The following is a 58,495-nucleotide window of genomic DNA, read 5'->3' as shown; positions in this document are numbered from 1 at the left end:
GTGGGCTTAGAACACTGTAACTTTGCTTAGAATTGCACTGCAAATCTCCTATGTCAAGCAGATGTTCAAATTGCACTGGAATTTCTCCAGATCCAGCCTAACTTCGCTAAGCATACCCCAGTGCAAGACTGGAATCCGAATGATTGGATGGTTAGTTAGGGAGTTTTTCAGCCGTTGTAATTAGGAATTTAGGTTTGTGAAGAAGAAAAAAATCCCAAGATGCTAAATTCCGTCGATGGAACCCACACTTGATACTGGACACAGTCACTTACATCTGCTTACTTTTCAAGCATTGTTCAAATCATTCATGTACACACTCCAATAAGCCTTTAGGATATAAAAAATGTGTTGGGGAGGGGAAGCTGAGATTCTTTAGCCATGACAACTACAGGAGTCTGTGTTTAAAAGGATGTATCCTGCCACTCAGTATAATCATGACACATACATTTTGATACCCCCTCTTCTTATTAGGACTATTATTTTTGTCTTTCTCAACACTGTTACATAGCTAAATTTAGCCTTTGATGATCTCAATAATAATAGGAAGAAAGGAGGATATTTTTTTTAATGGTGCCACAGCAAAAACCAGTTGAGAAACCAAAGAATACACCGTTGCCTAAATGTACTTTGTACTTTCTGGGACAGTTTACTGGTGGAGAAGGGAGAACAAAATGTTCATAAAATTAACCCAATTGGGAAGGGGACAGTGGCAGAATACCAGCTTAGTAAGCAGAAAGTCACCAATTCAATCTTTGCCATCTCCATGCATGCGATGCATGTGTTGAGAAAGACCTTTCTCTGAAGAAGGCACCACAGAACCTCTGTTAGGTAGTCAACAATACTGAGCTAGGATGTTGTTGGTTTTCCAAGTTGTATGACCGTATTCCAGTAGTATTTTCACCTGACATTTTGCCTGCATCTGTGGCTGGCATCTTCAGAGGATCTGGTGGAACAAAAGCAAGTGGAGTATATATATATCTGTGAAATGTCCAGGGTGGGAGAAAGAATCATTTGCATTCGTTGAAAGTGTTACAGCTGCAGTTTAGCAAGTGTAATTTGCATGTGTTAAGTGGAATTCCCCCATTTTAGCATTTGTATGTAACACTACTTTCTTCTAATCAGCTTTCTTCTTTGTCCAGTTGTCCATACATAGCAATAGGGAATATGGGTAAGATCCCCAATATCTGGAGCATCCTCTTGCATGCAAAGTCCAAACATGTGTACTTATGTATACATCTTTTAAAATAGGTCACTATGCTGGGGCCTCGTTCTGAATAATCTAGGGATAGATTTCCAAAAATATTCAGGCAAAAAATAGAGCAAAATACTAATCTTTTTTTGGGAAAACACAGCAAGTAGAAGTAACAAAAAGCACACTGAAATATCAAATGGGCATACATGTATTTTGCTCCCTCTTGTGGTCGATTTAATACTACATTACTTATGTCTAGTATAAAAAACTGCAGTTTAAATCCGCAGGGTGATATACTGGACATTAACTGAATCAACCACTAGAGGGAACAAAACAAATACAGAACAGATCCTTCCCCCAGAAGTAAAAAAAAACCCCACACATGTAAGGAAAATGAGAATGCAGAAAAACTCAAAGAAAAATTTTCTAAGGGTTAAACTACATGTTATGATTTCAAACAGGTCTGGGTTGCCCACACAGCAATTCTGAAGAAAGACCTTTTAAAAGACTGCAGTGGTCTGATACAGCACAGGGGAAGGAGGGTTTTTCCCTCTCTCTATGCCATTTGGTCCAAATTGGCCTAGAGGAAATTATTTGCCCCATTTTAATAGAACAGAATTATTAGATCAAATTTTGTAGAAGGGGATCATTGGATCAACAATTAAAGACAAAGGCGTTTCCTAGAAGAGTTCTTCATGCATACATTGTCAGTGCTGACTTACTCAGTTTCAAAATGGAAAGCATAATAGTAAAATTTCCAAAAGCTTGCAGTATTTTTCTGCAGAACAAGATTGATTCATAGAATGAAAGGTGTGTGTGTGTGTGTGGGGGGGGGTCTTGATCATGAGCATATCTGTGTCCATAAAATCAATTTCATACAAAAAGAAAATGTGTTTCAAATATCACTGTGGAAACTATTAGGTCTTTTCTTAACACACATTGACTCCATTATGCAAGAAGAGTTACTCTTGTAATTTTTAGGAAGGGAAGGATACATAGTTCCTTTAGTCCTCAAGATTGCGCCGGATTCTTCCTGTATTTACATTTAGTCAAAGGCAAGAGACTCATGTTCTGGTATCCCATACTTTCCTTTGTTTTTGTCAAATAGCTTCTTTAGTTCTTGCAGGTATTTTTCATGCAGCTGATCAATCTCTTCTGGAGAGGGATTTGGATTCTGTTTCACAGTGATAGGCTCCCCAACTATAAAGAATGTTTTAAAAATGTTAGATGTATTATAATAGTATAAATGTTCTGTTCCAAAGTCAGAACTTGAACATTTTGTTGAAATTGACATTTTCAGCATTTGTTTTCTGTTGCTTCTTCTATAAACAAAACATGTAAATGACAATCTGTGTTTTAAAAGCCCATAACTGGAGGCATCCAAAAATAAAAGAAACTAAGCACCATCTCAAATTTCTATGCCCTCTCAGGGCATCTTAAACCATGTGCAAAAGTGGATACTGGGAATATAAATCTACAGTTTTCAGTGCTAATCATGCTCAGGCACCCATTTTGATATTATGTTCTGTACTAAAATTAGCTTCATGTGATCTGTGCAGGGTAGAACAATGGAGATTCCCAAGTAATAAAGCTAGCACTGAAACAACTTTGGAAATGCTGTTAGGGTCACCAACAGATCAGGAGTAATTAACAAAGGAGAATAGTCTATTTTTTAAAAAACCTGTATATACTCGAGTATAAGCTGACTCAAATATAAGCCGAGGCACCTAATTTCACCACAAAAAACTGGGAAAACTTATTGACTCAAATATAAGCCTAGGGTGGGAAATGCAGCAGCCAATTTTGGGGCCATTGGCGTTCACCGGCGCGGTTCTCATTCCTCCCTCCTCAGCTCAGCGTTCCTGATGGGCCGTGCCAGATGCGACCCTGCTGGGGCTGCCGGCGTCCGTCTGTTTGCTTTTCGCTCCTTCCTCCTGTTGCTGCAGCCACAGCTTTTTAAAACGCGGCTCCGGAGGATGTGTCTCGATCAGGGCTTGCTTGCCCGTCCTGCTGGCCTTCTTCTGGGTGGGGACCGGTTTATCCCAGTCCACGCCCTTGGAAGCCGCCCGTGTGCATTCCACCAGCGAGTGGATGAATGCTTCCTTGTCCAGTGAGAAGGATTTGGCAGCCATTTGAGGCTGCTTAGGTCCTGGGGCTCCCGCTGGGTAAATCTGCCATGGAGGGGAGGGAGGTGAAGAGGAGGAGAGGATGGTGGGGGAGAGGGAGGGAAGGAGTTAATTCAGATGAGGGAATGTAAGGGAAAAAGGTAAATTAAGGGCAACGTAGCAGAGTCTTGATAAGGAGCTGCTCTCCCTGATGAGGCACTGGAGAACAGGTAAGTGGGACTCGAGTATAAGCCGAGGGGGGCTTTTTCAGCATTAAAAATGTGCTGAAAAAGTCGGCTTATACTCAAGTATATACAGTACAACGTGGCTCCCTGTGATGCTTTATTATGTAATTTGGTTTGAAATGCAATATGAATTTGAAAGTAAAGCTAGACAAGTTCAACAGAGTTTCCAAACTGACTCGCCCAGCTCAAAACAAATTATTTTGCATTGGATAACCCATTTTTCAAAGAGATTAGTGCTCAGAATATCCAAAGAAACCAAATGTAAAGTGCTTAGCTGGACTAGAGATAATTACCCATTATGGTTTGAAAGCATTTTACTTGATTAATAAAACAGGCATTGTTCAGTAATAACTCATATCAAGGAAACATTGCCAGCTAAGATTCTGACTTATTCACTGACTTCACACCCCAATGTGTGTGTGTATCCATGTGCTTTTGTGGTCGTGTTCATAAAATAACAGCTTGAATGAAATCTTTGAATCTATTCAATCCTAAAAGGCACTTGTTGGTTAGATTTTAACTAACAGCGCCAAAGAGATACACAGACTCATACTTTCTAGATGCTGATCTCATATGATAGCATTCATCCTCTGTTTTACCCCTTGTCCTCCAGTGATGTCAAGTGCATTATCCAATGAATTTAAACTTTTGTGGCTATCATATTTTAACAGTGTTGTAACAGGGTAGATTCTAATTCCTGGAAAAGTGGCCGTTCCTTTAATCAAAAGTGGTGCAAAAATCATTTTTCAATGCTCCATCCCTCAGCTTTTTGGGAAATGTCACCCATCTCTCTCCCGATGCCGTTTACTTTTAAAAACTATTTATGTAATGGTATTAGAAAGCCTTAGCTACAAACCTTGCTTGAAAATTGAAAAGCGACAAGGGAAGTAAGAATAGGAACACAAGTTTAAGATAAATACAGCACCTAAAAAACTTCAGTATTCTCAGACATTATCCCATTTATGCAAGATCTAGTTCAGACATTACATTTTCCTTCTCATGGCAATGCCCCCTGAAGTTTACTGAAGTAATTTTGAACCAAAAGCAGAGAAAAGGCATTCCATGTTTGCACGGTGGCACCCTGAGAACAGAGGGGGGTGGTATTGGAAACCCCCAATGCATCACATGAAAGAAAGAGCGGATTTCTACAAAAATCAATGGAAACAAAATACTTCCAGATGTCAGAAGGCTACCAGAGCAGTGGATTACAAAAGACTATTATTTATTATTATTAAATACATATGTATCCTGGTTTTTCCTCACAACAACACTGTATGACATTAGTTTGATCCTTCTCATGTTTCAAGGGCATGCCCCCTTGGACTCTATACCAGGTTTAGCAGCTAAGTGGGGATCTGAAGGTTGAAGGGGGCAAGTACTGTTCTCTGTGTAACACTAACTCTATAGCAGAAATCTACAGCTAATAAAACATGCATGGAGATGAATTATATAAAATGTTTATAACTCAGGGCTGTCAAGAGCTACATGTAATTGTTACCGCCAGGAAAATAAACAAAATATTTTCCTGAGTCAGGTTGCCTGGCTACACTGGCTCCATGCCAGGACGCGGAGACTTGTGTGGTTCAGAAGCCTCCATAAGGCTCATAGAGAACGCTTATATGTATGATTGTACCAATGCTATATAGTTTCCCTCTTGTTTATGCCATTCTAGGATGTAATAAAAGCCCCTCTTTAGTTTAATTTATGATGTGCCTGCTGTTTAGGATTTTAGTTTGACTAGGTTCTCCAGTTGAGTTTAAGGTTTTGTTATTGTTGGGTTTAGGAAAGTCTTGCTTATAGGTATATGTATTTATTCCTTTAAGGTTTCCCTAACGTTTAAGTTTAGAAATGTTATTTTTGAAATTTGTGTCTGATGGCCAAAGCAGTGGCCTGAAAGGTTTGATATTAAGGGACAAGGAAGTTGGCTCTGGAATGCAGCTTAGACCAACGTCCAGCCGACTCCTTAACAAAGACCCTCTTTGGACTTGCAAATCGAATCTGTTGCCAGCACCCAAAGGTCCCCAGCCGTTGGAAGATGTGCAGGGACCACCATTGGACAGTTTGAACTTTTCTTTGTTGCAATGAAGTGAGGCGGGAGCCTCAGTGTATTACTGAAGGAAACAGCCATCTGATAAAGGAGATAGCTGGGTGCGGTAGTGAGCCCACCTGGATTTTATGAATGGACCTTATCTGCTTTCCCTTCAGCACCATTGCGAGATCTCGCAAGAAGACGTTTGACAGCGGGATTTGGTAATCCCATTCAGAAATTGTAACTGTATCTTGTTTGTTTTCTTATTGGTGCTTGGTGAGGAACTTGCCCCCTCTCCTCCCCTTTTCCCTGCCCCTTTGAAGTTTGGGAATAAAAGTTCTTGCACTGGGTTGCAAGAGCGCGATTCTCCTGACCAAGCTGTGACCATCACTTGCAAATAAAATCCTTTTGCTTTGAAGAACATCAGATTCCTGCGCCTCATTACGTTGCTGAGCTGAAACCACTTATTGTTACCCGAGCAGCAGTGGTAACATAATCACAAAGTCAAAAGTAAGAAGAGGGGGGCACAGAAAGAAATGCACCAAATGAAGATTAAAAAAGAGAAACAAATCCATTTCAAACATACTTCTCTTTTTTTGGTGGTTTCTGCACAGTGGTTTCTGCACAGATATTGGCAGTACAACTGTAGGTAAAGTTACTCCAATGTTGCTCCATTGACATCAGCAAGTGTAGTCGGCACTTTTAACCATCCATGTATGAAATCAGTGCTACAGAAAAGAACTTACCAACAGTGTTAATAGGTTTCCTGTAAGGCATCAAGCCAAAGCTATACTGAAAAATGCCTCTGCCGTGAAAGAGAGGTAAAGTAAACCCCACCAGGTTTCGCAGACGCTCCTGCAATGCTCTGAGTCGTGATCCTTTAGGATTTGCAATCTGCTTGAACAGTTCATTCTCACCAAAAGAAAACACCGGGACAAGTTCAGCCCTGCCAGACAGGGGAAAGCAAACAGTACTGACTCTCTCCATAGATGCAGTTGACATAATGACTTGACAAATATATCAAGCTGAAATAGCTAAATCTCATTGTCATGTATTGTAATACTCAGTTGTACCAAATTCATAAAATTACATTATTCATATTTCATCATATCACACAGTAGATTTAAGATTCATGCCAATTAAAAGAGTAACCAATCCAGGGCACTCACCACAAGTTAGGGAGCTCTATACACTTGGAAGTATATGCAGAAAAATGGGGCTTCTCACCATCAGGAAGGCTTTTTTGTCTTTCCAGCCTCCCCATGCCACCAGGAAGCATATTTGCCTCTTGGAGGGGGCTGCCCGACACTAAATTACAACATACTTATTAACAAATAGTTGTCTGTAGAATAAGCCTTCTCAAGGACGTAGGTAAGGGGGGGATTCTTGGGTTCAACGCCCCCCCCCCATTCATGTCCGATGCTCCGCCCCTCCATTTGTGGGTTTTTAAAACATTTTTAGTGTTTTTTCGGTTTTTGGCCTGCAGGGGGCGCATTGCTTGGGCTAGCAGCACCAAACTGTCAGGGATTGTTTGGGGGACTCTCCTGATGATACTACCTGGGTTTGGTGAGGTTTGGTTCAGGGGGCCAAAGTTATGGACTCCCAAAGGGAGTGCCCCCATCCTCCATTGTTTCAAATGGGAGCTAATAGAAGATGGGGGCTACACCTTTGAGGGTCCATAACTTTGGACACCCTGAACCAAACCTCTGGTGAACCAAACCCCAGGTTTGGTGTATCATCAGGAGAGTCTCTTACTGATACTACCCAGGTTTTGGGAAGTTTGGTCCAGGGGGTCCAAAGCTATGGACTCCCAAAGGGGGTGCCCCCACCCCCATTGTTTCCAATGGGAGCTAATAGGAGTTGGGGGCTACATCTTTGAGGGTCCATAACTTTGGACCCCCTGAACCAAACTTCACCAAACCTGGGTGGTATTATTAGGAGTCTCCTAAAGATACCCTGAAAGTTTGGTGCTTCTAGCTTAACAATTGCACCCCTGATAGCAGGCACCCCCCAAATTTCCCCAGATTCTCCTTTTAAATCCACCCCCTTCGGCATGGATTTAAAGGGAGAATCTGAGGTCCTCAGTTTAGAAGAAGAAGAGTTTGGATTTATATCCCCCCTTTCTCTCCTGTAGGAGACTCAAAGGAGCTTACAATCTCCTTGCCCTTCCTCCCTCACAACAAACACCCTGTGCGGTGGGTGGGGCTGAGAGAGCTCCAAGAAGCTGGGACTAGCCCAAGGTCACCCAGCTGGCGTGTGTGGGAGTACACAGGCTAATCTGAATTCCCCAGATAAGCCTTCACAGCTCAAGTGGCAGAGCAGGGAATCAAACCCAGTTCCTCCAGATTAGAATGCACCTGCTCCTAACCACTACACCACATTGAAAGTGATGCTGTTTCAGGGTGGGGGATAATCCACCCCAAAACAGCATCACTTTCAATGTTGTTTAACTAGGGACCCCAGATTCTCCCTTTAAGGTGGATTTAAAAGGAGAATTTGGGCTCTCTAGTTTAAACACCATTGAAAGTGATGCTGTTTGGGGGTGGATTCCAGCATCACAGCGGCTGCCTGGGGAGGGGGGGAGAACCGGGCTCCATTTCCCTCTGCCCAGAGGGGACGGCAGAAGGAATTGCTGGTTGCTGGCTGGGAGCCCAGCTGGTGAAGGGCAGGGGAGGGCAGGGGAGTCTGCCATCCCCGGCCTCGGAGAGCTGCTTTTATAAGTGCTAGGACAGAGGCGGGGCTTGGGGAGGTGTGGCCATGCCCTAGGGGCAGGGGGAGGTGTGGCCCCACCCCCAACCCCCCCTAAAAATATATACCTACGTCCCTGAGCCTTCTCACCAATCATAAAAATCAGTCTTGGATTATTACATGATTTCCCTCAGCAGCTTACAAAGACCAATGTCTTGATGGCCTTTTCTACCCAGAAGGGTTGTAAATTCAAGAAATAATACATTTTGAAATCAGTAGCAAACAATAAACATAATAAGGAAAAGAAGAAGAGTTTGAATTTATACCCCACCTTTCTCTCCTGTATGGAGACTCAAGGTGGCTTACAAACTCCTTTCTTTTCCTCTCCCCACAACAGACACTCCTTGTGAGGTAGGTGGGGCTGAGAGAATTCTGAAGAACTGTGAGTAGCCCAAGGTCACCCAGCAGGAAACACATCTGTGTAGTGCTAGTATCGGCTGCCAGCATTGGTACATATTACAAAAACACAGCAAGAAAGAGGAAGTTACAACATACACAGTTTCAAAATGTTGTTTTGCTACTGTAGTATGAAGAAGATGTAAGCAGAACTGTGTTTGTAAAGGAAGGACATCTGCCTTCACAGCTATGTCCACACAGAATTGCTTTACAGAGTTTAAAAGAGTGTTTGAGGGGAACAGAGCTGTTGGATTATCCCTTGTTGAATTATTCCCTGTTAAAGTTGGCAGAGATCATGCAGTTTCTTCCAATTGTTTATGGAGGGGATAATTTGCAAGATAGATGGACCACTTGTACAGAACGTTGTGGTTTTGACGCCTTGTTCATTACCATGACTCTTCAGGTAGCTGAGCCCCCTACTTTCCAGCAAGGCCAGTATTGATAACCACTACTCCAGCACATTCCTTGCCAACTAGACTTAAGCCTGTCTATTTCCTCTGTTTCAACTGCTTTCAGGCACTGGTGTGTAAATCTGGACACCATGAAGTAAACTGCGTTTGGTGCTCCTCCCCTTCTGAACATTGTTTTTGGTTATTTCTTCCCATAGGTTTCTAGCAGGTAAACCAGTTTCTTTCTCTGACTCTTATACCCATGCACAGAAAGATGTGCATTATAAGTTTTAATTCCTGTACATTTCTCTGTCAAATTGGAATTTGAAAGTTGGCTTCAATAGAGCATGTTCAGGGTTCATTTCTAGTTGCATATATACACTGAACATGGAAGGATCGTTGGACCCGTTGTGGGGCCATTTTCCCTCATATGCATATAGGTGACGGTAGTCCTCTGTGCAAACACTGGGTCATGGGGTGACATAAAATCACAACATTTACTACGCAGATTTTGTTTACAGGGTGGTTTGCCATTGCCTTTGCCTGACATCTACACTTTACCCCTCCCCCCCCCCCCAGATGAGTGCTCATTTTACCAATCTCAAAAAGATGGAAGACTGAGTCAGCCTTAGCTATCTAAAACCAACTTCTGTCTGGATTGAACTCGGGTTGTGAGCACAGAATTTACTGCAGCACTATAGCTTACCACTCTGTCCATGGGGCTTCTCTCATATGCATATACAGAGTTTCACTTAAGCCAAAGTGTTTTCATGTATCATACTTTCTTCCATAGGAAACCTCAGATTAGTTTACACTTGATGATGTGGCAACTAATGGCCTCATTAGACAGGCCCTAAAGTAATAGAGATTTGACCCTCAGCTGTGATGATTTTGCAAGCTTTTTTGCAGACAAAATCTTATTACTCTGTCAGGCCCTTCCCACCACACTTGATGCAGATAGTATTCTAGAGACGTTTTGCCTGTCATCTTGTCCTATATTGGACCACTTCAGTTGGCTCTTCCAGGACAATGTGTGGACAGAATTCTTGGGGCTGTGAAGCCCACCATGTACTGCTTAGATCAGGGGTAGGGAACCTGCGGCTCTCCAGATGTTCAGGAACTACAATTCCCATCAGCCCCTACCAGCATGGCCAATTGGCCATGCTGACAGAGGCTGATGCGAATTGTAGTTCCTGAACATCTGGAGAGCCGCAGGTTCCCTACCCCTGGCTTAGATCCATGCCCATTCTGGCTGGTGAAAGCCAGTGGGGGTGTGGTGCGGACTCCCTTGGGAAATAATATAAATCTATCCCAAAGTTCAGGGTTTTTTCCTGGGGGATTGAAAGAGGCTGGGGTGAGACCGCTGTTTAAAAAGTCATTATTGTATATCTTGTTAAAGGATCCTGAAGTAGCAAATGTCAGGAAAGGTTCTTCACTCCCTGAGATACCGGAGTTCTGCTCCCAGTCAGAGTAGGCAACTGTCTGGCTTGGTATAAGGTAGAGTCATATGTCTGCCTTGGTATAAGGTAGTGTCATATATACCGGTGCTTGAACCTTTACCACATCTCCCTACGACAGTCAACCTTGAGCTGGCTATCTGAAGCTTACTTCTATTGGAATTAAATTCATGAGCAGAGCTTGGACTGCAATACCACTCTGCACCATTACTCCCAGGAAAATGTTCTTAGGTTATGAACTTCAGGGTTTGTACCTGAGACAATATTCGTATAAAGAATGTGACTACTCAGCCACAGTTTCTCCCCACTGCTAAACCACAGTCTTCATCACTAATGTGGTGTGAGACTTACCCATGTTTCAAAGCAATCTCAATGAAACCTTTTTTCCTGAGGATATTAAGAGTTAAGCTTCCGGGACGGGCATCCAAAGATTCTCTTGCTCCTCCAATTACAATCACAGCTATATTTCCTCCTTTTTTATGGCTCAGTACATGTGACACACTCTTCTTCGAAGCAGAAACCAGCCCTGAAAAAAATATTTTCAAAATCCATAAAAGCAGAACCCCACTAATCTCTGTTATGTAGTGCCTTATAACACATCAATTATTGCTGACATGCAAATATACATAAATATGACATTATTCTTCAAGTTGATCATTTGGGCATATCCAGTAAGACTCAAAGAATCTGGGCATGACATGGCACTTGCAACACTGAAAACTTGACACACACCAACACCTGCCTGAGGAACTCATGTGTAAAATTAGAAACAATTTGGAAATTGGAAATTTTCAGACTATAACTTATACTTGACATTTAAAAGTTGACATCTGGGATTTTTTTTTCAGTTTAGCAGGCAAGTCAGGTTTGTGGAGATCATGGTTTTTGTATCCCACGAAGCCTATTCTACATTGCTTATTCACTTCACAAAACTTTGTGAGAACTGAGAATGAATTAAAATGTATATAAAACCATGGAGAGCCTTCTTGATAGGGAAAAAAACCCATTTATCTAGACATTCAAACTCCCCCACCAGATGGTGAGTTAGTATATTTTGATATGATGGCCTCAGAACTGTCAGTTCCTGATCATGTTCACATTTATTCACTGCTCACAAGAAGAACAATTATTCATTCATGTCAGGGCAGCAGGAAAATATAGAAACACAGTTCTGTGGTGAGCTATATTTAGACTGTGGAAAATGTTCTGTCAACATAGATTAAGTTTCCATCAATGCCAATCCATCTACTTGCTGAAAGAACACAACAATGAAATGTCCATGAAATGCTGGTGGCAGGAAATTTCCTTTTCAATTATTATCTGTTTCAGTGAGGTTGATGTTCAGCTGATTTCTATTTTTAACACAGTCAAAAATGTCCACTTTCAAAACTGATTGGTGCTTATGTTGGTCTCCATACAAATGCCTTTGCAACACATTAAGATCATTGCCAGGCAGAGTTAATGAGGAAGAACAATTTGGGATAACCTCCATGTGAAATCTGTTCCTGTAGAATCGTGATTGGTTCACACCAACATCACTTTTTGAGGTCACCATAATCATGAAATTGCAATAGTTGTGCATACACTTAAATGGAGGCCCTGGTTTTCAGAACTATGAACAATTTCTAGCTGGAAGTCTAGCAGAAACTTCAGTGGATTCAAAAAGTACTTTCTTGGAAACCCCCATGTTTATGGTCTACTTTGTGCGTAGAGATCCTTACCTCTCATTTTATATTCTACATTGCATAACCTTGATATAGTGTATATTCCTAAAGACCATAGGTTTCACTTTAGAACAACAAAGACATGACCTCATGTGGCAAGGGTTGAGATTTATCATATGCTAGAGAATTTTAGAGCTCTGTGGATTTGCAGGACACATAGTCAACATATACAATCAATACATAACACAATAATCAATACAATCTATAAATCATGCATAGTACAATAAGAAAACAAATATGTATAACAAACACACAAACTTAGGTGCCTTTCCATTTCAGACTTCAACAGTGGAAAATTTACCCAAACAAAACTATAGATAAGTAAATTGGAAATAATAAAACAAGAGTTCCCACTAAAATATACTAGGCCCATAAACCCACCTCCCTGCTGATTAACTATGTTAAAAATGAATGCATTACCAAGAACTCATTAGGTGTCTGTTCTTACCTTTGCTGGAAATTTGATCATAATAATAAAAGCAAGGGGATCATTTAGTTTTTGTTAGCCCACGTAAGATTGGTTCAGATATAATGACAAAACATGGTGTAGTTAATAAGCCCCATGCTAACATATTTCCTCTGCATTTCCACCTCAAGCTAAGATTGCAAAATAGTTTTAAACCAATACTATTTTGCAAGGAAAGCACATAGTATTAGTTTCATACACTGGAAATAGTACCAAACTATGATGTATGCTAAATTAGAAGCCTCTAACTGACTCATACCAAAAAGACAGGAGGGCTGATGTGGATACATGATTCAAATAAAAGGTAGCTCAATACTATATGGCCGGCCCTTAAATTCCCTTCATTGTGGTCAGCATGAACAATCTGCATAATGAGACTAAAATAAATTGATATTAACAATCTAGGTAGATTTTTAAAAGTCATTTATTTTATCACTTGTTTCTTGATACTATCTATCTAAAAGGAGACTTCTCTCATAAGCTGATCTCTCGGTAGCAAATTACGCTTTGAACAAGATCTCTACAAGTCTTGTGAACCTCACTTATCTATAAAGTTTATTATTCATTGTGGAAGCAAAATACTGGACCAATCTCTTGACAGAGTCAATATAAATCTAGTGAAAATGAACATGTAATTGTTTATCAGGCTACAATTGAATTTCTGAATTTTGTTATTTGCATCTATTGGTACAACAAAATCTATGCTCTACACCAGCAAACATATTAGAGCTGAACCAGGTGATTGATTGATTGATTGATTGATTGATATAAAATACTGCTATACTTTCCCCCTTCAGTTCTAAGGTGCACTATTTCTTACTACAATGAAATTACTTTTGCTGCCAACCATCTTCATATAGGTTTTTGTTGCCATGGTGAAGGCATTGCTTATTTCAATGCTACTGTACAAATTGAGTCTTAACATGCACATTGTAAATTCTGAATGGTTTTCCTGCTTATTTCTCTTGAAATAGGGTAAAAAAAAATCTACGCAAAGGAAAGGAAACAACCATGGGTATCATGGCTTATTCAACAAGAGCAATAAATAATATTGGAAGTCCACAAGGTCCAGGGATGGACAATCAAGCATGGATATGAAAGATTTGAAATCAATTTCTGCAGAAGGAACACTTATTGTGCAACACTGCAACAGGAAGCTTCAGCCTCAGCTTTCTGTCTGTAAAAATTAGAATAATGTAACTACATCACAGCTAATACCAAAAACTCAGAAAAGTGTCAGAAAAGCTGGCAACCTTATAGGGAGGGGAGTTTTGCCTGTGCCCTGATCCCTACTCTTGCCTCTCCCATAACTTCGTGGAATTGGTCTGGCCCTTCTTCCTAGGTTGGCCTAATAAAGAATTTCCTGGGGGTAGGGTGACCCCATCTTCCCCCAATGCCCACTCTTCAGGGCCCCTGAGGAGTGAAGGGAATCTGGTCCAAAGATCTCTGTAGCTGGCCCCTCTGTTTCCTGCTCCACCTTCCCTTGAAGTTTTAAGAGGCTGCTTTGTCTGCCTGCACAGGACCCAGGTGCAGTCTCTTGCCAGAGTCCCCAAAGCACACTAATGGTGCTGCTGCTGCTGGGGTCTCTGGGGCACAGCCTCCTTCCCTAAAGCTTCTGGCAGGCGGGGCTGCCTGCCTCAGCAGTGCCTCGGTGAGGCACTCCCTACCACCATCACCTCAGGAGCAGGTAAGTGCAGGGTAGGACTGCCGTTGCTGGACACCAAAAACTTTGCAAAGTAATAGCATTTTATACTTTCGCCATCACGTCACAGCTGACTTATGACATTCCCATAGGGTTTTATATTTTATACACAACACATCTTAAATTATTAAAAGAACAGACGTCAAATTTAGACAGTGTTGTGCTTTTTGTCTGTCAGATTGGCTTTGAATTAACCACAGCTCAGGATCAAATTACAGGTGACAAAGTTCTCAGGTTGTGTCTAGGTCATCACAAAGACTTTCAACCGGATGCCAGTTCCAAGTCCCTATTGGGAACTCAATTTCCAAGTGTCCAGGAATCCAATTTGGATTACGTAATAGAACATAGGGACAGAGGGTTTAGGCCTTCCCTCTCATGCTGTTTTCTTGACTTGAAACAATCTCAAGTGGGTGCTATTTTCCACACTGGGAAAACCTTCATGCACACCATATGTACATATATGGGGGACTCCAAGAGCAAACAGTATGCCTGGGGTCATGATAAATCCAGAAGCCTCCTCGGTTTTTGAGCCTAACCTAATTAGCCACCTATGTGCCTGTGAACTGAGTCTGCACCATGGATTCTTTCATCCAGTTGAAAGTCCTCAGGACAAGTTGAACTCAAGCTGAGTACTGGATAAACATGTAGTTAGACTAGGGGAGCCAGTGTGGTGTAATGTTAAAGTGTCAGACTAGGATCTGGGAAACCCAGGTTCAAATCCCCACTCTGCCCAGGAAGCATGCTTGGACCAGTCACACTCTCTCAGCCTAACCTACCTCACAAGGTTGTTGTGAGGATAAAGTGAAGGAGAGGAGAATAATGTAAAGTAGCTTTGAGCCCCTGTTAGAGGATAAAGGCGGGGTATAAATGAATTAAATATATAAACAAATCTAAACATTTTCCAGATTTTCAGACAAGACAGGTCTTTCTGTTCATAGCTTTAATCTCTACATTAAATTATCCACAAATTTGGCCATGCTAAGAACTGGATATATTGACTGCTGTTATTAAAACTGATACAAGAATAAGAAGATCATGCCACATTCTGGATTCACTTTATGAGATATTAATTTTATACATATTGTTTAAACAAATACCACTAAAGTCATGACTAAAGAAACCCATGTCTACTTACCAGCACACAAAATATATTCTCTGAATAGAGGACACTTGAACCAGAAAGGCAAGATGTGAAGGAATGGGGTCATTCTGGGGAACAATCCTTTAAAACCTGTATATTCTGTACAAAAGTTTCCAAAGGCTCCAGCAACAAGGACACCGTGAGGATGGAATCCAAAGAGGTAGTTTTTGCTTGGATCCAAATCTGAAGTTTTTATGAGCTGAAACAAATGCCCAGTAAAATTCTTATGCTTTTGTTGACAAACAAGAGAAGAAAGTTGTTTCACATCAGAGAAATTGTGTGGGGAGGAGTCATAAGCTTCTCTCTTTACACACTACCATCCCAAACCAAATTAGGCCCATGCACATCTGAGAAGCATAGAACTTTAGAACATACCTCTTTACCCAAACTGGAGACATCCCTGGGGAAAACATAATGTATATTTAGGCCCTGTTTCCTCTTGTCTCCTAGCTTGAAAGTTAAAATGTTACTAGGAACTGTACTGTCATAATTTGCCTCTTACTATTCACCTTAAGCCTCCATTTCAATGACATATTCCTAGAATAATTCAACTGACTGCAGACAAGCTATGATAAATCCACACCATTCCGACTTGTCCACTTGCCATTTTCTCTGATTGTTTTTCATTCTTTCTATCCTGCTTTCTACACATTTGTAGCCCATGTATGTAAAATGCCAGCCCAATAAGAAACAAGGGGGAACTAACAAGGGACAAATGGAGATTTGTGGTCCTACTTGCAAGTGGACTGTAAGTTCAGGTGACAGGCTGCAGGTAAAATTTGCTTGCAGGCAAATTTATTCACAGATAGGTACTCCCATTTTAGGCAGCACATCATGATATTGCAGAAAGAACAATTCTAGGCAGGTCTACACAGAATCCTATCAAGTTCTATTAAGCAGGGCTTATCCTAAGGAATGTATTCTTAGGACTGCACTGTTAGTTCATCTTTAATAAGCTCCTCAATTATCTGGAACTAAACTCAAGGGGATTTCCAACTAGGAAAACATTCCAAGATGGAAACCACAGCAACTTTTCTCATTGGGTTTTGGGACATACCCTAGCAACAGCTTATATAGACATATCATGCGTTAGAAATTAGTTTGGTCTCAGTTGCCAGTCTGACTGATTTTTCATAGAATACTGTCAAAAATTGTACATACTTTAATTGGAAAGTATTCCTTAAAGTACTTCCAAACAGTCCAGCTTCTGACCCACTGGGATCTTCTCCCTCCAGTCTCAGGGGTGTCCCAGTCAAGGTAGAGCCAGAGGACATAAAAAACGGGGACGAACCAGTAGTCTCCCAGAAGTAAGAGAATGAAGATTCCACAGCAACATTGTGCTGCAAAAAAGCAAAAAAAAAACCCTGAAGTGAATATGACAAGATTGTCTCACACATCTACCTCAGAGAGTCAGAATTATAACAGCAATTCTATGCATGTGCAGAATGTGCAAATAATAATTCCTTCTAGAATATGGGCACAAAAGTGCATCCTCATCAATGTGACCATGAACAGCATCCAAAGACCCAAATCCTGCATCACTTGCTGCTTCTGGCCCTCATCCCTGCCCCTTTTCTTTTCTCTCCAAGCACAATGCTACAGAAATTGCACCCTACTCCACCCCACCCCCATCCCGATCCTAGCAAGCCTGCTTTCCCCTTCACAGCTAGGCCAGTTTGGTCTGCCACTAAACCCCTGCCACTGCCTGGGGGGGAAATGCAGCAAATTTTTCTGTCACTCCAATGATGAAATGCCACTTCTGGCATGAACTGAAAGTGACATTGTGGTATCAGGGCAATACTCTAGGATTCCACTAAAACCTTAGAGTTTCAGCAGAATCCTTGGACATTCCCACAATGCATTGATGTCACTTATGTGTTTAGTGCCATGGAGCAATGGCATTTTACATATCCTTGCCCCCTCAAACCTCCGGCTGGTTGCCCACAGTCAGCTGGCAACTGAAAGGGGGCTTTTAGAACCAAAAAGAGAAGAGGAAACATGTAGCAACCCACTCTGTGTCTGAATTACAAAGGTGCTTGTAGGCTCAAAGACGTTGGAGACGCCTGGTTTATTGAATGCCCTGTAGTGTTGATTGTATTGACTTACACTATATAAATCTGTCTTGAGTTTCAATGAGAAAGGCGGACCATAAATAATGTAAACAAAAGATATTCTACTTCTCCTCTTGACTTTGTGAAAATTGGGATGAGACATTTTGAACTGCAAGTATTTCACATCTCAGTTGCATGTTTCCAAAGGTAAGGTGGGCATACTTCATTTGCAACTAAGTTCCTTCCTAGTAGGATGGTAGGCATCACTTGATTAGACACAACTACCACTCTATCATCTCCTTGGCTAAATGTCAGGAGATTGAACACCACTGTGAACTTGATATGTGAAAGCTGTGAAAAGCAGAGATGACTAGCCCCAGGCTAGGCTATTCAGAGCATCCACAAAGACCTGGGCTGATTTTGCACTTTCTAAATGCTCTGTGGCTTAGCTGGGGAGCGTACCTGCTGTGGGGCTTCTCATCCTGCTTGTAGTTCCCCACTGCTGCCTGGCTCTTTCCTTTGCTCGAGTCAGAGTCAGTAAGGGAAGCCCCAAATGGTTCCCCACAAGCCCAGGGCTTTCCCATAAGCACCACTTAAGCACCGCAAGCTCTTCTGTAGTCTCTTTCACTCAAGCACAGGCAACCTCCATTTCCTGCATTCGAATTGGCTGAATCTCGCCTCATTCCCCACACTTACTTTCACTATTTTAGTTTACATGACAAATTAGGCGCCCCTTGCCCTCCATCTAAAATCCTTGCGTGTGCAAAGGGATCGCGTCCATGACCCCCCTCTAAAATGTAAATTTAAAATTCTTGCATGTTCGAGCAAATTGCCAACCTCCCATTCGCAGCACCTGCACACACCACTTTTCTGCCCAAGGTTTCTCCCTCTATAAAAACCAAGGTTTCTCCCTCTGTTTTTTTTTCACTGCAAGGGGGGGGAGGGCGCCATTTCTCAATGCCTGTCTACTCTCCCTCCCTCCCTTGCATGCCACCCCTCACTCACTCCCCTCCCTCCCCTTCCATGCCACCCCTCCCACTCCGCTAGGGTGGGTGAGACATGTCCAGATGCTAGGCCCCCTCCCTCCCCTCCCATGCCACCCCTCACTCACTCACTCCCCTTCCCTTGCATGCCAAATTGCATGCTGTGGGGCGGCTCTGGAACAGAAACACGGCAGCCACGCTGCAGCACCAGGAGTGCTAAACTCCCAATTGCATCGGGGCATTCCCCGTGCCAACAGAGGGGCAATTTCAGTGTGCAAAAACAGCCAGAGAGCAATGAGGCTTATCTGCTTCCTTTAGTCCCAAGCAAGGGCTGATCTTGAAAAGTCCGTAACACCTTCCTCTCCTGAATTGTAAGTATGACTTTGGGTAGCCAATTTAATTCAGACCCAGGCATCGCCGCCACCCACCACAAAAGCCTCTGGTTGCTTTAAAATTTATTTCCAGGCAAGCAAAACAATTCATTCAGACCCAGGCAAGCCCTAAACCAAAATGTAGCTGAAGACACGGCAGTACGGTCTTTGTGATATGGGTTGTTTCTTTCTCATTGTGTATTTGATTTGTACAAGTATGTGTGCGCATAAATCACTTGCTGTGGCCTAAGGGAGACAAGCACGGGGCACAGGCTTATCATACTTATCCCATGGACAAGAGCTCCGCAATGATGGCATCAATGTTGTGGGGCCATGCTGATTAATGTGCAGACTTGCACTAACTTCCCTTCTACCAGATAGTACAGAGAAACTATAATAGTAAGTACAACTACATGCATTGTGGGGTAAAAGATTCTTAAGTTTTAGAAACCTCAACTGTTATGATCAGCTTACTGAGGCCTTCTTCAGAAGCCACTGAAGAAAATGCTGTTATAACAGTGAGTTAATACTGGAAAAGATGACAAAAAAGGGGCTTCAGCAATAAGGAGGCAGAGGCCAGGAATGGGAACTGCCTTGATGCAAACGCCTTCTGCACTGAGCATTTTGCACATGTAAACTGACAAGATTATACTGGTTGGATGGAAAAAGGAACATGTCTCCCCTGTTGTGGCTCTAGTTTCTAATGTAGAATGATGAATGATATATAGGCCTTGCTTTAGTGACCCTTTAACTTACTGAGAAAATTCCCAGTGGGTCACTGGGAGATAGGAAAAAGCTGGGCTAAGTGCTATGCTGGTGGAACTCCAGCCTGGGCCACAGAGATAATGCCTAGGATTGCTGTTGTCATACGTGAGATCCTCCAGTACTGCAGAGGCTATGTGGCTCAGCTTGCTTCAGGGCTATTTTAACATCCCAGTCTGCTCCTGTGTTTTTAGAAAATCATTTAATAAAATGGGAAGAAAATCAGTCCTCTTAATTGGCAAAGGAACAGGCACATTACAGTAAAGTGCCGATACTACAGCAAAGAAAAATCTCTTTTCACTAATTATTCTTAAGAGTTCATTCCCTGGTGTTTATCTTGCCATAAGACCTATTCAGTAAGACCCCCAACCAGAGGCTAGAGAAGCCCTTTCCTGACCTGAGTGGAAATGATAGGAAAACCGCATTCTATCATCATTGTTTTCCTAGGAATCAAGCCCCATCATTCATCACTGTCAGCAACATCCCATGTCCTTGATCTTCATAGATGATTAATAAGAAAATAACTGCTAAAATCGCCTGTCTCTTTTGTAAGGAGGCTTTGGCAGATACTAGAGGGAAAGGTGAGACAGACAAACTGCAAGTCAGAAGTTCAAAGAAAGTCCTAAGGGAATTTGGCTTTGAGCTGATATTAGTCATGGAGAAGCATTTCATTAAGACATGATCACTCAGGAACTGCAGTTCTCCCTGCTTCCGCTAATCACATGAGTTGATGGGAACAAGAGCCTCCATTCAATTTTTCATCCACATCTAGCCAACATCATGTGGCACTTCACCAAAACATGTGTTAGTTATACCAAAAATTACGCCCTTCTTTCTGCCAAAAACTATCTTTGTAGTATGGACTGAGAAACCCAAGTGTAATTGTTACTTGAAAAAAAGCCAAAATAATTTTAACATATTTCAAATTAGTGCCTTCATTAAATATTGGCTTGTTTTATTTTAGAAGAAAAAGAGATGATTTTTATACCCCAATTTTCTCTACACGGCTTCATATAACCATAGAGTTGGAAAGGATCTCAAGGGTCAATTAGTCCAACCCCCTTCAGAACTCAGGAAATTCACAACTACCGCCATCCCACACTGACCCCTGTTGTTGGCTGGGAGGATGGAAGACATCTTCCAGGATCTCTGGCCAATGCGGCCTAGAGGACGATTCCTTCCTGAACCCAAAGTAGTGATCTGGTCCTAGCCTGGGAATATAACGGAAGAGCACAAGAGTGGAGGGAACACCAACTCATCCCTTCCTGTCCTCCCTTTCATGAACTACCAAGTTCACAAAATCAGTACTGCTGGCTCCCAAAGGACAGCCCACTATCGCCTAAAGAACCACTTTAGATGTATGAACTTTGCTGTCCCCTCAGTGTGCTATAATTAAGTTGGACAAGATATGGAATTCTTCCTACCTGGAATTTCTGACCACCTTAATAAGGCTTTGCACTTTTGCTGGACAGCGTGTGCCATTTTGCTCAGGACATTCGATCATATTGTCTGTGCGGGTTTGCAGCCCGATCCAATACATTTCATTTTTTTACTCAAGAGAAAGCCCCAACTTCTAAAGTAAGTTCTGCACAGAGTCGGAGTCGCTGCCAATTCTCTACTTTACACAGTGTAACAGACTTCCCTCTGTGATACACCTCTGAAGACGCCAGCCACAGATGCAGGCGAAACGTTAGGAACAAGATCCACCAAACCACGGCCACACAGCCCGGAAAACCCACCAGAACCAATTCCCTACCTGTTTTCCCTGGATATCAGTTCTATGTTTAGTTTGCTTACTCCGCAGCCAATGTGCAACGGGTCTGATCAATGCCTTAACTATCCTCAACGCTCCAAGGACACTTCGTTGTTCGCCGCCTTTCGTCTGAGGAAGCAAGGCCGGTTTTACATTCATCAAACCAACTGCACGCTGCACCTAAACCTGGCTGAACTGAGTGGGGGGCGGTCACTTCCTCAAAGCAGATAGGCTCAAGAGAAGGCAGAGTAATCGGAGCGGAGAAACGGGTTACCTAGCGCCAGGAAGGAGAACACCCACTGGGACACGGCGGCCGTCTGCACTCTCCTCCTCCAGGGAATGCCGAGCGGCGCAAACTCGACTTTCATGGCGCTCCGGTCCCAGTTCAAGAGGAGAGCGAGAAGCTGCCCAAAGCCCAGTGCAAATAAACCCTCCCGCCCTCCTCCAGAGGAAGCCAGCAAGGCGGGTCCTGGTGTTCAGCCTTGCCAGTTGCTCAACTACTAGGAGAGGCCACAAGAGCAGGGGGAGAGGGAGATTCTCCTTGGTTCCTCCTCGTAAATCAACAGGGTGTGAAGTTCCTTAGAAACTTTTTCTTCTTTTCTTTTTCTGATCCCTCACCTTTAGACAACTGGGCGAGTCCAGCCCTGGAACTAATTGTTTCATGGCAGAGGGGCATGGCGATTCCTAATAGGTGAAATTGACATGCATTGTTTTTGTGGCCACTTTTGCAGAGGCGGGAAAGCAGTCTTATTTGGCTTGCTAGTCTAATAACATTTCCCCGAGAGGGAACAGACTTGAGAAGAATTCTGAATATACTTCACAATACTTTTTCCAACCCTGTTGAATGCAGAATGGAGTGTCTGCAGTTTGATGAAACCGAGTACCTAAAAAATAGACACAATGCAAGGGCAGAAGAGATCAAGGCTGCAGATCAAAACACACTTACTTCAGAGGTGGGATCCAACCAGTTCTCACCACTTGTCTAGAAGTGGTTACTAATTTTTTCTGAATGCCAAGAAGGGGTTACTAAAGCAACCTCCCTGCCCAATAGAGACTGGAGGTGTGTGTGTGCGCCGCCGCCACTGTTTGAATCCCACCACCATTGGAACCTGTTATTAAAATTTTTGGATCCCACCACTGACTTACTTGAAGTAAGTGGGGAAATCCTACATTACAGGTTTTATTCTGTAAGAGATACTTAGAATTCAGCCACACAGCTGGATGGCACATACCTGGGAGTTCTTTACAAACTCAACATTTTGATTACATTTCTATTCTGTTGTATCTTCTCAGACTCAAAAGCAGCCATATAAGAAATTATTGATCTAACAAAAACATTGAACTTGCCCCTAAATTTGGTCTTCTACTAGAGAACTAGAAAGTAACAAATCAAATGCTTACTGTGATGGTGAATCAAGAAACTAGGCCTTTAAACCTAATTTTCCCAAGTAAATTGATGGGATGTTTTAATATAAGAATTTAACAAGATAGAATTTCTTGAGTAAATATCTATGCCAATTTTCCAGTATGATGAACAAGGTTAACAATCATAAAATAAATCCAATAAGATAGTATACATGCATAAAATAAAAGCTGTAGCACATAATTAAAAAACATGTTAAATACTCACAAAAACAGCAATCCAGCATTAACACAATAAATAGCCTCTTAAAGACAACCCCTCACAGTAGAATGCAAAATATCAAATCCAAGATAACAGACCACCATCATATTGGTAAAAGATTTTAATAGAATTTTCAACTGAATCGAGAGTAAGAAGTCAGCCAAGTGAATTAAAACATCTTTGTCTGGCATCAAAAAGTACACAGATATTTTCCATGAAATGCCAATCCGTAATAGCAGTGAAACCATAGAAGACTCTGACCCATTTAGAATACTTTTGCTACTGCTGAGGAGAGAAGATTTTGTGGCCTTCTTGAAACTTCTCCCAAAAGTAGCAACACTATTTAAGTAGTTTGTATGTTTATTTTTTAATTTCAAAAACATTCAATGTGGTTTACAGACAGAATAAAATACAAAGAAGAAAAAAAGAAGAGTTTGGATTTATACCCCACTTTTCAGAAACTTAAGGAGCTTTAAAGCAGCTTACAAACTCCTTCCCTTCCTCTCCCCATACCTTATGAGGTAGGTGGGACTGAGAGTGTTCAAAGAGAAGGTCACCCACTAGGCTTCATGTGTAGGGAAACAAATACAGTTCACCTGATAATAGTCTGCTAATCATGTGAAGGTGTGAGGAATCAAACCCAGTTCTCCAGATTAGAGGCCACCTGCTCTTAATCACTACCATGCTGGCATCAGAATAAAGTTATCACAATGTAATCACAAAACCCAGCAATCATATATGATCAAAAGCAGTAAAAACCAATGCGAATTAACTTGTAGAATGTAAATAAAACAAGTACCAGCCATAAAAATAAGAGTAGAAGCAACAGAATCACTACAAAAAAAACACCCTTAAAATGTAGAAAAATATCATCAACATTAAAGTCACAGATCAGACTAGTGAAAGAGGGTGGAGGTTGCTGGGTTGGCAAAAATATATAATTTTGGACTGTTGCTTTGTTTTTGTTTTGTTTAACTGCTATTTAGTTCTAAATAACATTTTCCCAGTATTTCATGGCATTTTGGTCAGTTGTTTTCTCCAGACAGTTAACATCCCTATTTAAGCATTCAGCTTATGTCCACCCAGTGTGAGTACCAGGTGGAGACTACCTGCTTAAGGTAACACCAATTGAACCAAGCTTTTCTTCTTAGTTTATTTTACTATGATGATGATATTGCTACTGAATTTTCATTATCGGCTGATTTCTATGCTTGCAAAATATGATTTTAAGTTAATGTCCGTAAGCCACCTTAAAGACATTTCAAGAGAAAAGCCAATAGTCGTTTTAGGCAGCTTTCTAATAAAGGTTTCAAGAACTATCACCCACCTAGTTTTCAATGGCCAGAGATACAGATCTGTACTGAAATACTGCACTGAAATACTACACCTCATCAAAATGCAGACTGTAAAACAATGACATAATAAAGCTAATTCATATATTTCAAGTGACTTGGAAGCAAGCATAAATTAGCTTCCAAATAAGCACAGGCTGCATCAAAAGTAAATCTACTGAATTGTTGTCTCCGTCACTTTATTGGTTCTTGCTGAGCTTATCAGTTTTCACGGTGCAAATGGAGAAAGCTTATGCCACAGGAGCCATAAAACTCCTTTTTAGTTTTGTTGCAAATGATACGACTACAGGGGAGCCTCTCCTGTTCTTAGAAAACAATCCTACTTTTTTCAGCCATTCCCCTCTAAACTTGCCTAGGTTCCCACGCTACGTATGTAGAAGTGCCGTCATAGAGTTGATAAGGGATAGCGCGACGCCACCCTGCGTCCAGAGAGAATCGACGTCAACATACAGACATTTAATTTCTACCGGAAGTTCTGGTTGTGCGATCACGCTCGCCCTTTTCTATTCCCACGTCAACCACAAAAAGAGAGACTTCGGCTGATGCAACGGTCTGAACTTTTAGGTGTCTATACTTTGCCTAATCCATCAGAATTCACTTTCAGCTTTTTAGACTCAGTGTGTCGTGAAGACATGGGCATATTCACACGTTTCATGCTGGGTTCTTTTTGTGTTTCAGACAAGCTGGCGAAAAGGAGGCTGAAGACATCCGATGGATCAGGCACTAAAGTAGACAGCAGTAATTGGACGGAAGGGCCGGCCGGAGCCTGAAGAACGGACCTTCCTGGAGGCGCATGCGCAGTGTGTCCGGAAGCTAGCCTTGACTTCTCTTGCTGCCAACCATGCCGACTGTCAGTGTGAAACGGGACTTGCTTTTCCAGGCACTGGGAAGGAGTTACAGTAAGTGAGAGAGGGGAACGCTGTGTGTCTGTCGAGGGTAAATGGGCATCCTTGAACCCACGGAAGCAGGGAAAGCCCTTTTCGCATTTTACAAGGAATGCAGGTACAACCTGTATATATGCGCGTCCACATGTTTGTAAGAGGAACCAGCAGCTATCCACGTTAGAAATGAAACTGAGGCGCTGTACCTGGGTGAATGGGTGAATGGTGTTAAATAACACTTTCAGCTGTATGTGCATTGAACATGACAATTATTGCATGGAAGAAGAAAAATCAGGAGTGCTCTGCAGCTGAAATACATATCTCCGCTTTAACTTGTGAAAAGAGTAAAGAAAAGAGTAGGAGAATTGAGGAAGCTTCCAGGAAGTGGTGGCTTATGAAGACAGTGGGGTGGAGGAGCAGCCTGCAATTGACACAGAAGGGTTTGAGTAAGGAAAAATGGAGGTCTAATGGGATAGGCTCAGGCATTCTTCACCCAAGCAAGATAGAGCCGGTAAGGTAGTGGCAGAATAGACTGTGCTATTTCAGATATAACGTAGTAGGTTCCACATTTTGATGTTAGTTTGTGTTTTTTATCTTCCTACCGATAGAAAAGTAGTATAGTGGGGAGAAAGGTTCTGTTTGTTCGCTTTACTTGTTCATTGGGTTTTAAATTTGTAGAAGTTTCATTAGATTATAGGATTTTTGTTACCGTAGGAGGTGAGAAGGGAACCTGGGAATAGAAGGAACCAAAAACACTTTTAGGTTCTCGATCATCTTATTTATGGTACTGCAAAGAATGGGGAAAGGAGTGAGAAAGAAAGGGAAATAAGAGGACATATGTAGTGGGATATAGGGCACTGGAAGGCGAAGAAGAAAATCTCGTGTTGTCCATTCACAAATTAGTCACTGTATGCCAAACCATTATGTTGCAAAAGCAAATATAGAAAAGCAAATTTACAGTCAATGTCCCTCTTCCTCTCAGGCAGAAACAACTTTGCTATCATTGTTCTTTACATGAGGACATAACTGATGAATAAATCAATCCTGAAATATAATTTATCTACTTCATCTTAAAAATGGGTTAAAATAACTTACTTAGATGGCCTCTGTCAATAAAAATATTGGCAATTTATCATTTAAAAGGTTTCCCCCACCCCCAAAATTAGAATTTCTTGTAATTTTTTTGGATATGCCCAAACTAACTAATGCCAAAATTTATTTTCAGCGGATGAAGAATTTGATGAGCTCTGTTTTGAGTTTGGCTTGGAGCTTGATGAAATCGTAAGTGTTTTTGTGTCCATATCAGCCTGTAAAGGCACAGAAAAAATAGCATTTGTCATCCCTTTTCCCCAGAATATTATAGGATATTGTTTTGTGACATACTGTTATACGGAGGTCTCAGATCGAATATTACAGAATGTTCTTTAACTTCTTATGCCCTGTTCAGCTTTTCAGGCACATTCTTTTCCTACCTCCAAGGTAACTTCTTGAAGTGTCTATATTTTTGTTTTTCCTGCCAGCCTCATTCTGGGGCTGATCTGACAGTGCTCCTGTCTTTAAGTGAAGGCATAAAAAGGCATGAAAGCTCCAAACCACTCTTTTGATGCTGGTACATTCCTGCTTAATACTGTTGGACTAGTTGATATCCTATGCTGTCCTATAAAAGGAAAATATGTACAAAATATGACCCAACTCCAAGAAGCTGAGTGTATAGCAATTGACAACCCTGCAGTAACCCATAAATCTTAGAGTAGGATGCAGGTGACACCCCTGTGACAAGTATAAATGGAACTAATGCATGCTGATCCCTGATGACTAGGTGCTGTCACAAAACATAAAGGAAGGAACAAAGGAAACACAGCATCACTGGGTGGGCTGTGTAATGATCAGTAGAATCCTGGCAGCTCCACAGTTGTGGGCTGAATTCCTCTCTCCCTTTCTAGTCACAAATGTGCAGATTGTGAAGGATTGTCATGGAAGAGCCACGACTCAGTGGCAGACCACCTGCTTGTCATTCAGAAGGTCCAAGGTTCAATCTCTAGCGTCTCCAGCTAAAAGGATCAGGTAACGGGTGATGTGAGAGACCTACCTGTGACCCTGGATTGCTGCTGCCACTCAGAGCAGACAGTCTTCTTATTTGTTCATATATAATGCCTTCCCAGTGTGAGTCCTTTGTTGGAAGACAGATGAGGACAGACAGGGAATAAGAACCAATCTCTATCAAACTTCTTTCTATCAATTTCTTTCCTAATCAAACCAACAAGCTGTGACACAACTCAGACATTTGTTAAGCAGCATCAGGAATACTAAAAAGAAGGTGACATGATAGATCTTGTATCAAACAGCATATTGATTTATTATAAACTGCTGCTGAGTTGCACTTTCTAGATTTTCTGCCTCCAGCATTGCATCTAAGGATGTGGTAATAAAATTCAGTAAATTTGAATTTGGGTCTAATGTGTCTGAAATTTTCCGGTAAACCTGGATATTCCTTTACCTCCATTTGTGAATGTCTGGATTCTCCAAAAAGTTCTGGTGTACAGAGCTGAATCTGGAGGAAGTGGAGGTCTGCACTGAACAGCAGGCTGGGCTGGGCCTGGTGTGCAGCTTTGCCATCTGCTGTCTCTGAGCTCCACATGGAATCTAGAGGCTGCAAAGGGGAAGTTCTGGGCTGGTTTGGCTAGCTAAGAGAGAAGGATGGAAGATGGGAGGGGGATTCCCTTTCCTCCCGTCTTTTCTTTTTAAATGGGGTCAGGTCCAAAGCAGAAACATTTGGTATCATGATCTGTTTTTCAACTCTCTTTAAATGGCTGCTAATTTTTTGGGAGAAAAAAACCCTGAAAAATACTGAAAAGGTATTTTTATGGGTTTTTTGTTCAGCTTTGCTGAGCACACACTCCTAACTGCATCTTTTGGTTCATCTCTGTCTGGTACTAACAATTGTCTTCTGATGTCCAGAAGTTAAGCTTAAACTGTTGCCGTGTAAACCATGTTGGAGACCGCCTGTTTCTGTGTGAAAGCACATTTTAAAACATGCTGTTTATTTCTTCGTTAACGTATTCTTTTTTTCAGAGTATATATTTTCTGCTTTATTACAGACCTCTGAAAAGGAAATAATAAACAAAGAGCAAGGCGGTGCAAAGGCCGATGGTGCATCTGAAATTGTTCTCTATAAAATTGATGTTCCTGCTAACCGATATGACCTCCTTTGTTTGGAAGGTCTAGTCAGAGGTCTTCAAGTCTTTAAAGAGAGGTAATGCAACATCTAGAGATATTAAGTATTACATGGTTTCTAACCTGTGTTGCTCATAACATTATTATTAACAGTCAAGTGAAACAGTTTCTTTTTCTTAAAAGACCTGAACAGTTTTTGTGTTTTGTGACAATGGATGTCAGTGTTTCTTAAGAGGCATCAAATTAAACTAGAGAAGTAGAACAAAATTGATAACATGTTTTAAAAATCTTCTACAACTCCATATTTGATGCATGTGTCAAATCTTAACAAGATCAACGGTAATGTGGTATTCCATGCCCCCCACTGTAATGGTTTGTTGGCTTACTTTGTAAATTACAGCTCTTGATGGAATCAGTTTTACAACAGCGTAAACAGAATGAGAGAGAATGCAGAACATTATTTTAAAATGCTATACTTTCTTAGTATTTTCCCTGTACTTTCTGCTGCTGTACTGCCAAAAAGAATTAATTCATAAAGGATTATATTCATGACAGCTGGTAGCATACTCCGTACAATCCAGAATTTTTGCATCTACTCAATAGTCCCACCACTCTATCAAAAAGTATGCTTTTTGTTTGGACAAGAGTTATGCGAACAAAGCCTTTCAAATACATTGCAGAAAGAAACAATTACACACACAGATTTTACTTTGTACTAACTCAGGGGTAGGGAACCCTACCCCTGTGTAACTAACTTGTAGCAATTTGTCACAAATTTTACTTTATTCTAAGTTTTTCTAATCTCCATTTGCAAGTTTAAGATTGCTAGAAAGTCAGTATTTTATATCTCTGTGGTATATGTATAGTTTTTCTTTGCAGTAATTGAATAAACATCTGTTTATTGTTGGTTCTTGCAAAAAAGGGTTCTGTAGATCAAAACTCTTTAAAACATGCCATGATTGAAAACATGCATAGTATTTTGCTGAATGACAGTTACTTTCATTAGACTTCAGCCTTGTTTAAAAAGTTCAGAGGGCATTTTAAGAATTTGGAGTAATCCAAATGGCATCTTAAAAATGCTTGGTTCCAATCCCCTTTGCCTACTTTCTCATGTGAATATGCATCTGTTGCAGTCTTTGCTTGTATTTACCAAATCGATGGTTGCACTATCTGGTCTGCCAGTGTTCCTCACTTGGTTGGGCAACATTAGAAGGCTGGAATCAGGCCCCTCCATCGATGGTTGATCAGCTGTTGGGCAAACTGATATGTCTGATCCAGTGTGGTGTAGTGGTTAAGAGCAGGAGAACCGGGTTTGATTCCCTGCTCTGCCACTTGAGCTATGGAGGCTTATCTGGTGAACCAGATTAGCTTGTGCACTCCTACATTCCAGCTGGGTGACCTTGGGCTAGTCACAGTTCTTCGGAGCTGTCAGCCCCACCCACCTCACAGGGTGTTTGTTGTGAAGGGGAAGGGAAAGGAGATTGTCAGCCCCTTTGAGTCTCCTTACAGGAAAGAAAGGGGGGATATAAATCCAAACTCCTACTCCTCTTCTTCTTCAGAAACTACAGTGTCACAGGTGCTGGGATTTGATTGTGTTATCCTGTATAGCAAACAGTTGCCTATGTGGACTTGATCCAAAAGAAGATATCCTATTCTAATTTCAATATCCACAGTGAAGCTTACGGCCCTGCAGAGTATTGATTCATTTTAATTATTACATTAAAACTGTACATGCTCTAAAAAAGAATTCTTGGTGCTATTAAAATATTTTACATATAGTCTAGTCAGTGTCCTTGTGTGGAAGAGGTCCTTGACAAGAAATGTAGTTGGTAGGAAGGAGATTTTTGCAACTGAGTGCTGTTCATGGGGAAGCATCCAGTAGGACACCACATTGTCTCAATCTTTTATTTGTGTAAAAATTTACTTCTTATGTTAAACTGATGAGCTCTTACTGTCTTAGAATAAGGGCCCCACGATACAAAAAGATCACGCCACCTACTGGTGAACTCCAAAGACTTTCCATTACGGAAGAGGTAAGTAAATCTGTAAACCAAACCTGAACGCGAAAGTTAGATGAACAAAAAATATTTGATGTAGCTGTTAGCAGGTAAAGCAGGTGTTAAGATCAGTATTGTTACACTTGAAATGTCTTCACTGTTTCACTGTAATCAATTATGCCTTTTTGTAGATGTACATGTATTAATTTTTATCTGTTTTTCATAATTTATTTTGACTGAGTGTTCAAAAATCATATTGCAGTTGATTGGTGGATGCCCCCTTGCTCAGTATATGGACTGAATTGCCTGTGGACCACCATTCAGCACATAAAACTAGGTGTATGATGTTTTTGGTCCTAATTTTTAATTGCTGTTGTGTGACTTACTCTAGAATTCAGTGGTTTTGGGAATTTTGGTTGTGCTTACAAGTGAACATTTTCTAAATAGTGGAAAGAAATTTCTTCCCAAATCTTCTGTAGCCTGAAATTGTATACATTTACATTCTAGACTGCCCATGTCCGTCCTTATGCTGTGGCTGCTGTTCTTCGTAACATAACTTTGACCAAGGATCGTTATGATAGCCTCATTGATCTTCAAGAAAAATTACATCAAAATATATGCAGGTTAGTTGGAAATAATCTATGAGGTCCAGCAAGGATTACGTTAGTTTTTAAAATCTGATATCTTGTAAACGTAGTTCTTTTGGAGTTATAGTTTGGGAAAATGTTTTTAAGCAATATTTTTAAAGTACCCTTAGTATTTCTAGGTATCTAATAACTGACATATCTAATTCTCAACATGTCCCATTTGGCAATACTTTTATGTGTGGATTAAGGCCATGTAGAAAAAAGGGATGTTTTTTCGGCAGACTTCAGGTTCAAGAAATAGAGTAGGGTATTTTCCCCCAAGCAAAGAAACATTGTTTGCTCGATCACAACCACTGAGGATGGGACCTCATTCCTGCTGCTGCATCATTGGAAACGGACATGCTGCAGCTGTGTGGGCTAGTGGGGAGGTAGTGGGCATGCCAAATGAGTGGAGGAAGACGATGGGAGTACTCTTCCTATGAATCTCTCTGGTCTCTGGCTTTCCTGTAAAGGGGTGGGAGTGGGAGGATGAGAGTAAAATAGGGATTATTTGTGTGTGAAGGGGTGAGGGAAGGGAGAAAATAAAGGCGGAGGAATGGGATGCCCCCTTCTCAGGAGTTTTCATTCATCCCCTGCTTGTAAATTATATTGAATGTGGTTTTAATTGAGGAGGCTTGATATTTTTGAACAGTCATATTTTATATTGATTTTATTGTGTTTTATTCAGAGCTACTTTTAATATGCCTGGAACATTAAATGACAGCAATGTAATATTTTATAAAGCTTCTTTCTTTGTGTTGCATTTTCTGTTGGCTCTAATGAGGGTTTCAAGGATGGGTGGAATGTTCTTTGATCATCTGTTTTGTTTTCTACTTAGGAAAAGATCGTTAGTTGCGATTGGAACTCATGATTTAGACACTGTCGTGGGTCCATTTACATATACAGCTAAACCACCATCTGAAATTAAATTCAAACCTTTGAATCAGGACAAGGAGTATACGGCCTCAGAACTCATGGATCTATACAGGGTAGGTATCTATTTTTTTAAGTGTCTCTAGACCCAAGAGCTCTAAAATATTCCATTAACTTTTTTTTGTTTATGGTTTGCTGAGGCTGTAGGTTTAGTTCCCTATTTTTTGATATATTGATCTGAGCCATTGCCAGAAGAATGTTGTAATTTGTGAGAACATACAATTTTGCTTTGACATAATAATTTTAATTGTAAATGTTCTTTCCATGAAGTATGAAATAAACAGAGGTTCCTCTTCTGTCAGGGCATGGGCAACTTATCTGCCTCCTTATGTGCTGGGGTGTGATCTACAGTGAACTTTGGGCAGGGGAAAGAGCTTTGAATAGATCCCTGTGACTGGTTAAGAAAATTTTTAAAAGCTGTAGCGTGTTGAGAGTATGAATTTCGAAATGGAGAGGCCTAAACTGCTATTTCCTGGGAAAGTAAATAGTGGAAAATCTATTCCTGAAATTATGTGGTTTGAGTGGGACACTTTCATTTTTGTCATGTAAACCTTAGAATCCAACAGAGGAAGGTGATTTTATACAAAACAGCAGTGCTACATCAAAAAGTCTTAAGTTTCTTTTGCTGATGAAGATGGTTTATACCATAGAGCCATTGGAAAGAGGTTGGCTCAAGAACAAAAGCATCTTTCTTCACCCACGCCCCTGTCTCTGTGTGAAAATTTTTCTTAGCTAAATCCTTTATGATATGAAATACATATTGAGTCTTTTGTCTATTGGAAGCATTGTTATTTCCTTTTTATTGAATGAGTTGTAGGTCTCATGCTTCTGTTATCCCTGGTTTCTACTTTGCTGCAAGATTAGGTTGGTTAGCTCCACCAGAAGAACTCTCCAAAGATGTCAGTAGGCTACATCATTCTCTGCCTTTCCCAAGCTACCTGCTGAATGTTAGAAAACTCCTTTCTAAGAATATGGAGAGCCATGCAAACACACAGAATGGAGTGTTGCCGTACCAGTTGGGTCTCATCTGCTTGTGGTTTACATCACTGGAGGAGAAAAAGGGTGGACATTTTACCTGATTCTCTCTCCCTGCCCACTGCCCCCATGCTGCTGTAGTCCCCCCCACCCCTTGTGATCCATTTTGCTTGTGAGGCTCTCCTAGTCTTCAGAGATGTATTAGGCACAAACAGCAGGCTGCTTGTGGGAAGACGGAGGAAGATTTTTTCCCCTACCAGCTTCTTCCAAGTATTCCTCTGCTTGACCCCTCTCAATGAAAAATAATTGAAACATTAATTTATGCTTCATTTATTTTAGACGGATAACCATCTGAAGCATTATCTGCACATTATTGAAAACGAACCACTTTATCCAGTTATCTACGATAGCAATGATGTGGTACTTTCTATGCCACCAATAATCAACGGTAAGGTTGTCTTTTGCTTCTTTGGTCTAACTTAGTTGCTGATATGTGGTGTTTCAAACTTTTTACACGTACGCACTCTCTGGTTGAATTCATTATTATGCTCATATTAGTTTGAGCATTACCTGTTAGCCATGTTCAGAACATAACAAAGTGCTTCTCTTTTTGAGGTCTCATAACATGGTTCATTGCATGTGTGCCCATTATATAGTTGTCCCTTCTACATTGCAACTTCCCCCATTACAGTTTTGATCTATCACAGGTTGGCATAAGAAATTAAAGGGAATTTTGGGGGAGTTTTGGTGGAAGCTGTGGATGACATGCTAAGGCCAGCAGATGACACAGAAAAACTGTAGAAATTCAAATGCATGACATATATGTATAATATTGGATATCAACATCTTTTAATAGCACAACTATGCACAATTTCTTTTGTAAAGCTAAAAGAAAAGAAAAAAAAGTTCAGACTTATTCTGTGGTACAAAGGGAGGGCCACATTTTTTAACCCGGATTTCCAGATTGCGGAAGATGCTGCCCCCTAATCCCGATGTGGAAGGGATAAATGTACAGCATTCGCAGGAGCTGAGGCTAGCTCCCTGAGTTGGTTGTGATGTAATGTGTGAAGCAGGCCTGAAGCTCTGAATTATTCTGCACCCATCTTTAGAGTGTCACAAAACACATGTGAAAGCCTCCCTATAAAAAACCATTAACATGGGACACAGTTAATATTTTGTTACTACTATAACTCAAAATAGTTGGAAATCTGAATTGTAAGTTTTGGCTTCTCAGATTGTTTTGAGTTAAACACTTGAATGCATCCTCTTCAGAATCAGGCCTTGGTTAATCTAGACCAGCTTTGTTTACTCTGACCAGCAGCAGCTTTCCCAGGTCTCACATAACCTGCTAAAATATGATCTGTTTTTGAACTGGAGAAGCCAGGGGATCGAACAGGCAACCTTTGGCATGCAAACAATGTTCTCTAATAGCAGCCTGATTAGCCCAGTGTGGCCCAAGCTTGTTAGGACTTGGGAGATAAGCAGGGTCAAGCACAATCAGTTTTTGGTTAAGAGATCACCAAGGAAGACTGAGGCTGCTACACAGAGGAAGGCAATGGCAAATCACCTTTGCTCATCTCATGCCTGGAATGCCCCATGGAAAGGGTCACCATGAGTCAGCTGAGACTCGCATGTTGTTCCTCTTAATAGGTCTGTATTATAATTGAGGAGTTCAGGAGGAATACATTAATAATAATATACTGTGTATAGTATGTAATATCTGTATATATTATCCCTTTTTTATTAATATACCATTTTAATATGTGGCTCTGTTTCAGTTTTGTTCCAGATTTTGATCCAACCTTAACCCTATTACATTGCTCTTGGATGTCCTGTTCTATTGACTGCATTGATTTACACTGTATAATTAGCCTTGAGTTTCAGGGAAAAGGTGGACTATCAATAACATAAAGAAAGAAAGAAACATTAGTTCACCAAACCTAGGAATGGTCTTTGCAGCGGATCAGAAGGGACTGCAGACACTGAAGGAAATATATGAAAACAGTGTGGACCTTCTATATATGCATGTTTAAATACAGGATATTGAATGGGCTTGTTTTGGAGTTTTTTAAAGGGTCAGTACAAGTAGGAAGGGACCATGACTTAGTCATAGATCATCTGCTTTGCATTCAATAGGTTCCACGTACAGCCCCTGGCTTCTCAAATTAAAAAAGGATTAATTATTAAGTGATATGAAAGATCTCAGCTTGAGATCTTGGCAGGCTGCTGCTAGTCAGTTTGAGGAAGAAAACGGAGTGAAATGGTTCCTTCTGTGTTTTCTGCAAGACAGTTTCACTTCCTGTCCTCCCTTCAGGGCTTCGCTCAACATAACTATTTCCCTATGTGGGATCCATGACCCCAGGAATGATCTTTCCAAGGGCCATGGGGGGTGGGGGTGGGTGGGTTGCAGGACTGGAGAGGGATGTGGTTCATTTTATATGTAGGTGTTTGACTTATTCTTAAAACCAGAATGTTATGGGTAGGTGTATACACGTGTCAGTATCACAATCTAGTTGCACAGTTTCTGTGTATGTACTAGTACCCAATGCCCAGTACCATTTACACCACCACACTGAATTCTTCTTGGAGGCCACAATACTAAAAAATGCATATCTGGTAATATGTCTACAGCTGGCCAAATCCTTTCCTTCCAGCAGCAATTCTTTGTCTGCCCCACTGTCAAGAGTTGGGGCAGCTCTGTATTTCAAGCTCTGTTGAGCACATGCCTGTAAATGCCTAAAGAGACTCCTTTAATCTAGTGACGTTCATGAGGATTGCTGGACATTCTAGTTTGAGAGCAGATAGTTCAATTTGCATGGAGACTAAGCATATGGGGAAGATCAAAGGTTCTACAAGCTTGTCCATGTTAAGTGCGCACCACTTGTGTTTGCAGACTATTTTAAATGTCTTTTTTTTTTAGGTGACCATACAAAAATAAATCTCAACACCAGAAATGTGTTTATTGAGTGTACAGCTACAGACCTTACCAAAGTAAGTGATTTTGACAAAAAAACAAATTAATGTGTAGGCAGGTGGCCTTTACCACTGTCATTTCCTAATCTCCAGGAATACATCCTCAGTCAACTGGACATAAGAGTTTAGGTTGATGGTATAACATGTTGAATAAAGATAGCCTGATTCTGAAGTTACCAAATCATAGCCAATACTGTTAATAGTGGCTTTGTCCTTCTGGGAGTTGAGTTTTAGCTTAATGACTCATATATGGACGTGACATTCGAGCTCTAGACTTTTGGCAACCTTTGAACTGCATGGAAGAAAATTAATTGGGTTTTAACCATTAGGACTGTGATATTTTTCTTCCAGGAGTTTGTGTTGCTTAAATATCTTATTGTGAGTAATGGTGTAACTTTGTAGCTTAAACACCACACATGTTTCTTAGATTAATGTAGATATACTTTCTTTCTTAAGGCGAAAATTGTCCTTGATATCCTAGTCACAATGTTCAGCGAATACTGCCAGAAGCCGTTCATGTGAGTCAATATAATTATGTTATTGTTAATTTGTACAGAATTATCATACTCTGTTTTTTAAGTAGTGTGGTTATTGTTCCTTCCTCAGTGTTGAAGCAACAGAGGTGACTTATCCCAATGGAAAAAGCTACATCTTCCCAGTGAGTACAACAGAAGCAATCTTACTATATAATTGACCAGCGTGTTCCCAATGATGGATCAGAAAAAGCAAGGGGTGCTGGGAAGTGTAGTCCTAAGTATCCAGGAGGGGCCAGATTCCCACTTCTGGAGGGGCAAGGACTACACTTCCCAGCAGCCCTTGCTATAGGAAGCCATACTCCCCTCCTTCCCCCACAGTGGCAATGAGCTTTGAAAAGGAGGGAAAATGCAGGAGAAAACCATATTCCCTTCCTCCCCCTACGGTGTGCGTCTCCCTGCCAGGACTAGACCTCTATAGTGAACATTGAAGAACTTCCTGCCTGGGGCCAGGGGACCAAATCTCTCAAGCTGCAGCTGATCTGGAAGAGCCCGCCTGCAAAGTTAGGGGAACCTGTCTGTGTGCATAGAGGAGGAAATTCTTTCACTGAATAATTAGGCTAGGTTTTTGTTATCTATGGTAAATTCTGGATCATCTTCAAGATGTTGGTATTAACCTTTAAGGCCCTTCACAGCCTGGGGCCCTCATACCTTCATGACCGTCTTACCTCATATATCCCAAGTAGGCCTCTGCGATCTGCAGAGGCAAATCTACTGACAGTCCCTTGCCCCTCAATGATGCGGCTGGCCTCTACCTGGGTCAGGGGTCTTACAGCCCTGGCCCCTGCCTGGTGGAACACTCTTTCATCTGCACGTAGGGCCCTGCGGGACCTTCCTCAGGGCCTACAAAACAGTTGTTTCATTGGGCCTTTGGGGAGTTCGGCTGTGGATTGCCTTTCCCTTCTGGATGCCCTGCACTGTATTCTTATACCATCTCCAGCATTGCCTTGTATTATATTCTCACTATTTTTGGCATTGCTGGTCCCCTCCCAGCTTTAGGATCGGGCGCCATGAATCAGTGTGGGTTTTATGATAATGCTGCTGTTGTGATTTTAAGGGTTTTTAATGTTTGACGCTTAAAATTTGTATCTTATTGTGTATTGTTCTTACTGTACAGCTCGCAGAGCCCTTTGGGAATGGACGGTCTATGAAATCTAATAATAATAATAATAAATTGTGGGACCAAGCAGGGAGGAAAGGCAGGAGGGGTTAGTGGATGCCATTAACCCACCAACACTTTTCTAGAGCCCTTTGTATTTGTTCGTACAATGGGCTTTACTGCTAGTAGAAGTATAACTTATTAAGGGCATCCATGAAACACAAAACTCTTGGATGGCTTTTGAAGGCATCCTTTTGAAAGGACCTGAAACTCAGTGTAACTTTCTGCTTTCCTACGTAAATGTTTCATGTAGAGTTCTCTGGGTACTTCTTCTCATTCTTTTTCTTACGCTGTACAGGCTTTATTTCTACCTATTCTTTCACATCTTCATGTGCTCTTTTTTGGTCTTCTTTCTGTACACCGGCAGTAATACAGTTTTCTGCCTTAAGGCACTGAGAGAGTGTGGGAAAGAATTCTGTAATTGTACAAAGTTGACACGACTGCCAAATGTAGTCTGACTTCTGCAATCCAGATTCCCTGTTGGTTTAAAAAAAAAATTTAATACTATATTGTCAATTGCTTAAAGTGGCATTGAATACAATGCATACATCACAAAAAGTATAACTTGTGGTAATATGCAGGCACTAAGACATACAAAGAATGGTTGGAATCTGAATCTGTTTTTCACTGAATGGGATCCAGACTAAAAATGTTGTCACACAAAGCACTTTGGTCAGTTGGACAGAAGATTCCTTCTTCTTCCCCCTGCCCACTTAGCTTCCTGAAATGCTACACCTGGGGGACAGGGGTAGTCTGGATCCAGTATACTGTATTATGGGAGAGAGAAAGAAGAATTTCTCCCTGTCCATTTTCTCCATGCCACACATAATGTTATAAACCATTATCATGTCTTACTTTACTTGCCTTTTTTCTAGGCTGAACAGCTCTAAGGATTCTAACTTGTCCTCGTGGGGCAGCTACTCTAGCCTCCTGTTCCTCTGGGTTGCTCTTTTCTGCACCTTTTTAAGCTTTACAATATCATTTTTCAAGTGCGGTGACCAGAACTGTATATAATATTCCAAGTGTGGTCTCAACATCTATTTGTGGAAGGACAATATGATAGTGGTTTTCTCTATCCCTGTGGTGATTATGGACAGCACGGTATATGCCTTTTTTCACAGCAGCTTCATGCTGGATTAACATATTCATTGAGTTATCTGCTACCACCCCAAGGTCCGTTTCTTGTTTGTTGTAGTTTGCTCAGAACCCATCAGCGAATATGTAATTATTTGCCCCAGTGTGCATCGTTTTATGCTTGCCCCCATTGAATCTCATTTGCCATTTGAAGAAGTGGTCAAGCGTTCTTCCAGTGACCGGGTGTTCCTGTGTATGGCTGTCATCTCATAAATAACATAGTGCTGTAGCCAGAGCATCAAAAAGCAAGTAACAGCGTTCTACATTAGCTTCTTCTAAAAAGTCTTCAGGATGATTCTGTTTCACTTGGAACAAGTTGTAATAAGATATGAGATTACCAAAGAATGCTTGAGTAACGCCAGAGCCATATTGGAGAAAAACTGGTGAAGGGTGTCCCTGTTGACTGCCAACATCTGAAAATCCAGGAGCAAAAACAGGAGCTTGGATCCCACCTGAAATTGGACTAGATTGAAGGATTTTGATCTGTGGAGTGTGACTTCCTTTTCTCCTCCCTCCTGCTCTAAATGACCCCTCTAAATGATCAGTCCTAATACGATTAGATGTATTATGTTGCTATTGTTGCTTTTGGAACGTATGCAGCGGTTCATTTTGGAATTTGTTGCCATAGTCTATCTTGATGACAACTAGGTTAGGTGAGTTTTAAAAGGGATTAGACTGGTTTGTGGAGAAAATGCCTCTTAGCAGTTCTCAGCAAAAATACCTAAATGTTTAGTTTAAAAGATTGCTTGGGTTAAACATCTGGAGACAGCTACTTCTCTCATGACATTAAATTCTGGTTAAGAACTGAATTCAACTACTATGCTCGAATGGTGAAACTTAACATAGACAGCTAATTTGTTAAAGACAGTTCCTTCTCTTTTCCAGGAGCTGGCTTATCGCCGAGAGAAGATAAAACCTGACATAATGAACAAGAAAATAGGAATTAGGTAAATTAATATATTTTTGAGAAATGTAACTTGACCACATCTGTATCTCTTTGGGAATACAAATGGGGATGCCAGGATAGAATCCTCATTTCTGGCAGAGACTGGTTGTACCAGACCTTGGCAAACTTTCTTTGGTTTTAAGAGCCAGCCCAAAAAATTAGAAGCCAGATTTATTTTTCAGACCTCAAGGTTTTACATTTTAATTTCTAGTTGTTAGTACTAAAACCCTAATTTTAAACTCTTCCCAGTTTTTTATAATGTTATTAAAGCTACATTTTAGTGTATAAATAAATATGGCATAACTCTGGTTGTCATCACCACAACTAGAAGCTAACCTCTAACCCTAGCTGATCTTCCCGCAAATAATTCTGCTGTTTTTTTTCAAAAGAGTATTGGTGCTAGTATAGAAAGAAGAAATTAGTTCAACTACCTCCTTTGAATGGTGTAAACTTAACATATAAACAAGCAATCACAAGAGATCACAATACAGATGCATTTTTGTCATATAACAAAACATTCTGATGTGAAATGAAAAATAAGCTTTGTACTTCAGAGGATTGCTGACAAGCAGTACAATAAAATATCTTGCTGAAAACACTGATCCCCACAATGAAATTTCTAGGCACCGTGGCAACCTGGTGCTTGGGATTTGCCAAACCATGATTTATATGTATTGTTGAAGGCTTTCATGACTGGAATCAATTGACTGTTGTGGGTTTTCTGTGCTATGTGGCCATGGTTTGGTAGTTTTCGCTGCTACCATTACGCCTGCTTTTGCAGACAAAACGTTAGGAGCAGAATCTTCCAGACCACAGCCACACAGCCCAGAAAACCCACAGCAGCCTGCTTTATAGTTTAATTTTCATCCTCAGTTGCCATGTGCCTTCACTGTTCTCCTGTAAATACTGCTATTCAGCATTTATATCTGTGCCACAAAACATCTGATTGCCTTGCCTTCCTGGTTTGGGTAGTAATAGGATGAGCACATTATTCTAGCAGGAACTCTTGAGTAGACCTTTATTCTGCAATGTGCCCAGCATGATGATTAATCCATTCCTGTCTGCTGGGTCCATATATGCTGCCAAAGATGCATTCTGTAAATCACTATTGAATCTTGTTCCGTGTGGAAGGTAGATTTTGGCAGCAGTTTCCTTCTCTCTGCTCCCCTTCTATCATTGCTCAAACTATTTTTGCTGTTCGGTGTAGCATTGTCACTTCAGCATCAGCTGCTTGAATCCATTGCCTAAGACAAGATTATAGTTTTAAATATCAATAAACAGAAACGAAACCATCTATCCCATTCTTACCCACTGAGTGCATATCAGTTTTGGAAGGCTACACAAAGTCAGGGGGAAGGATCCAGGCTAAGCTTTCCACAGGTACAAGGATATCCACTCTCGGAGCACAATTTTCATGCAGCAGCCTGAAATTCTCCCTGAAATCCTGTCCTATAGCCAAGGGATCCCTAAGAACAGGATTTGGGGGAGCCCTCCAGGCTGCCTTAGAGGCAGAGAGTTAAAGAAACTGAACTCTGTAGGTTGAAGTCCTTGACCCTGTAGAAATGTCTGGTCTGAAACCAAGCCAGAACTTTAAAGCAAGGTTTTAATTTTCCCTAGCAAAAATTTCCCACTTCAGATATTGTTTTTTTAAAAACTTCTCTAAACTTCGTTTTGTGTTAACTTTGTATTGTATGAGGAATTCCTCTCTGCTGAATTTGAGTGAACAATATTTTTTGTAGGGGGAGTTGTAGACTCTTCACCCTTATACTGAGCCCTTCGGAGGTAGAGCAGTTAAGAAATCGAATAAATAATAATAATACTGAAGTTATGTCTGAACATTTTAACTTTCTAGGAAATGAATCATGAATTAGTTCCATGCTAAATGTTCTAAAAATTTACGTCGGACTTCTGAAGACAAATGGTCTACCTCTTCATATAATTTATGTAATTTATGACTGAGTCGTAACTGTTTTGGAACCATAGTGCATAAATACTATTCCCTTGAAAGTGATGTCACTGTGCAAATGAAAGTCAGTGACCGTAGAGTAAAATTATCTGAGACTTAAACAATATATTATTTTATACGTTTATTTTGTTTTAGTGAGACTCCAGCAAGCCTTGCAAAGCTGCTCACCAGGATGTGTTTGAAGTCTCATGTCATAGGGAATGGGAACAATATCGAGGTTGAAATCCCTCCTACAAGGTCTGACATTATCCATGCGTGTGACATCATAGAAGACGCTGCAATCGCGTATGGCTATAATAACATTCAGATGACTATTCCGAAAACGTACACCATAGCTAATCAAGTAAGATTGCACCCTTAAGTAAACAATCTGTATTGTCAGTTAAATGGCTAGAAGTATGCCAGAAGGGTTCCTGGAAGAAAACTGTGTCTTAGAATTAAAACAATATTCTGTGATGTCTTGTTGCAAGAGGAGTTTACCATAGCAAAGATACAAAACAGATGCCCATCTGATCTGAGAAACCCAAAGGCCTGCGGTGGATAGGTTTGAAAAGTTTAAACCTGGAGTCCGTATTCAATCCTAATTGGGAATTTCATTTCCTCAGTCAGGACCAGATGTAGCTAGTTGGCGTGGCTTTTTGAAAAGCCAGCTCCATGATTTTGTGATAGTCATTGAGTTGGAAGATTTAAAAATGTTTTCTTTTCCCACTAGTTCCCTCTCAATAAGCTGACAGAACTCCTGAGACAAGACTTGGCAGCAGCGGGTTTCACTGAAGCCCTCACTTTTGCTCTGGTATGTTTAATCATCATCTTCTGGGGCTAGAAGTTAAAATTTCAGCGGAGGCAGGTGTGTTCACTGGAAAAGTGGTGTGTTGATTGCTTTCCCGGACCTGATTTGTCCTTGTGCTGGCAGTGGAAAGTAAAGTTGCTTCTGGTTTCTGAATGCTAAGGCCGATCATGTCAGACCGTGTGTTCCCCTCCCTCCGACTAATCAATTTAGAGAAAACAAAGAATAAAGGGCAGCAGTGGCGTAGGAGGTTAAGAGCTCGTGTATCTAATCTGGAGGAACCGGGTTTGATTCCCAGCTCTGCTGCCTCAGCTGTGGAGGCTTATCTAGGGAATTCAGATTAGCCTGTACACTCCCACACATGCCAGCTGGGTGACCTTGGGCTAGTCACAGCTTCTCGGAGCTCTCTCAGCCCCACCTACCTCACAGGGAGTTTGTTGTGAGGGGGGGAAGGGCAAGGAGATTGTAAGCCCCTTTGAGTCTGCTGCAGGAGAGAAAGGGGGGATATAAATCCAAACTCTTCTTCTTTTTCCCTTATGGGCAGATTTTGCTTGCCTGGAAAGCAAACTGCCTTCAGCTCCAGAGCGTTAATGACCCAGCAGAACCGGAGCCGGGTGGGAACTCTTTTCTTTCTGAAGGGACAGTAAGCTTGACCTTGTTCTCTCAGTCAAAGGCATTAACTCTTGGCTGATCTCTGTTACCTGTTGAACAGAACAAAACTCCTAAGTAAAACCAGCTCCTATGATTGTTCTGATTCCAAAATGAGATGGAACAACATGATAGGACTGGTTTAAATTATGAAGCTGCAGGTTGAAAGTATTAGAATGGAACGCAGAGCTGCCTGGAAAAGGTTTCATCTTTCTGAGTCTTATTCTCCCTTGATGCTTAGCTTGATCATAAAAAGTTTGGAAATAGCTAAAATAATTAAGCTGAACAATCAATGGGTTGAATCCAGAGCATCGTTTCCATGGATTCCGTGTTTTCCATCTGTGGAGTGTTACCTTCAGGACTATCTCCATTAGGGTCCCTTCTCCTTCTGGAGCAGGATTTGGGGGACCTGCGGGGCCACTGTAGGAGAAAGAAGTCACAAAAATTTAAGAAGATTCCTGTAAGGGACTGTCAACATTATAAACTTATTTTTTTTGTAACCAATAGTTGAAAACATTAGAGGCTTTTCAGTTAAGCTTTAGATTAGAAGATGTCTTTTTTTGGAGGGCAGGGAGTAAGGTGCTTACTTCATCAAAGATCCAAGAAACTAAATATTACCACAAAAGCCAGCTGTTATACCTGTGAATGGAGAGCCAGCGAATATAGTGGTTAAGGTGTCAGATGAGGACCTGGGAAGCCCATGTTTGAATCCCCATTTGTGCCATGGAAGCTTTCTGGGAGACCTTGGACCCAGTCACACACTATCACAGTGCAATCCACAGTTCAAGGCAGCCGGGGACGGTCCCGCTACCGAAGGTCCCGCTGCCATGCCAAAAGGGTGGCATATGTCTCAGGCCATGACATAACAGCCTGAAAAGCTGGGGTGACAGCCAACTCCGTGGTGATCCTGACTTCCTGGTTTTGCTGCCGCAGAGCTGAGATATGGCTGGCCACCTTTGTCTTTCTCTCCTCCGCCAGTAGAGGGGGCAAATATGTCAGTGCAACCCCCCCCCCCCCCCAAATAGGATTGCACTGTCAGCATCAACCTTAGCTAGTATTTGGATACTTCCAAGGAATTCCTGGATTGTGATGTGGAGGCAGGCGATATCTCTTGCCTTGAAAATTCTACAGGTCACATCTAAGTCAGCTGTGACTTGACAGCAATAAATAATTATAGGTGTGTGATATGTGAAGACTTGTGAAAGAGGGGAAGTCCCCCCTCTTTCCCCCCTCTTGTTCTGGCTTTATCCTCAACTTTTGTGATTACGAGTTTCTTGTTCCCCAATTATCACTTGTGCACTTTCCCTCCTACTTTTCCATACCTTCTCCTCCCCCTGCTGATCTTTGCCCTGGTCCCCTTTTGCATGCACTGCTAATTATATTGTTACAAACATGTTTTCATATGTGTGCGTGTGTTTGCAAAAACATTGTTCTCTGAGTGCCCTTTATGATTCTTTTGATCCATTTGGGAGTGTCACCATGGGTGTTGCATATATAGCACTAACCACGGTACACTGCTCTCCTAGGTTTATGTGCTTGTACATATTTGATGTATGTAACCATTCCATTGTCTTTTCAGTGGTTTCTGTATAAAAAACAATCAGAACAGCCTACTAAGCAATATACAGCTGACACAGTGTGATATTAATTAAGGCCTTACATTGGTAGTAGCTTCACCGATTCCATGTCATCTTGTTGTCCTGTTGCTTTCGAGTGGGTCATGTGTAAACTGGTGGTTAAGCTCACCTAATAAGGGTGTGAAAGCTAATGTGTGAACTTTCACAGTTCAATAATCATTACTAATTTATATGCCAGTGTCCATGTAAGGGTGAGGGTTTCACCCCTCTGCTGCGTGATCTATAGCTACTTGGTGGTCACGCTGAAGGGAGAGGTTTTGTCATTAAGAAGTTTTGCACTTTAATTTAATTTGCTTTCTCTCCCTCATTTTAGTGTTCCCAGGAAGACATTGCTAACAAACTTGGGATCGACCTCTCTGCAACAAAAGCTGTGCATATATCAAATCCAAAAACAGCAGAATTTCAAGTGAGAACCAAGAGCTGCATTTTCAGTTACCTTCATATACTGTAAAACCTCATGGACTATAGCTAATAAACAGTTTTTGCTTGGGGTGGGGGGGGCATGTGGGATTTAAGAGTGAAATATAATAACTGGATTTTAATCTGGGGGCCACCTAGAGATATCACTACTTGTGGATCATATCTGAAGATCTTACCTTGTAGCGTTGAAATTAAATAGATTCTCATATAAAATTAATTAATTTCATATTGTGATAATTTGATTCATGTGAGATCTCTAGATGATCAAAAAGGACAAATACATTATGACATTCCTTACTTATATTCCTTACTTCCTGGCACAAGTCTTTCACTGCATTGGCAAAGTGGGAGTTGCTAGGAGAGAAGAGAAATGAAGGGAAAAAAGTATTTACTTTCAATTTTGGTATTCTGCTCCTTCCTATGACAGCTTGTTGTTCCCTGAACTGATGAAGGTATAATTTAGATTGACCTGGACTAGCTTGATCTCAGAAATTAAGCAGTGTCATCCCTAGCTAGTATTTGGATGGGAAATACCAGGATTGCTACACAGAGGCAGGCAATGGCAAACCACCTCTGAACTTATCATGCCTTGTAAGCCCTATGTGTTGCCATAAGCTGGTTGTGACTTGAAGAGGGGGGGAAAGTTTTAATACATGCAATTCTGCTTTTGACCAATAGGTGGCACGTACTACTCTGTTGCCTGGTCTCCTGAAAACCATTGCTGCTAACAGGAAGATGCCTCTACCTCTGAAACTCTTTGAGATCTCTGACATTGTAGTAAAAGACTCCACCAAAGGTAAGAGAAGTTAAACTCAGCACTGATACCCTTAAAAACCAAGGCTGTTACTGAGTCCAGCATGCTTGCTGCACTTACAGAGAGTTCTCACAGACTCAGAGGTGCTTGGTTTTTGCATCTCTTGTGCAGGCAATGAGATGGGTCATCAGTAGCAAGGGGAGGAGGCTGCATGCCTCTCACGTCACCTTCCAGTGTGTCTCTCTCTGCTCAATTCGGGTTATAATCATAGGTGTGAAGTTTGCAAACACAGACCACTCCCTTTCATCCTGATGATGTTTTGCACTAGTTGAGCATGCCCATAGATGGGAAAATGCAAAACAGGATTCATGAATGTCCAGGAATCTTCTACCCATGAGCATTTGCCTGTCATGGACTGAGTCATTCCCCAAGTGTGTGACAATTTTTAGCATATTTAAATGCTTCTTTTAAAAAATAAAGTGCATAGGAGTTCATTTTCTGAACTGTACAAGCACTGATACTCATTTTGCTTTGAGTTACCCTTTCCATATTGTATCTGCCAGGTGTTAATATTTAACCGCCTGCCTGGCTTTCTAGTGTTAAAGCAAATTGAGTGGAAGGAGTGAAAATCTAGGAAATGTGTATTCAGATGGTCATTACACTCAATAGAGGATCCTAGTGGTTCAGCTTAATCTACTCACAGGGGTGTTGAGAGCCTGCATTGACCTCAAAACAGATGTTTAAATTCCAAACTCCTTTTGAGAGATATGCCCAATGAAATCTTTCCATTGCTAGAGGGCAGCAAACACCAGTTTTATTTCTCAATGAATTTTCTTGGCTTCTAGTAAGTTATTCTTTAAGTATGGTGCGGAACCGCATCTTCAGACAAGTCCTTTAAGTATCTACAGCACATATATAATTTATGCTGATCTAACCACAGAATTGCTGTATGGAAAGAGACAAAAGGTTTCTCTTTGATTAGAATGAATTGAGGCTTGTCCAGGAAAGCTCAGCTTAGGTTTGGCAGCAAGTCTACAGCCTAAAAGGAATGAACTTTATAATCAAATACAGTATTTCAAATCTGTCTGTGGTTAATGTGAAAGAATCTAGATCTATGTGGGGTTAAACAGAGGTTGGTGATTTTCTTTGAGACCCAGACTACAGTCTCTGTGTGAATTGTATCACTTCAAGCGACAAGAGAATGCTCCCCAACTAGAGGACAAGAAGATAGCCTTTCCAAGCTATTTTTCTGCATGATATTAAGATAGAAAAAATAGAGAGAAGGGTGTTTTCGTATAGCATTTTGTATAGAGCATTCATGTGACTCGCCCCCCTTTCTGCTTTTTGAAGAGGTGCAATCCAGCTATAAGTTGACTATCTCAGTGGGAAGTAAGCCTAGGGGGGAAAGTATTTTTAGAGGAGGAAAATCATGGCCAATTCCCCTTTGATCTACTGTTGTCAACATGTAGGTGTAAAGAGACACTGATGTGAAATAGGATTTAAAAAGGCAAAATCCTTAAAATGTGATGTTGACAAATCTGTAATTGTAGCTGCCTGTTTCTTCAGATGTAGGTGCAATCAACCGCAGGCATCTCTGTGCTGTCTACCATAACAAAAATCCTGGCTTTGAGGTGATTCATGGATTGCTAGATAGAGTCATGCAGTTGCTGGATGTCCCACCAAGTAAAGACAACGGATATTACATTAAAGCAACAGAAGGTAAGGGAAAGCATAGGAAATGCATGTGATCTTAACTGCATGTCTGCATTAGACCTAAAGGCAAGCTGTCCTCAGAAATTAAAAGCTGATCTGGACAGGGTGTCTAGATACTAGTCTTTCATTGCTCAGTTTTTGACAGCCTGATTCTTTTTTGTTGCCTTCTAAAAAGTACTCTGATTGCCTGTTAATTCCCAAAATTGGCATAAAGTGGCAGGATCTTAAATTTTGCTCAAGTTTCTGTAATTCACTGTGGATACCTAGAGGAGCTTATTAGTTAAGAATTCTTGTCCTGCATTGACGGGAGTCGTAATGCTGTTGCAACTGGGTTGCATCCAAGGCTGGGGAGCCAAGATATGGTATAGTGAACGTTGAACTGGGGAGGCCTGGGTTCAGATCTCAACTCATTCATAAAGTTCAGTGAGTGACCTTGGGCGAGTCGGACTCTCTCAGCAGAACCCTGCAGGATTGGTGTGAGGATAAAATAGAGAAGAGGAGAAACAAGCATGCTACCATAAGCACTTGCTTGAAATAGTCCAATGAAAATATAATCAGTGGCTGCAATGGTGTTAATAAGCAGGCCAGTGCCAATCCACCACTTTTCTTGTAGCATTCCAGTTTGTGAAGCAGCTGTTTTCCGAAGCTGAATGTGTAGTTTACAATTACATGAAGTCAGTTTCTTGACTAAAAACTGTAAGAATGTGAAAAATGGGCAACATTTTGAGATCATGGGTGTCTAGTGTGTTCTGGCTAACATTTCAAATATATTCTTCCACGTGTGCATCTGTCAAGAAAGTTATTTTGAACAGAAAAGTTATAATTTAACATTTTTAAAAATCAAATTGAGCTGTGCAGTACTCAAGCTAATGTAGAAACTGATATATGGTACATTGTTAGAATGTGGATTGTTCTAGAGCACTTTTAGCCCATCTTCCCTGGTCATGGACTCAGCAGTATAATTGCCATAGTTCAGTCAAAGTATCTACTGGGAGCCTGTGAGTCAAACAACAGACTTAATTTCAGGAATGTAAGAGTTAAAACACTGTATGCTTCAGTATGAACCTCTCGCTGAGTCCTATGTGGAGGTGACCTGACTCATTTCAGTAGTCCGATACAGTAAACAGATGCTCTATTTCTCTGTGTGTTCATTCTTGCTCTGTATGTGCCAAACACGGTTATTAGAGCGCCTTCTGTTTCAATAAAGCGTAAATATCCATTAAATTAACCTCAGGGTCATAACCTTTCTGCCCTGGTAGTACCACCTGCGCAATAGTTGCAGATGCTTGAAAATGCGGGTGAAATTGTGATGTTCCCCAGACCTTCACACTAGTGTTTAGTGTAACTGGAGCCTTGCAGTGTATTGAGAAAATGAGTTTAGAGTGATGAAGTTTCTGATAGGAAGGAACTTGCTAATTTTAAAAACACCTTCAGAGAAAAAACCCAGAATATGCCTTCTGATATTCATGAATAAAGTCTACATTTCTCTTTTGGCTTTTATAAAAAAAAGTGAAAGTAAATTGGTAAGGTTTTACATAATTCTGATGAAATTCCACAATGTGTGTTTCCTGAAGGGTATTAGAAAATGCTAGTAGTAGTTCCCTGAGACTTTAGGGATGGGTGTATTTGACTTCACTCAGATCTTTATACAGTTTCCCACACTCAGAATGTAGTTCAAGTGCAGAATCCTGAGACTCTTACCTTACATTAATTTTAATAGTAACTGTTTTCTGTGATGGCTGCACACAGCTGTTTAGACCTGTTTGCCAAAGGCAGGGTTGGAACTCTGTGCACTGGATAATGTCATTTCCATGATTGCTTCTAGTCCCTTAGCCTATTTATGCCCTTGTATTGCTCAGTCCTAACCTATATGATCTCTTTTTCTACTGCATTGCTTCTTTTAAAGTGAAAGAATCTCATTTGGATCAACCCATAAATATTTGTACAAAAATAAGGGAAGTTTTGTTTTGCTTGTAGGTTGTTTCCTCTGTGCAGGATTTTCTGTGCTCAGTGCAGACAGTTTGGTATTGTTTGTACAGTGTCTCAAACATTTTTCTGTATATGATCTGTACTTTGAAAGTCTTACCTGAGTAATTTAATTCTGTCAAAGATGATTGTTAATATTGAAAAAATCTGTAAATAATCAAACAAAATAAGCTGTATGCAATTTTGAGCATAAGATGCATAAAGCTGTTCATTTGATTTAACAAGAGGGCAATTTGAAAGGGATTTTTTCCTTAAAAGGACGATTGGTATTTCTGTTTGATTAGCCAACCTAACATCACTAAGGCCTCCTGCCTCACTTAAAGTTTCTTTCAAATTTCCTGAAAGTCTTGGAGACTTCTGCAAAATATCAGGTGAAAGTTTGCCTGGTGCAACATTCCAAGTTTACTCTGCTTGCAGTTCATCCGATTGGTATATTTCCATGTAAAAAATACACTTTGTTTATCTTGGCCAAAAAAAAAAAAATTCCAAGGAAGATTTTAATAAGGGCAGCAGACCTTGGCTATATCATTTATACTAGCCCAAACCCCATCCCCCAATTGTGGTAAAAATTTAGTCTTGCAAGATCTCTGTCATTCTTTGGAAACATGTTTATCCAGGTGCAGTGTCTGTGGAAACATCACTTGTAAGTTTAGTTGTTTTTTTAAAACTCCCTACAGTATAGCATTTCTGCAAGTACAGTGAGTGTGGGTTTGTGGAGGACCCTCCACCCGACCCTTAAGGAACATATTTTCAGGGACAGGATGATGCAAAAGAAAAAAATGAAGAATCGGTACCGATCCATCTCAAAGACAGGTTTTCACTCATAGCCCTGTGGAGCCAAGCTATTTTTATGTATGAAAGAGCAGTTTTATTGATTTTTTTCCACTAGGATCCTGTAAGTTGATGATACAAAGGGGACTATATTGCTTGAATAGATTTTTTTGCCACAGATTATGCCTGGTCCCCACTCTGCGTATGTGTGTGTGTACATGGATATCTCTGTCTTGACATTCACAGAGTGGGGACCAGAAAGCCTACCTGTTTTGTTTTGTTTTTTTCCTTTTTAACTCAAGGTTCCTTTACACAACATAATCCCCACAATCATGCTGTGGCTACAAGTGGTATTTATATGTTACTGCTGAATTCAGATAGATCGCAGACTGCTAACTTCATAGTTTCTGTAAGGCAGTTTGCTACACACACCTTTTATTTTTCATTTTTTGAAGTGCTGAGGACTGGTGAAGTAAGCCAAAGGCAAGCTGTATTTAACCCCCCCCCCCAAATCATATTGCAGCAATTAAAAGAAAAACTCCTAACAAAGAAACCAACATTTGAAACATTTGTATTTGATTTGTCACACTATAATCTATACTTTGTAAGGTTTTTTTGTGTTACAAATGTGTTGCAGGCCGTTTTAGTCAGTTACTATGCAAATTAAATGAGTGAGTTTTCCATTTTTCATATCAAAAGATCTGTTGCACAAATATCTAGCCTTTCTTCAAGCCAAGGGAATGAACTTCTGAACTTTTAAAATCTTGTGGTAACTCGAGCCTCACAGGGACAACTGCAAGCTAGTGGCCCAGCTCCCACCTGAGAATCCCATTGGATTTGTCATGGAGGTGACTGTTTAGATAAGGTATACGAGAAGTTTTATGACATAGTAGGAGACTGAGAAGAGTACAGGCATCAAGACATCAAGTTGGTTATTTATGATTAGGCCCCTTTTTGGCCAAAGTTGAATCCCCACATGACTCTCAAGAATGAAAGTTCCCAATGCAAAACATAGTAACATGTAATACAAAAGGCCTGATGGAGGGGATTCCCAGTAGATCTGGATTCAAGACATGACTTCAGGATGCCTAGCTGCCTCCCAGCTCCACCAATGGCAGCTAGAAGTTAAGAATTGGTTCTGATTTTTGTGTCTATATGTCTAAAAAGAGACTTAGGGAATCTTCAGAAGAGGTGGGTTTCCAGGAAAGTCCTCATTTATTCCTGATGCCTTTAACCCTCATTTCTCCAAAAGATTCAAAGGGCTTCTTTTATTTTATTCCTTCATTAATTTTGGTGTCCCTCAGGATCACTCGGCTGTCATCAAAGATTATTTGAAATGTTTTGCAGGTACAAGAGTGAATGAGAAACACCTGAGATAAATCCAAGGGCTTAACTGTGTTGAGATTTTAAACTAAAACATCAGTTGATTTAATATTCCTTTTTGTTTTTGAGGAGGGAGAAGGGTAGGGCATGGAAATTAGTGACATCATCAAGAAGTTGGTTGACTCATTTTACTGGGTTTGTCATCTTTTTTCGGTTAGGGGTGGCTTTAAAGGATTGCCCAATCCCAGCCAAACTGTCAACAACTAGTGGAAAGGTGAGGTGGGCAGTTTTTATTACAGTTTTTATGAGATGTCTTCAGTATTGTCCTTACGCCATTGAAGAAGCCTGTTGAACTTGGTTGATGTAGACTAGGCTGACAAATAGTGACTGAGCAAAGGATATGAACTGCCCCGATCCAAGACCATCACGCTATTGACTTCTATGGAGGGTAATGGATTTTGAAGGAGACCAATTTGTTTGTTTTTGGGAAAAACAATAATTATCTATGGATTGAAAATAAATGTCCTACTGTTCTACATCATTTTCCTGTAGCTTGTGAAACTACTGCTTGAACTATTGGTGATATATTCTTTAAATTCAAAATAGTGTTACCCCTTGGAAATGACATGTGCTATGAAGTGGGGATACAGCTAGCCAAATGTCAGAGTTGATGCAAATGTAGATGCTATTTGAATTTTGCTTTCCACTCAATACCTCCCTGCTTTACACATTATAAAATGTAAATGTCTGTGTGCTAAAGAGATTTCAGCCCCCTGCCTCCAGAATGGGCTAACTGGGAATCCCTCAAGGCAATTTTTCTTTTCCCCTTCCTCTTGCATCTGCATACCTGTGCCACTGATTCAAATTTGCACTAAGGGATTTTATTCTTTGAAGTTTAATAAAGGGATGAAAGGTTAAAATTGAATGGAGGGGATTAGATTTACTGATGGTGAATTTAGGTACTGTTAACTGTTCAATTTCTAAAATAAACGAAATATTACACAGAAGATAACGCTCTCATACGCTCTATAAGTGGTAAATCCATTTGTTAAAAAAACTAATGTAGTTCAGGAAGGAAGTGCAGAATTTCTTATTTTTATGTACATAACTACTGAATCGTGGAAAAGACTGGCAACAGAAGAATCACTTTTGTTCATTTGGTTATGAGTTTTACATATCTGTTTAAGTACAAAATTTAGCAAGTTGTAAACATTTACTATTAAGATCCTCACTTGTGAAGAAACTATTTTTCAGGGCAGATGAAAGAAATGTTATGTATTCACTAAAGTTTTTTAAGAAAACATGACATCCTGGGCTTGAATCCTATATTGTTCTTTGTGTATTTGTCTCCAGTTTCTGTGAACAATATAATGTTCAGATGTGTGTGTGGAGAAAAAAATATAGGATCCAGGCCTTGAAGTTCTTTCTTCCTAATACGCGCAAGAGATTTTTAAAACTCTTGTTCCAAATTCAAGCTAGTTGATCATTTGTAATCTCTATGGTTAGATTTCACCACACTTCTTGTGAGGAGCCAACCATGGAAGCTTTTTGTTTAGTTTCTGGAGAGCCTCCTGTGGAAAAATTGTTATTGACAGAACTATCAAGCTTATCTGGCACTGTTGTGATGGTTTAAATGAGCATCACATTCTAATCACTATATATAGGTATAGTTTGTCTCAGTATGTGTTCAAGGGGCAAAGATTAACCAATGGAAAAATGTGACAAAGACTTCAAGAAATATGTTGGGTATCTAAAGTTTGTTTCTCTCAATTGCTTGAAACTTAAGTGTTGATTTCCGATACTTTTTTGTGTTATAGGAGTGAACTGGCATGGTCTCAGGCTTTATCCCACCTCTTATCCTATATCATTCCTTTAATCTTTTTTTCCCCAAAACATGGGAAGAAGGGAAGGAACTAGGCAGAAAGAAAAAGCAGTGCAAGATGTCTGAAAGAGAATTCAGCAAGCTCTTTGAAGCTTAATTAAGCAGAAAATGTGGTAAAGAGTAGGTACACCATTGGATTAGTGACCAAAGAGTTTACCCGCTGAGTAATCAAAGTGGTCCTGCTATCTGAACACAAAGACAATTATAAGTACTTAGGGCCATGTTGTAAAAGCTTTAATAACAGAAGTACTTAAACCTCAAAGCATTTTGGAAACTGCATTCTTAGTATGAACTGATTTTTGTCTACTAGCATGTGGCTTTCTTAGAATGAAGCTGGAGCATCTCTTCCCACAATTCACTTGTTTGCCTGAAGGTATTATGGATTTAATTGGGCCCCACTTTCTATCCTTTCTCTAATAGTCTACTCCTTTTAGGTCTCCTTGCAGCACTTCAGAGTTCTCAAGGCAAAATTTGTAACAACTGATGGCTTTGAGATGTGCATCTAAAGTTTACAGAGCAAGCTCAGCTTCATTTTTTTAATTGGATTGGACTTAAAACAGAATAGATTTGAAGTTGTCTGTAGAACCTACAGGATGGTTTAGTATGGTTTTCCAACAGGAGATTTATTGTAGAAGTTTGCTTGCATTTGCTAAAGGCAGTTTTTCACATGGGTAAATGCCACCCTATAAACTATTGGAAAAAAGAGGTTTGCTTTTAGTAGAAGGGTAGAATGCTACAGAGTCTTGGTTGCACTTGGTTGCATGAAAGCAAAACTTTTTGCTCTGTTAAGGAGAGTCCTAGAGCTAGGGCAGAATGTTTTGGTTGGTCGGTGTAATAGGTTAGTGGGTAGTATGTATATCAGGGACACATCCAACAAGATGTTCCCCTTCTATGTTCATCCTGCACTGGTCTTGGGCCTGTTTTTGAGTGATGCTCATTGAACTGTGATAATAACACAGAGCTTGTAGTATGTATGCACGTTTAAATTTTGGGGAGAGATGGTTGTTTCTTTCACTTTCAGTTAGACATTCTGGCATACTACCTCTCATAAGCAACGCTCCCAGAGCATAGCAAACTGTGAGCATTTATTGATATATTTTGTTTATAGTATGTCTTTCTAGCAGGAGCAGAAGTCAGATTACAAAATTTAGAACAATGTAGTATACAATATAAGGCATACATATAATAAGACTGAATTAGGAAACAATGCAATTAAATTATATAAAACATGACATAAGAAATGCAAAACTGGATTACAAAAAAATCGAAAGCATGGCAGCAAGAAAAGGATAATACCTGCAATAAACAGTACCATAAATTAGAGTGTTGTGGTTTTTCCAGCTTGTATGGACATGTTCCAGTAGCACTTTCTCCTGACATTTCGCCTGCATCTGTGGCTGGCATCTTCAGAAGATCCTCTGAAGATGCCAGCCACAGATGCAGACGAAACGTCAGGAGAAAATGCTACTGGAACACAGCCATGCAACCTGGAAAAACCACAACACACTAGTGATTCCAGTCATGAAAGCCTTCAATGATACAGTGCCATAAATTGCATCCCTTGTTTGTTTGCAAAAGCAAATTTCACTTTATTACAGATCTATTATCTTCAAAAATGTACATCTAGTATTTCAGGAAAGACATTAAACTAGGCCTAGTCTCAACAGTATGCTAGCTTTTAATTGATAGAAGAATTTTTATGTGGGGAAGCACAGATTTCTCCTCAAGTAGTATAATCACAGCAGGACTATGCAGCATACATTTTCTGAATGTATAGCAAAATTCTGATAAATGTTTTGCTTGTTTGCATAAGGAAATCAAAAGAAAATACTAGAATGCGAGATTTCCAGCCCATGTCTTTTTAGTATGTTTCCTTGAGTGCTTGTCGCTATGCTTCCATCTACGAGCAAGATTTTCAAAAATATTTCCCATGTGGAATCTGACTAGAACAGAGAGAGAGCCCAGAGGATTAAGTGGGCCAGCATCACAATTGGGGAGTTAGGGTTATGGTTCCTGTTAATGGAGAGTGCATGATTTAATTCCCGCACGGACACTTGCATGGAACCCCAGAGCATGCCAGAACTCTGAACTTTGCTGGTTGCATGTTTACTATTTAAGAAAGCAGAATAACACTGTGCTGTTTTTTTTGGTCAAACCTGACTTCCTGCAGTAGGAATTGGCAGGCAGTGTTTGAAATGTGGCCAACAGTTGAGGCTTGGTATTCAGCAGAAACCTGATTTTTTAAAAAAACAAAAAGGCACACTTTACTACTCCTGTGGCAAATTTTTCACATTGGAATGAGATGATTGCATGCTGCTATAGTTCAGCTTCTCACTATTTGGCTAAGTGTGCTGCTTCCAGAAGTACATAGTTGAGGTACAGTTTCCTACTCTTCTGAGAGCATTTTAGAAACCATTATGGGACACTTCATGGGCACCTTTGCTATTAATTTATTTTGTCTGAATAACTAGCTTGGTCCCCATGCCTTAATGCAACTGTTATAGAAATCATTTAGTACTTCAGTATCTCATGAACTTCTGTTAAGGAATATCTGATACTTTTTTCTTTAATAGTTTGACTGTACCTGACTAGTTTTCTACACAAATGAGAAGTCTGAAATCTCAGTAATATATGAGCTATAATGTGTTCTTGTTAAGTCTGGTGACAATTGGTTTTGTTACCAGAAATGTATAGCTTGACAGTTATATTCACCCATTGTTGAGGATGCTGTTTGTCATGTAGCTGAAGAGTTTCTGAACAAATGTGTTTTCAGAGAGAATGATACAGATTGACAGACGTTTGATTGTGGAAAACAAAGGAATGATTCAAAATGACACACTGTAATTTTGTGTGAGACTAGTGTAGATTGTCAGCCTAGGAGAGTTGAGTTTGTTCTACTTCCAGTACCAGCATAGAGGACTGTTTGCCTTTGCACACAGTTCATTGTATATGCAGTGAAGGGGATTCTCTCAGTTAGAAGACCTGTAGTAATTGCCTGCTGCTCATTCTGATAACCATCTGAACATATTTCCCCATCCCAACCACAGTGACAAAGTTTTTGACACAGGAAAGTATATATTGCTTAATTCTGAAACGGCAAGGGATGCATATACACCGTTTTCCTTGGTGCAGTGGGTTTAATTTTTTTTCTATGTTGTATTAACATTTTATACAGGAAAGAATGATAAAGTCACTGTGAGGCCATATGCTAAAAGTAGTGTGTGGATTGACTCTTACCTTTATGGCCATTGTGCCAGTTTCAGACGATGTGAAAAGAATCGCTACAGATTGTGAGGGCAAGTGCAGCAGGACGTGGGATAAAGCTACTTCCATTGCAATTCACTATAGCTCTTTTTGTGTCATTTTAACTAAAACAGGCACTGAAGATTGTGCTGTCTCACTAGCGAGCGCCCGCCCGCTTGTTTGCAGAAAATATTTAACATCTTTGTTTCACAGTATATGATACAATTTTAATTTGCGATCAACAGCGATTGATATGCTAATTGCTTTTATTCCCATTAATCATAATTGGAGACAAAGGTTTATAAATCCTTAAAGCTTTTTTAAAAGCTTCTTCCTTGTGTCATGAACCACTTGCTCCATGAGAAACACTTTGTATCAAGATTGCTAGAACAATTGTTTGTACTGCTTATTGTTTGAATTATTTCATTTTTTTTCATTCAATTTTTGCCTTCCCTTGTCTCTTAGAGCCTGCTTTTTTCCCTGGGCGCTGTGCTGAGATTTTTGCTAAAGGACACAGCATTGGGCACTTGGGAGTCCTTCACCCTGACGTCATCACCAAGTTTGAGCTCACCATGCCCTGCTCTGCTCTAGAAATCACAATCGAGACTTTCTTGTGAACTCGTTATGGCAGCACCCCTTTTCTGTCCACACCGTTCTGTAACAAGCCTGGTTTCTTGGTAACTTTTAGAAAATCCGTCCTATCTTGTCATAAATTTAGACCAAGCTGCTTTGAAGCCCTGATAAAGAAAAATCTTTCATTTCTGCAATAAGGATGTTTTAGTAACATCATAGCTACTCAAGTACAGCACCCAGGGCAATCAGTCTATCAATAAAAATGTTTGAGGCTGAACTTGATCCTACACAGCTGTGTTTAACCAATATCACTTCCTTATGTTCCTACAGTAAGTTAATTGACTAGCACAAATGTTGAAGAAATGTGAGCGGAACCAAGAGCTGAGTTGTCATTGTACAAGGCTGTCATGTGGTCACCCAGTGAGGAGAAGATGCTAGAGGAATATAGTTATTTATTATACAAGGTGGAGTTACTTCTGCCATAGTTTAAATATGTGTAGATTGATCTGTATAAAAAAATTAAAAAATGAAAGTGAAGTTTCTGCCTCTGTTTGCACCTGGTGTCCTATCCAAAGCTATACTTGTTCCGGAGCCCATCTGTTTCCTGTTGGAAGAAAGGGCTGTGTTTTCCCCCAGATGCCAAACTCCGAGCAGTTTCGGTCTTCTCTACAGCTGTACAGGGATCTGCCATTGTATGTGCCTGAAGGAACTCTTGTACTTCAGGTTATGATGCTAGGCTCAGCTTGGGTAAATATTTGAACAGTGACAATGCCATTTCTGCTTACCACAGCATGAAAAACAGCACTCATGGGTGCTATAATATGACAGGACAGCAGTAGCAGACTGCTTGGTACCAAGTTTTCTTTTTGATGGTCTCTGTATGTTTTACTTTTCAAGCTCATAAAGAGAATCACTATCGTCTAGAGCAGTGGTTCTCAACCTTCCTAATGCCATGACCCTTTAATACAGTT

The 58,495-nt window shown here is 40.6% G+C and overlaps 2 protein-coding genes across 3 annotated transcripts; one reads left to right on the top strand and one right to left on the bottom strand.

The window, feature by feature from the left end:
- Positions 1 to 550: 550 nt before the first annotated feature.
- Positions 551 to 21,920, bottom strand: MOGAT1 (monoacylglycerol O-acyltransferase 1). Of its 2 annotated transcripts, XM_048505392.1 has the most exons (7): positions 21,789 to 21,920; positions 16,756 to 16,934; positions 15,589 to 15,793; positions 10,913 to 11,087; positions 6,318 to 6,517; positions 2,282 to 2,392; positions 551 to 943 (listed from the first exon to the last, which is right to left on the bottom strand). In XM_048505392.1, the coding sequence occupies exons 1-7, from the start codon at positions 21,880 to 21,882 to the stop codon at positions 825 to 827; spliced, it is 1,083 nt and encodes a 360-aa protein (XP_048361349.1). In that variant the 5' UTR covers positions 21,883 to 21,920; the 3' UTR covers positions 551 to 824. The 2 variants fall into 2 exon arrangements, with proteins under 2 accessions (XP_048361349.1, XP_048361350.1); XM_048505393.1 differs by having other exon boundaries at positions 551 to 2,392.
- Positions 21,921 to 25,233: 3,313 nt separating this feature from the next.
- On the top strand, positions 25,234 to 58,061 carry FARSB (phenylalanyl-tRNA synthetase subunit beta). The gene is made up of 17 exons (XM_048505391.1): positions 25,234 to 25,389; positions 26,597 to 26,652; positions 28,470 to 28,624; positions 30,506 to 30,578; positions 31,050 to 31,165; positions 32,007 to 32,157; positions 33,416 to 33,524; positions 35,997 to 36,067; positions 36,506 to 36,567; positions 36,656 to 36,707; positions 39,761 to 39,822; positions 41,923 to 42,130; positions 42,500 to 42,580; positions 45,173 to 45,265; positions 45,958 to 46,075; positions 47,600 to 47,752; positions 57,417 to 58,061. Exons 1-17 carry the CDS (start codon positions 25,332 to 25,334, stop codon positions 57,566 to 57,568), a joined length of 1,770 nt encoding a protein of 589 aa, XP_048361348.1. The 5' UTR covers positions 25,234 to 25,331; the 3' UTR covers positions 57,569 to 58,061.
- Positions 58,062 to 58,495: the final 434 nt, after the last annotated feature.

This window comes from Sphaerodactylus townsendi, linkage group LG08, assembly GCF_021028975.2.
Source record: "Sphaerodactylus townsendi isolate TG3544 linkage group LG08, MPM_Stown_v2.3, whole genome shotgun sequence".
Classification (NCBI taxonomy): domain Eukaryota; kingdom Metazoa; phylum Chordata; class Lepidosauria; order Squamata; family Sphaerodactylidae; genus Sphaerodactylus; species Sphaerodactylus townsendi.
This window is presented reverse-complemented; position numbering and strand designations above follow the sequence as displayed.

Coding starts and splice junctions, on each gene's coding strand:
- MOGAT1 (XM_048505392.1), bottom strand. CDS start 21,882: ATGAAAGTCGAGTTTGCGCCGCTCGGCATTCCCTGGAGGAGGAGAGTG. Junction 16,935..21,788: donor GTTCTCCTTCCTGGCGCTAG/GTAACCCGTTTC, acceptor GCTTTTTTGCAG/CACAATGTTGCTGTGGAATC. Junction 2,393..6,317: donor GAAACCTATTAACACTGTTG/GTAAGTTCTTTT, acceptor CATTCTTTATAG/TTGGGGAGCCTATCACTGTG.
- FARSB (XM_048505391.1), top strand. CDS start 25,332: ATGCCGACTGTCAGTGTGAAACGGGACTTGCTTTTCCAGGCACTGGGA. Junction 31,166..32,006: donor TTACATCAAAATATATGCAG/GTTAGTTGGAAA, acceptor TTTTCTACTTAG/GAAAAGATCGTTAGTTGCGA. Junction 42,581..45,172: donor AAGCCCTCACTTTTGCTCTG/GTATGTTTAATC, acceptor CCCTCATTTTAG/TGTTCCCAGGAAGACATTGC.